Genomic DNA, 72,089 nt, shown 5'->3' with positions numbered 1-72,089 from the left:
TCTAAAAAGTATATCTAAAAAGAATTTTGTGAGAGATTTTCCTGCTTTCTGCTATGAAGTAGTTGAGGTCAGCCTTTTGTGGGAGTGGAAGCCTGTAATTAGAGACAGACCTGCTCAGTAACCAAAATATTTTCTCTTTTTTCTTTTTCCCCTTTTCTCTGTCTTTTGTATGTTTTGTATTTCTCTTTCTAGCTAAGGAAACCTTACTGGATTCCAGTGTCATTTTAGCAGCTGGATTAGTTCCAAAGGGTTTAGGCTCAGGCAAGCAGCATTTGAGTCTCTCAGCAAACTCTGCTGACAGCCACAAAATGTATGGCTGTGCCTCTCCAAGCCACGATGTCATTCAGCCCAGCATTTGGCCAGTGTTGGATTGCTTGTTATCCCTCATTGTTTGTGCAACTTTTCCATTATAACTTCTGTCAGTGGTGAGGTCAGATAGCAATGATGACATTCTTGGCATAGCTTCTTTTTTCATATCCTTAGAAAAAAATAATCCCATAGTAGCACTTAATTCAGTTTCAGTATTGCCTTATTTGTCCTATTGGCTTGATGGCTTGTACTCCTCCTCCAGCTACTGTGACTACAGCCAGGCAAATGTCACAGGGTGGTATTTGCAGTTGCTCAAATAAAGTTATCCTTGACCTCTCGTATTTGCTTTCTGTTGAAGATTTTATTAGCAAATTTTTATTCCTGGTAAGGGAAGAAATGGTGGGAAAATGGAAATGCAGAAATTCATGTACTGACAAAACAGTGTGTGCTGATCAGTGCAGCTGGAGACAGAAACAATTACAGCAGGAACCGATCACACAGCACGGACCTGAGCACGAGCTGCTGAGACAGGCAGGTGTGAGGATTAATGTCCTGTGAGCAACCTTTCCACATGGAGACCCTGCCTAGAAAACACACAGGGTAAAGTTGAACCAGTGGCAGTTAAACTGGAAATCTGCACATCTGCTGTCAACTGCAACTGGTTTTGACCTGTAAATGCTTGTTGCACCTTTCTTATGGTGCAACTCTTAAAATGGCAAAACTTGAAAGTAAACCTTAATTCATTAAATCATAGAAAACCAGTGCTTTGGACAGTCTGTGCAGCAGCTCTGGAGACACTTGTTCAAATGACTGAAGACTGGAAAAATCTGTTCTTGCATCATACTTGGAGAATTTCCTACTTGAAAACAGTGACATACTGACTGCTAGAAGTTTGTCTTGTCCTTTTCCAACACTTTGCAAGAACGACTTGGCTGGTGAATACACCAGGGATTTCATGGGATATTTACAAATGGATCCTTTTATTTCCGTGAGAAAAAAATTTATGATGCATGTAGGACAACGTTCAGCTATTCTGTGCTGTGCATTTGTTGCAGTGGTGTTGCCACCTTGGCAGAGAGAAATCCATCACACCTTTCGTACCAAGCTGTACTAAATTTAGGAAGGCAGCCCTGACCTTTCATGCCTTGTCCTAAAAAATGCTCTATGCCAGCTTAAATTGTTCGTGTAACAGCCAGCACCTCTGGTATGTGGAGAAGCTGGGCTTAGGAACTTGTGTCTCTGATACCAGAATCTGCAGTCCTTCATGTGTGGAGGTGGTTACTGAGAGATGCTGCAGTTGTTCATGTGTAGGGTGGTTATTGTTTTTTATAATTGCCTGTTTTCTAGAAAATATTTTCTTTCCCAACTGTCAGGATTTTCAGTGCACTGCTTCCTTGTCTTTCCTGCTTTTTATTACAAGAAGGACCTTTCTAAGTCATCATTTATCATTCCATTGTTACAGGAACTTGTAGGAGTAGTTGTTCCCTTTTCCCTCCAACTTATTCCATATGATACCACTGATTATCCAGTACTGCATTCCCAAGCGATATTTTCATATCGAGTCCTCTTTAGACGCATCACTTCTCTTTGATCAAAAATTACAGAAAAGAACAAGCACAGACTACAAATATTCTTCCAGCTCTTACCAGCAGGTGTCACAGCAATGACAGTAAGGAAGAGATAAGTATTATCTTTCTCAGTTCCAATTAAAAACCCCGATGAAATGAAAACTTTACATTTGCAGAAAACAGCTTGAGAACTTGTATAGCCTGACTTTTCTAGTGGATCAATCTCTTCAAAAACAAGATCCATGGAACATCCAAGTCTTTACAAAGTAAATATTTTTTTTCTATTCTTTCTGTATCTTAGTCTTTTTTCCTTCTGTTTTCTTTTGCATCTACCAACTGTTAACAAAGGTAACAGTAGGTTATTGTAAAATAATTTCTTAGAGGATCTCTGCAAATGACAATGCTTTTTGTGTGTCAAGAATGATTGATTGACTGATAAACATTATCCTTTTACCAGGCAGAAGAGAAGTTAACTTCCTTACCAGAGAAGTCTGTATGCAAAACTATGCATGAATTTAAATATATTGACAATTCTTTTTTCTTTTCCATGGCCTTTTACATACCTCAATACTTTACTCACTACAGCAGTGGCTACTTCCCGAATACTGTTATTGTAAATTAATTTAAGCAAGAGGCAAAGAAAAAAGGTGGGGAGAAAACAGCTCAGTCCTAACCTCGTTCACTCCAGTGGAGCACATGGTGGATTCAGAGCCTACAGTGGTATTTTGAGTTAGGGAGGGAGAGAGAGAGGTTCAGAAACAAGCAGCAGGAAGAAGACGGCACAAGCAGTGCCGAGGAATATTGTAAAAAAGTACTGGCTACAATATGAGAATTAAAAGGCCTTCATTTCTGCCAGCATTTTCTTTGGATTTGGGTCCTAAATGAACAAACTTCCGGCTACTCTTCTAAAGGAACTGACTTTAACAGGACATTCCTTCTCTCTGATTACCTGAAATACCAAACCAATGTTTTGTAAGGTAGAACCGACGTTTTCACCCTGCCTAGAATAGTGTAGTCTCTGCAACAACAGCCCAGCGTGTCAGCGCTCAGCTTCACCCGCCCTGGCGTGACTGCAGAGCCTCTCCTGTCCCACCCCACCAGCCTCCAGCCTATTTGCATCTGAAAGGGGACTTGAATTGACGGTAAAGAAGACGCAGTCAATGGCTTATTGCTGGGGTCGGTGTGTGCTAATTATACCCTGGGTAATCACCCTACAAAACATGTGAACAGCTTTCAAACTGCCGGGGCTATTTTTGCTAAACCTCGGCTATATTTACCCTGTCCCTGTGCATTCGGTTGGTGGCACTTTAGCATCCCCTTTCTGGTGTATTTATAGCTGAAAGCACCGCTGAAGGTAATCGGCCGGGACACGCACTCTAAGGGAGGCTAATCCCGCCCTAGCCGTGTTGTCCCTGGGAATGCGAGCCGTCATCCCTGCGATCCTGCTCCTGTTCTCTCCCGGGCAGGTGAGCACTGGCAGCCAAAGGCCGGAGTTTTTGCTTCCGTGTTCAGTTTGGAACAGTCCCACGTGTCACTGTGGGATCCCAAGGGTAAGGAAAGGGCCCGGTAAGAAACTGCAAGGGAGAGAAACACCTTTTCAGCAGCACCAAGATCACTGAGATGAGATACAGATAAGGCCTGACTTTGCAAAAGGGACTTCCCTCGGTACTGCTTGATCAGCCAGGATTTGGCAAATAATTTAAGCTTTGTAGGAAATTCACATTTAGTTCAGAAACAGTTTAACTGCATCTTGCCTATGATAATATCCTTTCAGGAATGGAAATTACTGTTTTTGATGAACTCCCTTGCAAAATAATGTCTGGAAAAAGTTTTCAAAATAATCTTGTGATTGTCTAATTGAAATGATGACACTTGCAAATAGGGAAGCAGCAGTATGGTGCAAACTGATACTCTGCCTGCACTGCTGATCACTTCTTACGTAGGAAGTTCACTGTTGCTGGCCCCAAACTTCATCAGACTGTTCAAAATCACCACTCTTCCAGGGGCAATATCCAACGTCCCTCACTTCCTGTGTCACAACTTGGCACAGCTGGCTACCATTGCATCACAAACGGAGTTTCTTCCCACTGTGTCTGGGTCTGCATTTTAAATAAATGACAATGCATTTGCATTATTTTTATTTATTTGAACACTATGATTTAAGAGCCTAAATGCAAGTTCTTCCCTTTATTTCTGCAAGTAGCACTGCAATCATAACTTACAAAAATGTTTAAAATACAAAATGTACATGAAATTACAATACAAGGCTCTGTAAACATCTAGAACTTAATCTTTATTGTCCCACATTTTTAAATATAAAACTTCAATTTGAACGATTTCCGAACCTCAAGGAATGACATCCATTTTGAGTATCAAAAATAGAGTTTCAAAGCTTTGTATCAGAACAAAACCATTATTTTCATTCTTTGGTTTAAAAAGGGTGGCAGTTCCCCTGATAACAGGTAAGTTTTACTACAGAAATTCAGATTGCTAGTTTATGGTAATTTCAAAACTCATTCCTGTCCCCCTGGATTAATATGCTACCCCTTTATTTCTTTTCCTAAACATCGATTTTTGACCCTCCTTATAGAAAAGCTAGCTCATCATTAAGGCTTTCCTTCAGGACCATCTAAATTATTAAAAATTTTTGGAAAAGTACTCAGGGAGAAGACAGGACTTAAGGGCAAGGAAGCGGATGCCAACAAAATATTAACAGTTGCCGGGTTCTGTTGTTTAATTAAATTTGCATAGTCCAATAGAGATCGTGTGCTTTTTATACCACTAAAATTATACAAGATTAACAGTCTGCATCTACGTTATCACACAAGCTAAAATAAAATTAAGACCCTTGTATTGAAGCTTTTACAAGGCAAATACAAAACTGCTTTAGTATCCAAAGCTATATTTTTTTAAATTTCATTTTTAAATAGGAAAGCATTTCTATGTCTACAGGCATCAAGGTATTTAAAGGCATCAGAAAATTTAGTGCATAGCAACTCCGGATTGTTTGGGCTCCTATATTTTAGGTACAGTGTGAATTCCAGCTACTTGGAGAACTTGCAAGGAGAGTCTGTACCAGCAGGATAAAGGAGCATAAATCCCATACAGTATGAAAAGCTTTTAAGTCAGAATTTTCCTACAAACAATGGTTAATGCAAAAGACCCAATACAAGAATGAAAACTGGAACACGCCTTGCCACCAGCACACACTCTGAGACAATTACATAGTTTACAGCATTGTGTGGTTTGATTTCTTTTGAAGGTGTTAAAAACATAAATAGATGTATTTCTGAGCATGTGAGTTCTTTCTAGGATCTTTAACATACATGAGTAGAGGACAGAGTAAAGCACCATTGCTGAGGGACCATTACAATATCACACTTTTCAGATTCCAGCCCTGCCAATTACTTCTTGCAAATGTCAAGACTTGCACCACTGAACAGTACATTCACAAAAAGGATGCTTAGGATTCCCAGCAGGTACACAGTGGCCTTGCATTAAGTTGTTTGAAATAATGATGAAACATCATGTTAACAGCCTCAGGCTGCACTCTTAAAAGGAAGTACATGATAAAATTATAATTTTACCTACTTAATATATGCTCTTTAAAAGTTCATGATTCAGCTATTACAGAGATGCAATTACAGCTGCTGCAGTGGTATTGCTGGGGCACTGACTTCAGGTATAAGGTTTTGCCTACAAAAGGTTCAATGGAAAGTTTTCCACAGCAAAAGCTGTGTTTACTCTTCAGATGTTATAACGCAGCACTGTTCTCCACTGTCAGACCCCTTCATTCATTTGAAGTCTACACAGAATCATGTGCTCCCCATGTACTAAACTGCTAAAAAGGCCACACTTGTCTGAACTGGATCCAATGCAAATATTCTTTCCAATTTTCTAATTCTTTGCATTAATTCACTCTTAATTTTCATTAGACTGTCATGGCTGACCCAAATGAGCAACTAAAAGCAACACCTTGGATGTTCTGAGGTTCCATGTACTGCTGACCTTCCTTTGCCATGATTGGTGTACCGTCTGTTCCATGGAGGAGAGTTCTGTAAGTAAGTGATTCCTGGGGGAGGGAAACGTGTGTGGCCTTCACAGGCAGTGTCGGATCCTCTCTACACTGTCTAATTGTAAAGGCCAGAGATTTTTAAGTAAAGATGTAAACAGATTATTTCAAATTCATCAGATTATGTGGATAAGGGAGATGCAGCCTCAGAGCACAGCACAGAGTTTACTGCTACTGTGATGAATCTTGTGTATTTCTTTGGTAGCTCCTGCTTCACACCTTTACAATTAAACACGGACACATTATACTGCCTAACCACTACTTCACAGTAAATTACTTTTTAGCAAACTGACTTTTATAAACAGCCTGAATCTAAGGAACTGTAGTGGTCCTCTCCTTAGGACTCCCGAGTGGCATGGGCAGGCATACAGCATATAAAAGATACAGGTGTGATCAAATGATTTATTGCACTGACAACTTGAATGCCACTGAATTAGTGATCTCAAAACCATATTCTGCAGGGATAATGGGAACATTTAGATCCTCAGCAAACATTAGATTTTCTCCTGTATCTAACATGGCTTTGATGTTGTGATGTTGCTGTTCTTTAATCTAAAATCCTACTGCTCAAATTTGATTACAAATGTAACTTTCTAAGAAAAAAGCTATTTCAAGAAGGAGCCTGTGCTAATAAAGATCAGGAAAATTATCCATAAAGTTATAGAAGTTAAATTTTGGAATGTAATTTCTATCCCAACACTTTCATGATGGAATGGTCTTTTTGCAGCCTATCAAGTAACATTTTCAGTTTATAAACAAGTGCAGATCTACATTTGGCTTTGCTTCCTATGAATCTAAGAAAGAAAACACTACAGTATTCATATACACAATGGCTTCCGTGGCATTGGCTTCAGATGACAGGTATGATTTGCCACTGGAAGATCTTATTAAGAAAAAAATTAAACAACAGAAGCTTTAAAGGCTTTCCAAAATGACCAAAAGGTGTTACAAATCATCAGTTACAAACTATACTACCTCTAAGGGCAAGCAGCACACTCAAGATGTGCATTAAATCTTCTTCCATATTCAGGACTGTGAATATTATAAGAGCAAACTAACATCTCCACACATCTGAAGCACTTACAATATAAAAGTATTCTATTTAAATGCAAAAAGCAAAGCTTGTTTGTAACTTTAAAACAGTTAAAATATCTGGTGTAGATTCTGTGTGTCCATTTTAAGAAGTCTCTTTACAGTATCTGAGGAACTATAGTTAAAATGCTCTGTCTCTACATCAAAAATGTAACCCACTAAAAGGGCTTTGCAAGGATCCACTGTTCCAGTTCATAAAGGCCACAGAGTTGGAAGCACAGTAAGTCTAAAGAGGAAGAGGATGAAGAAATATTCAGAGAAAATGTGACGTTTTCATGGATGTTGAGTTGTTAGCTTATCCGTTACTGGATTCCATCAGATATTCTTGTCTCCAGAGATCCAGGACACGTATGTGCAGACTGGCTGGCCACTGTTGTTCCATGTGACACTGAGATCTGTGACATATCTCTTCCTATGATCTCATTCACTATAAAGAAAGAAGAAATATTAAAAAGTGACAGTTTTTATGCTTTCCAAAAGGCAGAACTCATCAGTATAACCCTTTTAAAAATAAATACTTCCAGTCCTAAGCCTGGATGCTGTTACATGACAGAAGATGGATGAGGAGCCTGGCTTCAGCAACAGTTAAGCAAGGGGGGGAAAAACATCCTGCCATAATCCATGCTGGAGCCTCCCTAAGCCCCTTGAAGAAAATAAGCACAAGACAGACAGGTAACTGAGAGGCACAACATAGGTCACCTTAATAGAGATTTCCCCACAAAACTCCTTCTGTTCAAGATTGTTACAGGCACAACAAATAACTCTTAACAATTCCTGGCTCTTTCAAGCTACTTACAGAACTTCCTCAGAACTTGGATTTGGGTTAATAGAATATTCTTTTTAAATACTACATACCTATTAATGGGCCAGTTTTCTGAATATTTGGATTTCTGAAACCACAGTAACTAAATTTTATCAGTCAATTTCTCTAGAATGAAGATTTAGGATGGACTAATATGCAGGCCAGTTTGTGTGTCCATGCGTGTCAGCTTCAGTACAGATTTTGTCAACAAAACTCGTACTATTTAAAAGTGAGGGACACCTGTGTGATTGTGACAAAGTTAACCTAAGTTATCAAGAAATGACAACTTTGGAGTCTTACTCTAAATCCTGTAAAATTGATTGCAGGACAATTGAGGTTGGAAGATGATAAAAATTATCATTTTAAAGACTAAGTATAAAAGCAGTGATAGAAATGTCTGTTTTACAAAAACAGACCTTGGTAATGTTATCAAAGAAAACCGAGTAACCTTCTACATGGACATGAAAAATATCACATTAAATAATAATGACAAATTTTAGAAAAATATTGGATTATAACCAAGATCTCAATTATTATTTCACTGTTAGAGGGAAGCACATCTGTTGATTCCCATTACTGAGTGGGCAGTAGGTTATAGTATCTCTTAGGAAGACTTTGAATATGCTGAATTATAGAGGCTTTTCCTTAATCATTGGCATGAATTTGCTTGGACCTTCTATCAACAGGTATTTAATGGGATCTTTGTGTTGACTAAGGACCATTCTTGTGTTTAGAATGTTTTGTTCTGCTAATAAGCTGCTTCTGTTGAACAGACTTGGAACCCAGGCTTTTGCTACTTTGTTCTCCGTTGGGTAACTACAGAACAGTGTTGATGCGCTTCACTACCTTTCTTAACGCTTCCTTAATTTTCCACAGCAGGTTTTAGCTTCCTACTAATCATTCCTGTCTGGTAGAAGCATAACAAAATCAATCTACAGGTTGTGTTTATAGCACTGAATAGCCTGAGCACTGCCCTTCATGGCAGCAGGATCGTAAGTGGTTCTAAAAGAAAACATATTAATATTGTGAATATGCTGAAGTCTGTGTAACTTATATGAAATCCAACTCTGAAAAGAGGTTATGTCTATATTCTTTTAACTTGCTTGGGAAAGCTTTAAAACCACCTCATGTCACAGCGCTGTGTGTAATGGAGGAGGTGTTTGCTATCCATGAGTTGACCACCTGCAATGGTTTTCTCCTCAGGAATGCAAGGACAGCTTGTTACACACACAGTATTACAGCCCAAATGTTCAAACAGGTCACACACACTTCAGAAAAGCCAATTCCCTCAAGTATTACAAGACTTGCAATTCATTTGGCTTCAAAAAAATCTGTCATTCAATGAACTTAACTGCACTATGACACTGAAAGTTGTGTGACTGCAGGTAGGGCACTTTCCCAAGTATTTTTATTAGGCCAACACAATGCATAAGTAAACATCTGCTAAAAATCCCCCTTTTATTTTTTTAAACAAAATATAGATGATCATTCATAAGAACTGTGCCCCACCAGCTTCTGTCAGGGCATTCATTAGCTTGCTCTAAGGACCTCCAACAGCTTTTATCTACTGAACAGTAGCTTTGTGCAAATCGAGTGTCCCAGCTGTTCAGTACTGCTAAAACTTTCATGAGTGCTACAAACAAAACATTAAAAATAACTATCTGAAGTTCAGTATTTTGAAATTATGAGACAGTTACTTCCCTTAAGTTTTGATGGCTGATCTGTATCTGTACTAGCACCATCAGCACAAACTGGTCTACCCCGCAAAGGTTTGTAGTTCCCACAGGCAGAGGTGTTTACCTGAACAGCACGTAGCCACTGGCACTGCATTCTCCTTAGAACACGTTACACTGAAGACAATAGCTGATCACACGGGATTTTATTTGCCAAACTTCTGCAGCAGTCATTATGTAGAGTATTAAAGCTACAGGTTAGCTCGTGTTACTTTGTTCTAAACAAGAACTGATTTGTTTATAAGAAGCTCTTTTGTAGCTCAGTGCTTTTTTTTGCAATACTTTTAGCACATGGTGAATACAGATGTATCTGGTTTACATGGATTTCCATTAGAAACATCTACCATTTCTTAGGTAAATGCAGGACCATGTCTTCATTCCAACAAAGAATTCTAGTGGAAAAGTCTTACTTGTCCCTGTGACTTTGTAAGAATTGCTAATTTATAAACCCAACCAGTATTCAAGTGTGCTTTTTTCAAAATAAGTATGTAAATCAGTGCTCGGCCAGAGCACCTTGCAGGCCTCAAGAAAAAGCCAAAATGTTTTTCCTACTGTGTCTGGCCAAGGTGTTTTTTCACCGACTTTGGCCTCCCAACTAACACATCTTCCTATTTTATACTTTCCAGGAATGTCCATTTCAGCTGTCTGGAACTCTGTATCCAACAAATGGACTGGGGGGAGCCTGCAGAGTTCAGAAAAGTCTCCATTGATAATATGAAGTACAGAAGATATAAATATAAAATTTAAATAAATACAAAATAAATGCTTCAAAGAAAGCAGAACTTGCACAAGGCAGCAGCTCAGATCAGTCTCCAATCTTTCATGGCACATATTAATATAATACCAGCATTATCAGAACTTGTCTTTCTGATGGGGAATGGTAAAAATTAAAGCAGTTTAAAATGTAAATCATGTAGTCAGAAGAGATAAAATCCTTCATAAAAATGTACAAGGATGAAGGTGAAATCATACAGCATTTTCCTTTTTGTATTAACGACTAAAAGAGAAATCCAAAGGTCAGTATGACATGAATGCATGGCATGTCACCTTCTTCCACTGAGGGACAAGCCACACAACATGTAGTAGTCTGTGATTAAAACTGAAAACTTAATTCATGAGCATAAATACAGGTTTTCTACAATATTGTCTAGAAAAACTCAAGTTCTTCAGGTGACAAATTGTGAGAGGAAATAAATTCCAACAATTCTGAGAAAGGACAAGCTCAGGCTCTATTGCTGATGCTTTACAAACAAAAGAAAATTTCTTTGCTTTTAAAAAACTGCTTAATTTCACCTCTCCTAGTTTTGACTATGGCTGCAACGGCTACTCTGTCCTAAAAATACAGCTAGAAAGGTTTCATACTCCCTTTTGCTTAACCTTTATAGCCATTGCATTAGCAACTAGACACTGGGAAAGCAGCATGCATGGCTTTGTTAATCCTCCTTGTTTTGATACCATTTCCTTTCCTCAGCACAAGTTTGCACGGGAAGGCTGCAGAGCTTGTTTGGGATTCAGCAATACAGATCTCCAGGATGTTTTTCAGGTTCTCTGTGCTCTGTCTGCCAGGTTCACGTGTGTTGTGTAGTTCATACTTTTGCTGCCTCTTTGGAGAGAGCCAGTCTCATTAGACTTTAGATGGAGGTGAGCAGTTGTGCAAGTAGACCTTGACTTTTCAGTCCACTGCCCCCTCCAGTTAAATCCCTGCCTGTTTGGTACCTGTGGTGCCAGGTGTTGACTACTGATCCCATAGCCTGGACCTGTACTCATTCCTCAAGTCAGGAGGAACCAGAAACATCTTACACACAAAATCATTACAGAGGCCTCGCTAATATTTAGCAGTCATTTGGTACCTGCTGACACCTAAAACCATTCTGGATGATCAGTGTCAACTGAGTGGAACGACATCAAAAATGTTACAAAATGTTTTCTGTTCTAACACTCCAGGTCACTAACCCTGAAATAATGACTGGAGCAGATGAAAAGAAAGAAGGGTGCACACACTACACTCTGTACACATGTGGCATATTCCTCCATACAACAGTGATAACTGCACTTTGAAAACTTGTCAGGTAATGGCACAGATCAAAATGTGATACAGCGGTTTTTTTTAATAAGTTTTTCCTCCTTTTTTTTTTTTAAATATCAGGCTGTGAAATGGAAATGATTTTAACAACTTTTCTCTGTCTATGTAATTGACCTCTTTGGCAGTTTTCCCAGATTTCAGAATTTCAGCTGTTACTTTATTTGCAATACTTTCACCTTTTCCTCCCTTAGCATTTATCTGAACGTAACCTGGTTGGAAAATTTATACTAACAGTTAAAAATAGATTGTGCAGAAGAGAAGTTAAGTTGGTGGGGAGAAAATCTGCATACAAACAAATTACATTGGCCTGGTCAATACTGGTGATACGGCAATATTGGATTGCAAAGATTTTTGTGATTTTTTTTGTTTGTTTGCTCTTCCCTCTCTGTGCTGCATTGAAAAAGGAGCAACACACTGCATTGAGAAAGCACTAAATGTCAGATAGAGGCTCCAGCGTACAAAATTAAAAATTGCAAAAAATGAAGCAGCGCCCTAACATCAATATGGGTGGAACAGAGTAGAAATGGCTCTGACTTTTTGATCTGCTGTCAAGCTGTAAAATAAGAGCAACCACTTACTCTGTTTTTCTGGGTTCTTCCCATGGTTTTCATTTCCCATTGTGCTCTGTGTGCCTGTTTCCACTCCCTGCTCACTGCATAAGTGGAAGCAGCTGAAGCTCTGAGGCCTCCCCTGCCCCTGAGGCTGAGGGCTTTGCCTCTGGTCACTGAAGACTTGCACTGGACAGCTGACACAGCCACAACTCCGGCTGTTTGTGCCTGACAGCCAGACTGCTCAGGATGGGCTCTTCAAACTTTGCAATTTGCAATCCAGAGTTTTAAGATCTAAAGTTAAATTGAACAGCTCAGCCATTTGTGCAGTGAGTGACACCCAGAGCTATGGGTGCTGATCTTATCAGCTCTTCCAGTACCAACTAACCCTTCTGGAGAAATTCCCACCCACAGAAAGTGATCCATGTTCACTGATTTGAACAGAACAAAGCTCTTGTGTTATGAAGCTCGACATCATCATGAAAGCTGGTGCTTCTAATAATGAATTCCCAAATGTTTTGGATAAATTGAAAAACCCAACTATGAATTTAGAATAACAAGCTCTCTTAAGGTGTTTTTAAGGTGTTTGAAGTTCTAATATCAAAAGTAAAGGCATTATCTTTTTTAATCAAATGCCAAGCAAATACTAGCATGCTTCTAAATTGCTCAGTATTTAATTTCCCCTCTCATTGTGCTAAGAGAAAAATATTTTGTAGTGGAGCACAAAGGAAAACAGAAGTATATCTAAGTATATATATTTTATATAAGAATATAAGAAAAGGAAATTCCTGAACCTACAGGCCTTTCAGGGAATAATGCAAGTAACCTCTTTCTCCTTGCAGGAAGCCACTAATCTACAATCAGCATCTATACTTTCTACAGGACAAGCAAATCTCTTTAATGGTCAGTTACCAAGCATTTTAGGTTTTTCTAAGTCAAAAATACTGCTTGAAAACCTCCATGGAGAACTTCAGACAAATCACTTCAGACCACTAGGGCTGCAATGGGCAAGAGCAGAGACGTGTGCAAAACACAACAATGCTTCCCCAGGGTGTTCCACCAGCCTCCAAAATATGTTTTTCCCAGGGAACTCCTGAGTTAGAGACAATATCTTTTGCACCAAATGCTCCCATTTGGATTTTTCTCCCTGGGGTCTTTTAAGGTCTGTGCAAAATTTTGTCAACTGCAACATTCTGCGACAGCAGATTCCAAAGCTTAACTCCCTATAGTAGTAGCAAAGCATTTTAGATGTGCTGAACTCGCCCCAGGATTCCTTGGTGGTCACTTACTGGTTTCTTTGCCAGGAAGTATCTTCCATTACCTTTTCTGTGGCCCCCACTCATTTTATTATACTTGGCATTTTCTCCTCATTCCTTTTTCTAGCTGCAGAATTCTAGCAGATCCAACAACAGGCATTCATCTAATTCCTTTATGCCATCAGGGACAAAATGTGGGCACAAAGTAGATCTATGGAGTAGCATTTTCTTATCTCTGCTGTTCCCTAGACATTCCTAGCCTTTATTCACCCTTTCAAGACTACTTTTAACACTACTGAGCAAGTTTTCAGAGAATTGTCCATTTTAAATTCAAAACAGCTTTAAATGAGAATAGTTCACAGAGCAGTTGTCACTGTATTGGTGAGTGCAGGTTTTATTATTTCCTTTAGTCTAATTTTCACTTTTTCCTCTAACTACCTGGTTTTTGTTAATCACAAAATCTTCCTGTAGAGGTTTCTAGACAGTTTTTGGTTTTCACCCTTCTGAACAGCTGAGCAGCAGTGGTGTCACATTTACCCAGGCTCTACATCAGGTTCTACATTACAGTTGATAGTGAACTGTTGCTTACTCTTTCAGAGCTGTTGTCTGGCATGTCATCTACTTGAGGACAATTGTCACTGTCACTGCTCTGAAACCTTTTTACTGACACCTTACCTTGAGACAGGTCCTGCAACATGTCTCCTTTCCAAAGGACTTTGCACATGAGAATCTCTAGCTCCTCAACTGTCAACATCAGTACACAACACTTTCTAAGATCACTTATCTAATTTTAACTAACTCATTTGTCATCTGCTGGTCACATTTCCCATTTAACTTCGTAACTTTAATGTTCTTTTCTGATTTCTGCATTTGGAAGCAGCTTGTAGTCTCTCTCACAACAGAGTAACTGAACACTTAATATGAACCTTCATAAATAATCTGCAGACTGCTTGCAACTATTTGATCCTTTTGACTACCTATTATATCTTCATAAGCTTGATTGTTTTCCTACAGTTTGTCTTTTCAAGTTTGTAACAGCCTGTAATGCTGAAACTGCTACAAAACGAAGATTTAATTTTTTTGTACACTCCTTTTGACCAAATAAAGAGATATTTCCTCGTGTGGGTTCTCATGTTTTGGTACTCCCTGAAGCAGTCATCAGACGTACCCCTTCTATAAAGGATGAGTCAAGTATTCCATTAGTTACTTCCTGCCTTTGTAGATGCTCTGATCTCCTGCAGCACACTACAGTCACAGTTGCTCTCCTCTTCAGCAGTATAATTTAGAAGCTTTGCTCTTCCTAATTTAAGCCTGAAAGTTGGCTCTGTAAGAATTATGTACTGGCAGTGGATACAGTTAACTTGTCTGATTTGACACTAAGCATTCTTCAAGGTACAAAACCATCCTACTTTCCTGTGTAAACCTATCTCTTGTATTAACACCACACTACAGTATGCCAAATACATAAATACCCATTATTTTTATTTTTAAAACCACCATGTTTCTCTATTGCATTTGTCACATGCTAACATGTGTGTAAAAACGTGTTTCTCTCTCGGTCTGGGTTTCTCTTCATGTGCACTTTGTAAAAGGGACTTGTCAGCGTACATTTCACAGGCCTAAATTTGGGGGTTGCCACCCTGTGTGTTATTTTTTAGTTGGTGATACTGGTATTTGGGGGTTATTTTATTATTAGCCTGAATTTCCATTTTTCAAGAACTCCTGCTCTTCAACAATTATTCTGAACCTATCAGATTCTGAGTTGCACAGGATATAGTGTAGAACACTGAAATAATCTAAGTTACAACTTGTATTTTATGAATTGATTTGCTGTTTCAAGACAGAGGAATGTCAGCTTGGTGTACAATCCTTTCCCTGGCTTTGCCATTCCAAATAGGAGCTACTTACCTTACTAATAACATTTTGAGAGGTAAGGAAAGCAGAATTAATTTTCTTGAAAGCTGGCAAATGACCAGTATGATTTATTTCAGTTTCACAAGCAAACTTAGGATCAGTCTACACAGTGATTGTGTGAAAGTTTTATGAAGAGCTTGCTTATTTTACTATTACCAAATCTACTGTACATTTACAGGTATTATCCTTTAAAAATCTATAGAGAAAGTAGAACACATTATAAGTGTTTATAATATATTTGTATATGTGTATATATTGAAAAAAAGGGCCACTATATTACAAACATGCCTAAAATGCCAAAGAACTATAGTGAAAACCACTAAAGTCTAAACACAAACAAGACCAATATACCATGCAACAATTTCTAGTATCATTAGTATTTAGAAGAGTCATAGTGCATAATTATCTTGCTTATATGTGAAATAAAGAAGCTGAAATAATAAATCCAGATATTCGTACCCAACTATAGTGCACATTCAACTGCAAATCTAGTTATGAATCTGTATTCCTAATACTCTGACTGGTAGTGCACATCACTGTATCCCATCTATTTAAATTGACATTGCTTCATCTTTTTGAAAAAGAGAAACATTACAAATTTCTCAGTGAACTGATCTGGCCAGTCTTCTACCTTGCCCATATTTGGCTTAAGATTTTCATATCCTCTTCTGATGTTTTACTAGATCCTACAGCACTCAGGAAGTTCTGTGGCAGCTCTGTATACTTTGAGTGGAGATCTTTACTGAATGAGTGTACACCTGGTTCACAAATGCTGAATTTCCAACTATTTCAGAATACAGAAATAGTGTGTCCAGTTATAGCAATACTTCAGTATTTCACAGTGCTTTTCACTTGTAGCTCTTAAAACTCTTAAAACACTTTCCCCTTTCCTTCGTGCTCCAATTTCAAACATTGAAGCATTTCAGTAAGCAGACTCACCCTCTAGATTTTCCACATAGGAGTTGGACATGAGTGCTGAATGTTGAGTCCATTTCTCTGTTGAACCTGATGGCTGGTATTCCAGGTCAGAGATAAAACTGTCTGTGTCAGAGAAGAAGACAGACATAACTACTGACTGGACTAAACCAAGAAGTTACAGTTCAGTCAACCAGGAAGTGATTTTCATTTTTCTTTTAATAGCACTAAATTTAAATACCCAGTTTCATTCACCAACACTGCGTTGTGACATAAGTAACTATTTATAAGTTATCAGAGTGCCTATTAAAAACAGTATCAGTTATCTTGTGTACTTAGTTACTTTTCAGTTAGCAGCCAGAGCCATAAAGGTAATGGTTAATATTTTTGGATGTCTGCCTAGTTGTATCATCATGAATTTACACTACTTAAATTTGATTTTAGTATTTGTGTTCAGAACATTGCTCCTGCAGTTTTTTCAATTTGCTTTACTTACTGTGGTCAAATTAGAAGTACTCAGGGCCCTTGACAGCAACTCCAGGGTAGGTAAAAGAGTCCTAGTAAACAAAACCTTTCCTGCCATTTTCCCTCTCCCACAAGCACAGGAAGCTGTTGCTGCTCACAGCTGCTGGCTCCCCTTTGCTGTCCCACTGCACACTCTGCCCACGGCACTGCTCTGCGGTTGGGCCACCGCAGCTGCGAGTGGCAGAACACCAAGTGTTATCTTGGCACAGGTGCTTCCCTCAGACCAGGGCCATGTGAGAAACCCTGCAGGTAGTGCACAGCTGCATTCATGGAACTGCTTTTCCTACAGGAAAAATCAATGTCAAATGGTGTATTCATTATTTTAACCAACAAGTCTGTGTTTATTCAGTTGTGATTAGTGGCTATGCAGAACTTACAAGAGGGTTGCATTTGGTTTTTTTTCCTGCCCAAGACAGGGTTTTAAGTTTAGTAAACTAGGCTTTAACACAATTAACAAAATTACTCTGGACCCTGGCTAATTTGTGCCTTCTGGATAGAGGCACACATTTGTTTTGCCAGCATGGTTTCTAAGCCCTGCTTATGGATGACTCCTCGGAGAACAAAGGAATCTACTCTTACTTCCTTCTGAAATTCAAGCAGCTCAAATTACCTCTTTGGATGACTTCTTATGCTTAACTGTTCAAAGTGTAAAGTTACACGTGTTTAAATGGGAAGTGGAAAGCATTATCTGGGTTTCAATGAAAATGTTTGCTGCCACTGTGAAGGAAAGGAGTAAATTAAGGACAAATTCTTGTCAAATAATAGGAGATAAGAAAAGATCATTTCCCCCCATCAATTATGGCAGAAACAGCAACAAAGTGATATTTAAATAAAGATCTAATGAATCCAGGGAGATGGGCAGGAAATTGCCTCGTGATGAAACAAATTAACTGTACCAACAACCCTCTTTAGAAAGGTGAAGCTTTCAAGAGACCAGACAACAAACACTGACAAAAAGCGTCCAGAGAGAACAGTGGAGTTCATCAGCTCATAAAGCAACAGCCTCTGCACCATAAAGACAGCACATCTTATACAGGATTATATGTCACTCTGGCAGGGAAATATGCTTCTGAGTAATTTTTCTAATTAGTTTCATACTTAGCAAGATTCTGAGGTTCTTGCGTGCGCTACCAAAGCTGCTGACAGTGGTGAGTGTTTGCTTTTATCAATCCCTGACAATTGTGTCATGCACAGCACACACAGTGTCTACAGCCAGCACCTTCTGGGACAGAGCATGCACTGCCCTCGGGCATACACTGCTTCTTGTTTGGGAAACGTGAGACATAAAGCAACAGCCTTTTCATCTGTGTGATACAGCATAAAGATTTTGTTCTACACACACACATTCGACCTTGAGGTACCAGAAAAATATACATTAAAAATACCATTCTTCTTTGTAATATCCTAAACATTTGAGAAAGCTTGTTACTTCCTTAAGCACTACTAAAATGCCTTCTGTAACCAAAGAATATAAAGCCAAAATGAAAACAATATATTAAGTTGAAACAAAAATAAAGAAAAATGACACCTGGTAGATCTGTTTAACTGATCAAAAATTCATACTTTTTGAATGACCTCTTTGTCCTGACTCAGTCTTTAAGTAAAGAAAGGTTAAGAAAAGCTTTAAACCCTCAATTATCAGCACCCGGTTTGGGTCAAAGCAGGAAGTCAATTTAAAATTAGAGGTCTGTTATGGATACAGGCAGACCAAAGAGCTCCTGGAGTCATCCCATTTGTTTTCAGCATCTCATCCAACAGTAGTCAATTAACTTCCTGTTTTTGTAGCACTATCTGATTAAAAGTTCAGCCTGTGTATCCTTTACTGCTGCTAAACTGAAGCAGGATGTGTGGGCTGTGGGACATAACCTAGAAGAAGTACTGGTTTTGGAAAATTAGATCTCCCAAAATATTCTAGAATGCATGATTGTCTGCAGTGTTGCTTCAGTGAGTAGCACAGAGCGGAGTTTTTCAAATATGTTCACAAAAAGAAGTTTGATACAAAGTGTGTGTTTTAGAGGACAAATGAGTGAATTGCTCCTCTGACAAAGGCAAACAGGATCAGCAAACTTCAAGGAAAACTATGGACGGACTGCAGCACACACTTCCTGGGGCATACACCTTCTGCGAGCTCCAGACAGAACTCTATCAGCTGAATTTATGTGAAGAATCCCTGCAATTACATCACATTGCTTAATGCAATATATTTAGCCTGGTTTTGACTCCACTTGACCAGCAAGTAATACCGTGTCAACTTTCCCTAACAAATAAACAAAGAAAAAAAAAGAGAAAAAAAAAAAGAAGCTGCCCGGCTATAATTAACCCTCAGCCTCCTGTGCTGGAGCAGCCAGCTGATCATGCTGGTCTGAGACCAAACCAGTCACATGTCAGGCCATGGCTGATGTGGCAAATTACCAAGGACGTGGTGGGTTGCCTTGCAAGTCACCATTCCAAGCCATAGGCCAGGCTTGCTTTTAGTAATTTCAGGTTTAATGCCAACTTCACTAAGCAGTACTACTTTTTTTTCTAATTAACTGATAAAATAAGGCTGTATGTAATGTTGGAGTACAGTTTTCCCATGCAGATTGTGGTTACAACTGTACAGAAAAACTAAATGTGCCTGCAGAGTCACAGCACCAGCTCTGCAGTTCTGTGCTACAGTAACAAATACCCGCTCATGTCCTGGCTATGCTATCACACTCTGCATTTCTGTATCCTGGCGAAACCAACTCATTGCAGTCATGTTTACCCCTTCTCTCACACAACAAGAGAGCTGAGTCTAACACAGAATTCAGTGCCAGCTTTGGCTCTAGAGAACGTGTGGGCTGTGCAGTGGAAAGTGGTGCTTAAGGGTCTCCGTGGATTTTTCCAGGGTCGCAAGGTGTGCTGAGCTCCTTCCAGTTCTGCTGCGATAGCCAGCACCCACATCTTGGTGGGGATGTGCCACCTGCGCTCATGGAAGAAGTCTCTAACCTCTTCCAATTCTTGAATGGGAATATTTCTGAAGTGGTGCAGCCAGCTGAGTTTACTCTGCATTAGTTACAAGATGTTCTGCGGCTCTCACAGGGAGAGCTGGGCATAGACACCTGAGGATTTAGATGGCATTCTTACACATTAGAAATTTGTAACTGGTCTTCTCAATGGATGCCTTGCTGACACAGTTTTTATGCACACAGTGAGTGAATCCCCTAGAATATATGGTCAAAGCATCCTTTAACTGCTGCCAACTCCTGATGCATAACATTTCACCTTTGCTCACTGTTCCACTCTTCAGCTTTTAAACTACTGCTCAGTCTGGATCTTTATTTTGTTCATAACACACATTTCTCAGAGTAGATTTCCATTCTCTTTCAACACATTTCAGGTTCTGTCTTATCACCTCAACATCTCACTGCAGGACTGCTTTTTACTGCTGCCTCATACTGCTTGACAATACAGATCTAATAATCAGAACGCTAAAAAAGGAGGAGTTCGAACACAACTTTACTAAACAATTTATACCAGTATAGTTTTCAGAATGCCTCTTATCAGCAGGATTGTTCTGAGAGTTCCAGGTACAGTGTAGGTTACAGTCCTTGGCATTACTGGGCACACTGCAAGGTGCAACATTTCTCTTTGTACACAGGAGACAATGAAAACAACTTGGATTTGAGATGCACATCTCAAGTTTGAGCTGCTCTGCTCCACCCTACACCAGACTCCAGCATTCAGTACTGTCTGTGCTTCTGCAGACCTCCAATGGCAGGATGCTGCCTTAATTAACACTGATCTGTTAATGATTAAGTTTTAAATATAGACAGAAATAAAAAGTATAGTCCTTCTCCAATCCTTTCTTATTCAGTCACTACGTTGATTCTCCAGAAATTAAGCTGAAGCTACAGTAAAAAAAGCTGCCTGCAAAGATGTACAAGTCTTCTAGCCAAGATCAGAATAATCTGAGCTTCTCAGCAAGATTTATCAGCTAGAGAGTTATCAGAGAACTATTAAAATGAATGAATGCTAATGGCTGAGAGTTCTAAATTGAATGTGTCTGACAAAGCAGACTTATTGCTTTATATACACAAACTGCTTAGGGGATTTCTAGTTATGATTTATAGTAAATGCACGTATTGGACTTTCTAATCTCCAGCTTTATGTAATGGAGATGCAATGAGTAACAAAATGTAAGAGGATTAGTAGAAGGTCATCCTGATTTGCTGAATACAGCTGAACAATATCTTAAAAATGGTTAAAAACAGGTGTACATGTTAGAAATCTCATCACTGGAGAAAGCCATGAAATCCAAGGTAAACTCCTCCTAAACTGCAAACCACAAAAGATTAAATTTGAGATCAACAGTATTACAACAGTTTTAAACCTAAAACTTGACAGCGGCAATAGGTAAACCACTACATTAGGAACACTTTTCAAAACAGAGGGGGTGGAAATTAATTAGGCCTCATCATATAACCAGACTGAGTCTAACTTTGAGTAGCTTTTCTTTCAAGTGGGGAAGAAATTTTATCAGATGAGTGTGCAGCGGAGCCCAGTATGAATGATGGATATGGGAAAGGACAGAAATGACAGCTGCCTGTTTCCTGTCACTTCAGCTGCCTTGTTTACATCTATTTGCAGCCCTAAACATTCCACTGTCTATCCAGGGAAATGTTAATCTGAGGTGCTGGCCAGAGGGCTGACTTGCTGAAAGATGTTAGAGGAAAAAAGGTCCAACACACTAGGGGGTCGAAAAAGTAGAGGGGACAAATAAAAGTGCATGAAGCTGCTCTACTTACTTGGGTTCCAACCCAAGTTTCTAAGCTTGTGCAGCCTGACTACTGCAAAAACCTAAGCAGAAAGGAGAAGTTTTCCAGAATACCTATGAAGTAGTAGTATACAGTAGTATTTTGAAATTGTGTTACGTTTCAAATATTTTTTTAATATAATTTGAATTTCATATCCATGTGTCCTCATGCATTTTGATCCCTTGTTTCAAGTGAATTAGAAGGTGTTTCCTGTAGGAATTGAGGATGGGAAGAAGGGAAACAAAACATAAAAGCAAATTCAAGGTGGAGATTAGAAAAGTCTAAGGATATCAACAAGGTCCTGCTGAAAAACAAGATAATGAAGTCACACAAACTTCAGTATGGGGGGAAAAAAAGGAAAGAAGTGTCCTTTGTGCAGACACACAGGGGCAGGATCTGCCTTTCTATTGCATAGCCTGTGTTCAATCACGGTCTGAACAGAGCCCAGGTAAAGGGCAAAGGAATACAACAGAATTTTAAAAGATTCTCCATCTGGTGATTGGCAAACACCTTGGACTTTGCAGGGAAACTGAAAATGTATTATACTTTCCAGGAGATGCTGGATCAAGACTAATCCAGATGGTCTTGGCTTGAGCACTGATAGATATAGCAGCTTTGTAGTTCTGTACTATGTAGTGGTTTTGGAGGGCTTCTTGGTGTGTTTTTAAGAAAACACCTGAATGTTGGCTGAAGAGGCAGTGAAGAGTCACTTCTAGGGGTCTTACTTAAATTAATTTATGTAACTATTATCCAGACTGCCACATCTGGAGGTGGGGTGGGGGTTTCCAAGTTTCATGGTGGGTTTCTTGTTGGGATTTTATGAATTCTAGATCATATTCTGTCAAACTACACAGTAATTCTGGGATTAACTTTGTCATGGGGTAGCACTTCCATACTACACTGAAATTTTGTGAAATATTTCTTGAAATATTTTATTTTCTTGGCAAAGAAATATCTACTATTTTAATTTTGAAACAGTGTACATTACTTAAAAGCAAGAAGGTAATTTATGCTCTCAGAGTTTTTTGTTTATTTTAAGACTACTGATTTAAATATTTAAGGCCAGTAATCCAGAGATGATTTAAAGAATTTTCAGTTGACTTTGCCTTAGTGTTTTGTTTTGAGAGGTTTATTTGCCTTAATTGGTAACCCTCAAAACCCTATTTTCCAACTAAGTAGAGCTTTCAGTTTTGATGTATTAGCTGGGAGAACATACTGTATCAACACTCATTTTATGTATGTAATTATGTTTGGAGTTTTTTCTTTAATTGCTATAACATTATTGTAGAGTAGCCTATTTGCTATTTGTGCCTGGCTCTATTTGTACAGAAACTAAAATTCAATTATACATGAAAGAGAAATTTTAGAATTATTTTTTAAACCAGAGTATTATGTTAGATAAATTATTGAAAAAAGTGTTCTTGTCTAAACATGCTTTTTTTTCCCCCCCTAAAGCTGATTAAGCAGAGGAAGTATTCACTCACATTGAGAGAACTGAGCAGCTTTGCTTCTTGTCACTGTGCCCTTCCAGACTTTTGGAACAGCAGGTTCATTTCAACATCTGATTTGTATTTGCAGATTGGAAATGCAAGCAAGCCCCAAACCCAGCCCCCAGGAAATCATCACACAGTGGCAGCATGGGAGGGAAAGGCAGGAACCTGCTCCCAAACCCAGTGCTGCTGCCAAGGGCAAGTTCAGCATTTAAATCCATGTTCAGTTTTCCATACATGAAGTGTGTTGTTTAATCAGCAGCTATCAGAACCTCTTTAATTTTCTATAACAATCATTTTTAAAAAGAAGTTAATTAAGCTGTGGCCATTTGACTCCCATGTTCATTGTACTCTAAACCATCAGCAAGTGGCCACGCTCTCAGTGGGGCTCCGACAGCTTCTCCTGTGATCCCATGGCTTTGTCAGCACAGAAACAAGGCAGTACTTTCAGTGTGAAGCAAAGGAAATAGTATTGAAAAGCAACAAATAGATGTGATATAGAGAAAAAACTGACTTTCTTTTTACTGTGCATCCATTTTAATTTCTGATCAATTATAAACAAACTGCCAAGATGCTCATAAATGCTAAACACTTCTGCTTACACTGTGAACAGTCTAACTACAGTATTTAGTTATATTTTATCTGTTTCTACTTTTTTTTTGGGGGGGGGGTGTGGAGAGAAGAAGGATGAACAAAAGTTAGGTTCTAACCTGACACCTCTTGAAAAAAAAGGATTTCTTTCTCACTCCTCTATATAGAAGTATAAAATGCTATTTTTTGCTGCATGCTGTTTCATAAAGCTGTGCTTTTCTCCCCTCAGCAAGTCCTTGACATAATCAGTCTCTTCCTTCCTTTCTAAATAAACTTAAGTTGATTGATAAACAGTGTTTCTAAAAAGAGAGCTTTGTTTAATTAAGGTGGCCATTGAACTGAAAGCACAACTAGATTGGTTTCTCTCATTTTCTTCTTACTATGCCATGTCTTTAAAGGCATTTCTTACTAAATTTTATTACTACTGTCTGGAGGTAACAATAGCAAAGCTCCATTTATGAAAGGAGCTGGGACAGACACGGATATTTAACAGATGGCCTACACTTAAGCCTTTATTCTACTGCTGATGCAATTAAGTAATTAACAGGGATGGTTAAAAAAACCCCAAACCACAACATTTAAGGCTACTTTAGAAAAGAGACACTGGTACGATTCCCTTCATCAAAACCAAACACATTTTACACAACCTTTAAGGCCAGGCCTTCTAGTCTTCCAGTCTTTATTAGCACAACATGTTCTTTAAATTGCTTTGCATCTACACCTTAAATACTCCAATGTTTAGGATCTGATATTTTTCTTTTTTCACTTGGTGGGAAAATTTTATGAATAACTATTTAATTAACAACTAAATAAAAATTGTCCAAATATTTAAAGTACAGTCTTTTATAGTCTGGCCTTTAGCATTAGAATATCCTTGTTCTGTTTATGTTAAGTGAATGTCTCAAAAAGGTAGCCAGAGTGGAAAAAGCAAACAGCCACTGTGAGCAGAAGTGCTGAATGATGACAGGTTATCTATAGAATGTCTGTGAGGAGACCAAGACAGTGCCAAAATGCATGTGATAGATTATCAGAGCACCAGCCTGCCCTTCAAAACTGGGACAACTCCAAGAAACAAGCCTCCAAACTACATCTATGCAATTTAGATATCTTACTATGATTTTCACTGAAACATACCAATGAGACAATCAGAAAAGGCTTCAAATTACTTCCGTGAATATAAGGTGCCAATGTGTAGGAGTTGATCCTCAAGCCTTGTTTTACAACAAAACCAAAATCTGTGGGCAAATTAGACTAAAATGCTGGAATTGTATAACTACAAATTAACAGCTGATGTAATTAGTTTTAAACAAGTTGTTGCTTTGGACACAAAAATGTGACTCCATTCTGATTATATAAATTTTCTTATGTGAAGAGCAGTGTGTTCTAAACAAAACAACCCTCCCACACCAACTTTGTAGTTCAATGCAGATTATACCCCAGTATTGCAGTATTATATCCACTTACCATCATCTAGTGTAATGTCTTGTAGTCCTATAGTTTGAAAATTCAATTCCCGGTCTTCAGGTTCTGGTTTGATGTGAACAGCTGCCCCCTCGGGTGCAAAAGGAGACGAGTCACACACGGGGTGGGGCCCCAGGGGTGACACCGTGCCCAGGGCTCCCAGCGCGGGGCTGGCGGCCTGCGGCGAGTGCTGCCCCGAGCGGCTCCCGGGCGGCGGCGACGGGGCGGGTCCTGAGCTCGGAGATTGGTAAGGCAGAGGCTGGAGCTGGGGAGAAGAGGGGCCGGAAAGCGGCGAGTGGCCCAGCGGGTGGGAAGCTGTCGGGGATGGGGATGAAGCGGACGCTGGATTTGGAGAGTGGTACGGGACCTGCTGCAGCTGGGGAGAAGCCTGGCCGAGGGAGCGGCTCATTGCAGAGGGCATGGAGCCCTGCCCGGTGCCCGGGCAATGGTATCCCAGCGATGGCAGGTGAGCAGACGACTGTCCTGAATGAGCTGCATGTGCCAGTGGGTGTCCTGCTGGACTTGATGCTGACACAGAACCTGGATTTGAAGAATGGAACTGCATTGGTGGTAGAGCTTGGCAGCTAAGGTTTATCAAATGAGGTACAGCCGTGTCTTGAGGAAACGAAATCGGATCAAATCCTTGGCTGGAGGCAGAGTTCATAGGAAGACCAGGCTGTCCATTGTACACATCGTTAGACTGCATAGGCTGGTAAGAAGGCCTCACAGGAGGTGCTGATGTTACCTGAAAAGACTGAACCACAGCAGGAGGCAAAACATGACACTCTTCACTTGGACTAAGGTTTCTACCCTGCATATGTGGCAGGTGTGGCACTGCTGAGGTCACCATGGCCGTGTAGGGTGGCTGAACGGGACACACGAGGCTCCTGGGTGACGTAGACAGCAAACCGTCATGGGGGTGTCCTTGCTCTGGTGAAGGCAGCTGGGTTCGCATCGAGTGCAGGCCCTGGACGCTGCCTGCGTGCGGCAGGGCCAAAGATGGAACAGCAGACAAATCCACCTCATCTCTGTGCTCTTGCTTCATTATAACTAGAAAAAGTAAAACAGTTGTACAATTCCAGCCCATCCATACCCTTTGACAAATACACACCAACTGCTGCTTAACAACCCAAATAGCACTGTTAGTGCCATCATTTCCCTTCTGCTCTGCTTTCACCTTCTTTGATTTTACGCCTGCTACATCAACCCTGCAAAGCCAGAACAACTCTCCCAGCAGGTATTCAAGGGCAAGTATCTTCCCTTCCAGCACAGCATCTTAACCAATGTATGTTTTTAATGACATTTGCAACCCAGCCAGAAAAAGTCCAGTTCATCTAAATGATGTTTTCATCACCAGAGGGGGGAGATGCTGCTGGGCTCCACTGAAAACAGGCAGATGTGGGTTCAGTATCACGCACTAGGAAAAGGTGAAGGAAATTTTTAGCAGGCTTCAGGCTTACCTCAGCCTCTGATCACAATGACAGCTGAACTTTGCCAACTTGCACACTAGTTTGAGTAGTGCACCTTGTTTTAATTACAGCAGCCCTTTAAGCAGGTCCCCCAATTTCAGTGATGGCAACAACTGTTCTTATAACAGAGTTACAAATTGACACACTTTCAGTTACAGGTTTATTTTTTTTAAGTACGAGTAGTAGAAAAATGGTAACACTTAAATGCTCATTTACTACTTTATAAAATACAGTTAACTAAATATTACAGTCAAATGAACTGTAATACATATAGAGTTTTTTAAGTGCCTGTGTAATAACAGCTGCAGTTACAATTAAACTTGCTTCTTATTTAAGTAGCAACTGTCATTACTTCATTCCACCATTTAAATAATTTAAATAGAGATATTTCAAACAAAAATACAGTTTAAGATGTGCAACTATCTTAGGAGCTGATATTCTTGAAAAACAGTTGACAAATACCACAGAAATCTGATAACACAGTTAATGTGTACTTAGTGTACCAGACACCTCGGTAAGACTGCCTAAATTTAAAAAGTGGGTAATTTTAAAGCTCAACAAGTGAGCACGGCTTATTTTAAATTGTGTTAACTAATGGAAGTTGGCTTTGCCAGCATATACATAAGTTTTAAGAAGTTTATTTTAATATCTGTATCTGACTTTAAAGACTCCTTCAGATAACTGACTTCAAGTGCTCCAAGCAGCACCAAAGGGTCCCCACCATCACTGGTACCTTGGGAATCCTGACTGCTCCAAATGGGCATGCAGCTCTTAAGTAAAGCAAGGGGCAGGAAAGGAGCAGGCATTGCACACCTCGTGTAAGCTCTTCCTCACACCAAAGGCTGTTTTAACTACATCTGCAGTTAACATATCCTGGTTTTACTTCTGGGTAAGTTACAAACTGATTTGTCTCAGTAAGCTGCAATGTGTCCAGAGAGGGGGAAAAAATATTTTGACCTTCCTTGTATCTAAACCTGGGCATTTTTTTTCTTTTTTTGACATTTGAGAATGGAAAAAAAATGCATAAATCTGTTCTTTTATGATCTCACTATCCTCTGTGTCATCACCAGGGTTACTTAAAGAGCAGCTTCTGAGATTCATCATCATTGTCAAAGAAAAGTAGAATGCAAAAATTATTCTGTAGAAAGTGTAATGAAGAAATAACTGGCTGTAGTCACAGAACTGGAGCTTATTGCTCTAAATGTCATCTTTTTAATTAGACAAGCTTTAGTAACTGTTTTACAAACAGTTCCAAGCTAATCTTATTTACCTGTCAAAGGGACAAGACTGTCTGGAGTATTTTTGTATGTACACTTGAAAAACCAAAATAAAATGCCACTTTTGTATTTTTCATTTGATACCTGGTGTGTAAGTAAAACGTTGAGATTGGCTTTTTTTCCTCTTGCCATTGCAGAGATAAAACTGCACCTGAACTGCAGCTGTGATGGTTTTGTTATGGTATGGAGGAACTTCAAGTATGATGTTTGCCTATAGGAAAGTTGAAAAAAAAAAAGTTTTACACATTACATGCAAATGAAACTACTAATTACAGAAAAACTAAAACACCTACTGTAAAACTAAAGCATCCTAATATTTTGAAATTGGCAAACTTCAAGTTTATGCATATTACACAGTAAAACTGTACTATAAGCAAACTTTTATTTGGAGAATTTTATCTTCTTTTAAACACAAGTGCTCTGAAGATAATGCTTTCATTAAATAGACATATAATCTAAAGGACGCTTTGCTTATCTGAGAGCACAAAAAAACCCTGTAGCAGTTAAAGAATTGCATTTTGGATCATTAAGCTTTCAAAAAAATTTTAGTTCACTGAAAGTAATTTGTCACATTAGAAAAATTACCTTGGTTTTTTTTTTTAAATTTTCAAGTTCTTTTTTCATTACTTTTACAACAAGCATGCTATTTCCAATTCCTTCAAAGCATCATCTTAATGGCTACTTTATAGTGTTAAGCCAATTAGAAGTCTCCAATTGTCTGTCCGAATTAGCCAGTGATCTATTACTTTAATAAATGAAGTCTAAATTTCAGAACAACAATGAAAATGTCTATTATCACATTTAAAAAAAAATAAGCTTTCTAAAGTAAGAAAAATTGTTTCTCACCCCTTGACACTTTTCCCTAATTATTTTCCCTTCTACCTCCCACTGAGGTCGTCCATCTGTTGAGAGAAATTTACAAATAATTCAAACAAAAATAATTTTCTTAACACCTTAATAATTCATCTTAAAAATACTTAAATACTTAATATAAAACTGGATTTATTTTCAGTCATGAAGAGGCTGTTAAACTTACAGACACACACTGTAAACAAAGAACAGAGATGCTATTGGAGTTTCAACACTATAGCATTATCAGTTGCCTGTTGTGCAGGGCTCTGCATTGGAACCCAGTGTGCTCATCCCATACAGGCAGACCGAGCTCCAGAGCAGACTGAGTGTGCTGTAAAGTGCACACAGGGATTGTCCCCTCATGTTTCTGAAAATGCTTCTGAAGAGTGGTTAAACTACTGCTGCCACTTGTGGTTACTCAAACAAACCTGCTGATGACTTGGAGGCTGAGTCAGCATGTGAGATAACCCAGGCCACACCTTCCTGCCCAGCCCCACGGGCCATGCACTGCCCGCAGCCTCCCTGCCCCAAACCCAGGGAGCCCGTGGGTCAAATGCTGGGCAAGCTGGCTGTGCTGAGAGGGGGAATCACCTGGGCAGCCTCCCTGTGCTCTGATCTGGCATAACCCACACCCTGAACAGAGAACTTGGCTCTCTGTGCCACTGGGGGTTGTTACAGGTAACCACGGAACTACAGCAGCAGCTGTGCTTCTTCCAAACGTATTCAGTTTGCGTGGCAAAACACATTATTACATAACATATGGTATTTGCTAATAAAAATAACACAACTCTTATTTACATATGTAAGGAAATAATAAGAGGTAGAAGAATTGGACTCGGTTTGCAAATTTTTATTTTTAATTATTTCTTTTGCTACTGTTTCCCTGAAAGTTCAAATCAGACACTTAAATGACAACAATGATTATTTAAGAAGTTCAGATTTTATGTTTTATTATTATCTAACTAGCATTTACTTCATTAGCTGAGGAGTCAGTTCCTATGCATTGATTATACCAGATGTAACATGGCATCAATGCCAAATAGTACATTTCAATTAGTTCCCATGTTCACTTTTCATTTTTTTGTAATAAGAAGGAGAAAATACATGGTATGATCCGTCAACAGCATCTTTCAAATACACACACATCTTTCAAATACACACAAATACACATCTTTCAAATACACACATCTTTCAAATACACACAATAACTGTCTTCCTGAATCAGAAGTAGTACTTCATTAATAATTGCCAACCAGCACATAGATCAGTGCCCAAATGAACTTTCCAATTACTACTCCAGACTTTTTTTTTTCCCTTTTAAAACATCCTTACTTCTTACAATCAAACTCAGGTACTGAGCTTGGTTTGAAAAAAAAACCAGCAAGACAGTATTTACCTTGTCCTTTTTCAAAAAATATAATTTTGGATTCTGGAAGAAAATTGGATCCTGTCACCACCATTTCATGGCCTCCATTTACTGAGCAGCTGTTGATGCTGTACTTCTCAATCTGAGGAAGTTCTTGAGCAGATCGCTGAGCTTTAGAAATATTAAGGGAATAATTGTTATTCACAATTTTAATCTCTAGAAGTTCAGCTGTTCACTAGGTAAATGTATAGAGATAAGGCATGGTACAGGCTCTTGTCAATGAAAGGGTTTTACCTTTAGAATGAATATTTTCACTGAGATGTGTCAGCTGCCTCTGCTCATACACAGACACTGCTGAAGCTGCTGTGTGACTGCACTGTGAGGTTAAAGCCCAAAATGTTTTTTCTCTACACCTCCAAGCTGCCACTTGGCAAGTACCATCTTTATTTAAAGATACAGTAATGTTTGGCAACTGAGCTCTTTACACGCAATGCTTTTTGCACACTGTTTTATACAATTCTGGCAATAAATATTGCCAGAATGACACTACTACTGACACATGCAGAAAACTTAAGTATAAATGATGTATAGTTAGAGCAATCTTACAGCATTCAACAGGTATGGAAGCAGTCTGCAGAGATAAGACTTTTCCACTGGGCTGTGGGATGTGAACACGGAACACAAGGCGCACTCTGGTGTTCTTTCTTCCAATATCTGTCTCTCCTTTCCGGAGCTCTATGTCTGAATTGCGCAGTTTCAAAATACCAGCACAATCGATACTGGAGATAGGAGAGGATGGACAGATGGATCACAAGAGAAATGGAAGAAAATCAATCAAGCTATTGCCAAAGTACACTCTGTAAGCCTTTCTTTGGTTAAAGAATTAAGCTGTTCTATTTTTCCCCCACATTATGGCATTTCAAGTGTTATTTTAAATGTCTGAGATTAAAAGAACTCTTAGTGTGAAAACAGCAGCAAGTACTAGTGAAACATTTTGTCTTGTAAATGTCCAGCTGCTGCTTTTTTGAACCTTTAAAAGATTATTTGTTATTGCACATTGTTTAACCTCTGAAGTGAGTTATTTAACATAATAAACATCATTTACAAGGAGCAAGAGACCAATATTTAGTTCTGGTTTAGGAAGGACTAGAGAACAATAAACTGTACCCATCAAGTCCCAGCTGCTGTTCCACACAGTGGTCAATTACTCATATAAGACACACAACCTCAATCAAATAACACATACGCACGGAGCTTCCCTGCCTCTCTGCTCCTTTGCTTCTGGCTGTCCACACACTGGCTTGCTTTAAGAGGTGTGTCTCTTCATCATGATCCAGATTTGTGGAAAATACACTAATTTTACAAGATTTTTCTTTCACCTTTGCACAAACAAAGAAAATAAAAACTGAATGGCTAACTCATGCTGTGATGTACCTGGCTGACATATTATTTTCAGGAAGAAGTGGAATTTCCAAAACTTTGGTGCTGGCAATGATGATCTCCTGGCTGGCGGTGGCGACAGTCTTGCCAGTGATGCGGTGCACCTGGTAGAAGGCGTGGGGCCGCAGGTAGCGATCGTCGGCTGTGCCAATGAACATCTGCAGGTTCACTGGCTTCTCGCTGTAGCCCAGCAGCTGAGGGAAGGGCACATGGAATAGGAACAGATTAGCTGCCTCCTACTGCGTCTGTGTGCGCACAGCACAAACACACAGCTAGGCCAAAGAGTTAAGAGTCAGTAGTACTTAATCACAAATTTCTTCATACTCTTCAGCAAGCAGGAAAGTGAGTACAGGTATCTGTACCCAAACACAAGTAGTGGCAACAATTACTGGAACAAATGGCTACCAAAATATCATTATTATTTTTGAATCTCCCAAAGAGAATTTTTCTATCTACAGAATTTCTACATCAAAACTATGCTATGCTTATGTCTGTTTCTGGGATTGTTTTTAATCAAAGCCAAATTACCAATTTTACTAAGATGCAACTAGATTCTAGAAATACTAAAATATTTTAGTTTTTCTACTGTGAAACGGAATAGCAACTTTTATTAAACTTAAGAAGTTTTGTGAATGCAAATGTATCAAGTTAGGACAAGAAGATTCAATTTATACATAGAAAATCAAGCGTGGTTTATTTTTGGCAAAGAAAATACTTTAAACTCCCAAATTTTGCAAATGTTAATTTACACATATTTCCTTTTCTCAAACACAAATCTAACCACCAATGCACTCAAGTTGTCATAAAACCACCTGTTGCTTGAGCTAACTGCAGCAATTCTGGCACAACACACTGGAACAGCAGAAAAAAAAAAAATTGAATCTAAAAGAGAAAGCCCGTTTTATGATAGTATGTGGGTAATATTATCCAGAAGATTTAAGGAAACAAATGTAATCAACAGTAACATCAAAGTCTCCTTTAAGCACTGCTATTATAAGTCTGAAGCCTAGCAAGTATTTCTTACAAATCCATTTTCCTTCACCTTCCTGAAATTGGCAGATTGACGCAGGCTGCAAGTTATATAATTGCTAAACTGCATTGGAGCAAATTTACGTTTCATTGACTTTGACATCAACTTATGTTCAAGCGGGAGGGAGGGCCAGACAGTCATTCTTTAAACATGGTTTTGTCATGTCAATATTTTTGTCTCTAGGGAGAGTTATTTGGTCACACAACAATATTATCCAAGCTCTTTACAGAACTAACACTTAAAAACCAAGCAAAACATGTCAATTTAACCTACTTAGAAGAGTAATTTAAGCCAGTAGTCAGCGGCACAAAAGCCCAAAGCACACCCACACCCAGCAGTCAGAAGCTCCACTGCTGGTGCATCACTCCTGGCAGGGAGTTTTATGGACCAAATGAACTCCTGGTTTCTATATTCAAGCTACAGCTATGGCAGCACCTACCAGTCCTGTCACTTTCATTAGAACTTTCTCAATCAGGAATAGAAATTTAGGTTCTGACAGACATCTGGAAAGTCTTTGTTTTGTCAAATATGTAACATCTTTTTGTTCTCGCTGGAGTTCTCAGTACAGAAAAAGCTAAGTCCAGCTACAAAACACCCAGACCAACCCAAAATATCCCTTCAGCCTCTGAGTGGAGACAGTCTAGATTGTCAAAGTTGCTTCCCATGTAAATGAATGTGATAAACAAGTATTCAGAAATGTTACAGTAAAGAACCTCCTGTGACAATCAGTGTACTGACAGGTTTCTCTCCCTTCATCTGTCAGAAGTCAGCTATAAACTACAGGAACACAACTGGACCACAAGGAACTTTCCTCTGAATGTTGTGATGACAGTGGAGCATAGGGATTGTTACATCAATTAAATATATACACATGCATATTTTATACTTTATGCAGGAATTCAGTTTCCAAAAGTTTCTTTTGGTTAAACACCAAATGAATATTTGAATATTTTTTATTAGTCTGAATTATTTTAGGAGTTTAAAGAAAATTAGGACATGTGTTAGATTAGCATTACAGCAGCCATCTTGTCACAAGTTTTCAACACTGTGACTCCACCATCCATTTTCCTCAGAGTTAAAATTAAATCTTAACACAATGGAATCCAGCCTAAATGTGACGTTAGTAAAATGTGTTCACTCTAATACTGGGAATTATAAAAATTACAAGCCAGACCTATTCAAAAATTTGACTGCCTTCCAAATGCGGTCACTGTGACAAAGCTAATTTCCAATTAAGGCTAATCTTCCCCATCCCGAACAATGGACGTGTACACAGCAGTTCTAGAGATACTGGTGATATCAGAGATAAGGAGGGGTGGGGAGATACTTGTAAAACTAAGCTGGTCTGTCTACAGTCCATGAAGACCATCTTGTACAAAAGCCTACACAGAGTAAGAGCTCAACTTAGGGAAGTACAACATCCCTCATGCAGCAGTCACACTGGTATTGCCCAGGAAACTCTATGGCCATATACACTGGCAAGGTAGCAGAGACTTAAAAAATATGTATTTGGTATTGCAGACAATTTATTGCTTTTACTCAAGGTTAAAATAAAAAGAGAAAATCCTCTCACAATGTAAAGGTATGAATATAACCAATGTGTGCAATACCCGTGGCAATTAAGTAAGCCAGGGAGTAGGAAAGAGAATAACCCCATGTCCCCCAGCACAGAGTGTAATTCAGGGCCTGACTGCACTAATGGGGCCTCATGAAAAGGAAATATCCCAGCCTTAAGCAAGCAATGGACAGGCTGCAGTGTCCTCGTGCCCTGTCCACAGCTAAAGCCAGCATGCTCAATAGACTGTGCATGCTAACGAGACAGCCTGATGTGCCAGTGAAACTCAGGCAGCTGGAGAGATGGTGGATAGGAAAAAACCCAACTTTTATTTTAAGAATCTGTGCTTTAGAATTAACATTTCCCCCTTAAATCTTGTGTAATAAGCGAGCTGACAACTCCAGGCATGCAAACGGATTCTGCAGAAGTACAGTCCAAAATTTACGGTGTCTGTAATTAAAGATAAGACTCTGTGGGGGCCAGTGAGCCAAAGTTTCAGTAGAAAATGATCCCGTATCTTGTGGAGAGGATGGCTGCACATTCCCTGAAGCCTCTGTTACAAAATCACTCAAAGGCCCCAGTGAAACCAACACACTGTGCACAGCACCACCGAAGTAGAGACAGCCCATGTGACACCATCCTCGAGAACAGGGGACAATGCTGGGTTACTGTTAATCCACCTCAAGCACGCCCACCATATCTGCAGGTACAGTCAGCACTCTGCTGAAGAGCATCAAAATATTCTGAAGTCCATTCTGTGGCTAGTCCTGGTGAGAGCAAGTCTTGGCTGTCACTCCCTACACAAAACAGAGTAAGCAAAGCAAAACTTTCTGCCCACCACACTTGGTCCCCACCAGAGACTGAATTATCACAGAATCTGCATCGCCTTCCATCTCCAGGGAATGCTGTCATCTCTCCTCCAAAGGAAAGACAGTGTTTGGATTCTGACTTGCCATTATTGATGCAATACCTACCTTGAAACTAATGCAGGAGCCTTACTATCCCAAATCGACTTCAAATCAGGAAAAATTACTTATTTAGGCATTTAAAATGCATTTCTTTTAAATACAGTTTTGTTCTCATTCAAAAAAAAAAAATTGATTGTTCCTAATTTCATTGACAGCAGGATGACACTTTCTTACCACCTTGTCTGCTTTAGGCACAGTTCTGTATGTTGAACAGCCCAAATACTTAAGTCAGTAAAAAACCCCAACATGCTAATTGTTTTTTCAACTAAAATAAGCACTTAACTTGAAAGAAAAAATACTATATTTTGTTCAAATACATAATGAAGCCATTGTATCTGAACCTTTAGTTCACCTTAGTAAAGAATATACACAAATAAGAACACAGTGTCTTTATACAGACCATAGGTATTTAAATAAACAGCATTTTACAACCTACTGGCAAGTGCTGAGAATCAGCACCACGAAGAAGTATTACAGTAAGGCACTACAGTATCAGTGTGCCCAAGATTCAGTCATGGAGGAGGAGGAACAGTAACCTGAACTACTGATTGAGCCCTAGGTAGGCTTTCAGGTACACCCTTCAGCACTTATTCCATTAATGTGCAATCCTGGAGCTGCTCACTATAAACAAAAAATTGCTAATTTTACTTTAAAAAAAGATACACCACTTTCCCAGGAGCAGCAAACAGTGTGCTGCAGACAAGCAGTAAGTTACTGCACTGTGTCACTACTGACCTCTAGAAACCCTCCTCTGTAACAGAATCCTGATACACCACCCACTGCTCTGCCGAGGAAACTCAGCCAAGTTGTTTTTGTGTTTCTATATCGTTTCCATAGCAAAGGTCAGTGCCTGCGTAAGTTAAACTAAAGCTGGAAGGCTAAAGACTGAAGGTCACTACAGGATAAGCCACAAGGGCTTCACGCCAAAGCATTTCCAGCCGTATTACTACACTGCACACAGGAAACCCCTGCATGGCACTGTGAGTTCAGAGCTTTTACCAAGCAACTACAAAAGCAGGCAGTTAATGAGAAAAGTTTTGTATCATCAAGGAGTTGTATTTTATGTGACAAACACGCCTATGTTCTTAATGCACACATGGAAAATCCTTTAAAAACGTGTCATGCTGGAGACTCTATGGATTAATTGGATCACCAAAGACAGCACTATTTAAACTTGGAATTTCGTGGCAGTGGTGAGAACCTTTCCTTGCTGAGGAAAACAAAGAGGTCACTTTAATTAAGAGGCATTAACCTGGAAAAAACAAGTTAGCATTTTTCCAGATTACATGCAGATTATATTTGGGCCATAGATGTCTCACATATCATTGGTTCCATGCTCTGATCTAAAGAAAACCTTGCAAATTGAAAAGCTTGTGAGAAGACTCTTTTAGCCTCTAATAATTAAAATTTTTACCTCCTCAACCCATTTCTTTTTAAATGAAGAAGATTCTGTCCATGTTTTCCATTTATCGTTGCAGGCCAAGTCTTATCAATCCCTATTCAAGTGTAAAAGTGTCATTTCTTAAGACATGCAACAAGACTTGGGAAAAATATCCAATAGAAAATATACACTTCACAGTAACCAGGTACTTACAGACAACACTAGTATACTTGGAAAGAGTCTGGTTTTTTGAATGAAAGTATCCAAAACCCCAAATACCTAATAGTGTCACTGAATCCAGAAATAATGTCAGCATTGATACCAACAACATTCAGATAGTGTTAAAACCTAATTGATTGTATTTTTAAAGCATTTTTCCTGCAAAACTTCCAATCATTTATTAGGAAATTGCCATGCTTCATCAAAGATTCATTGGGGCTTAATACTCATGTTTTATCTTTTATGTGCCTTTTTTTGCTTGCTAATTGAAGACGAAGATTTGATCAACACTTCAGTGCTCCTTCGCCTTTGCGCAATTAATTCACTGCTTATGGCATTACTGGATTGGTGAAGTAGGCTGATTAGAAAAAAAGCTTTTACATACAATTAGGCCTCCCTAAAAATAGGGTATAGTCTTGAAATACAAGGCAAGTTTGGCATAGTCAACTCCCTGAAGTTAATCTATCTTCACTAAATGCACCAGTATCTAGATAAAAATTCTCAGTTCAAACGTGAACATGGAAGGAAACTCAGCTGTGTAAAGAACCACAAGCATTTACTAAGCATTTACTTCAGATGGAGATTTCCAATGCTTTTCAACACTTTGATATGAAAAGAATGTTGCAACTATTTATTTCCTCCTTGATAGACGCACAGCAGCTGGATGCATTTCAGTGACTTCTGTATTCCTTAGAACATCCTCCAAAGTGACAAGGTAAGGAGGGCAAAAGAGAAAAACACAGGCCCCATTCTAGAGGGTGGAAAGAGCAAGCTGTTCTCTTGAATCAGGTACTTTTTCCTTTTACTTTGGAAGGCTGAGCAAAATATGATACAGTTCACCATGAAACCTAAACGATCCTAAAGGAAAAGAACCTTCACCACTTAAATTTCAGTCCACTTCAAAAGTAAAATACAATTCTTTTAAAAACTTAAAGAAAAACCAGAACCATCTTAATGATCCTTCTAAATGTTTTATCCTTTGAGAAAGGAGAAATGTGACCCACAAGCCTAGAATCTTTTGGACAGTGATATCAGAGAGGCACCAGTGCATGGCTTTGAACAACTGAACTTTTTTTTTTTCTACAGACATTTCTCCACCAGAATTTCCCTTATGAGTGGTGTGCAGTGACTTTCCTAAAGAACTGTGAGAATTGCTGGGTTTAAAAGCTGCAGGGCTATCTGCCAAGCTGAACAGCACATCTATCAACCGTGACTTGGGATGACAAGTAAGGGATGACAAGGATCCAAGGGCATGAAGATGAACGTAATTCGAAACAAAAGACACAATGACTAACACGGGGGGTACAATTTATTGTGCATTTATCAACAGTTGCGTTTTGAAAAACTTGAAGCAAACCATGGGCATGAAACAAAGAAACCAGAGATCAGGAAAGCTATTGAAAGTCAGACTGACCACAGTCATCCCTTGCAGCCCTGCAGAGGTGAAGAGAGTGCTGGCCTGTAATTTCCAATGGACTGCTTGAAAGAGACTGCAGAAACTGATGGAAGAAAACTCCATTCAGATCTATTATGCAATATCCCAATCACTGGCTCAGAAAGTCTTAACAGCACATTGGAATTTTTTTTATAATTTCATTCTGACTCTGCAGAGTTTATAACATTACAAAAAGTTAAATATGTTAAACCAAAATACCTGTTTCAAACCCTTTCTGAAGTGCAGTACTATTTTCTGTCACTTGATTATTTGATGCACCTTCCATCAACTGAGAAGGAAAAGCATACATATCGAAAAAGTATCTTCCTTTGTCTTTTGTTAAATAAACTTATTGAGTAGACTGACTTGAAGACTTTAAAATAGTACAGACCTTTGCAATTGTGAAAAAAATAGTGGCAGATAAAAGGAACAAACTTCAATAAACTATTAGGTAGGGGCACAAGTCCAATTAAAAACATTTTAAAGGTCATCACAAAAACAAACAGATCCTGCAAAGGACTAAAGCAAACAAGTAATGGCAAATATCAATTCATTACTGGTCATGGTACCATGTGTTTACACATGTACAGAACATTCTTCAAGGTTCAAAAAGTTGGATTCCTGTTTCTGAAATCTCACACTTTTACACAGTCACTGCTTGCAGACAGGATTGAAAGTGTTTTAAATACTGGCGTCAGGCATTTTTGAGGTGTTTTAGTCCTGCCCCATTTTACACTATGCAAAAAGGATATAATTCAATAGCTAAAATAGTGTTAAGGCTAACACAGTGCAGAATTGCAAGTCCCATGTAACCAGCCATCAAACCATCCATCTGCACTTGGCTCTACCACACACTTGAAAAAAAAAAAAGTGCTATTCCTGAAATACCAACTCCAAATGCTAATTATGCTATGGACAGTTTTTGGACAAGCATTGCTGGGATAGGAAGACATTATTCCCAAATAACCTGTAGAAAAAAACCAAACCTATGATAAAACAAACAGATGACCTTTTACTGGTTTTCATACCAATTATTGCATTTTCTAGAGTGAGTAGATGCATCACTTTTGCTATCTGTTTTTGGGATTCTGAAGCAGAAGATGCCTAAATCATCAAACTGTTCTTCAAAGATACATAGGTTTAGAACCTCATCCAAAGGTCAATGTTTTTCCCAATACAGCCCATTACATAGTTCACACAGGCTGAGACTCACCTTCTGCCTTTTAGATTTATTGACAGGTTGCTGCCACCAATCAACAGTAGGCAACTAGAGCTGGGATACAGCCTGCCTTCTGGTGATGGACAAACCAGGAAAAAATTCAAGACAAAAATGAAAATTAGAGAGTAAAAGGCAGGAAGAATGGGAAGGGTTGCAAAACACATAAAAAGTGTGCTGTTTATTGGGCAGAGAGAACAGGGAGAATTCCAATATAATACCTGATATTCAAGTAGTTACATGCATGGGCCACAGAGAACAGCTGGGAAAAGGTGACAGCCACAGAATTACAGGCCAGGAAACACATACTCATTTAGACAACCTTTGTTAATTTATTTTTATCAGATCATCTGACATTGCTTGGATAGATCCTCTCTTGTTGGTTGCAGTTTCTTCCACCAGGACTCAGGCAGAGTTTGACAGGCTTTTTGAGAACACATTCCTGTCTCAGAACTTTCAAAGCAGTTCAAAGTAAGTTTACTTTTGCTCAATTAGTTTACTTTTTTCTTCCACTGCAGCACTTATCATGACTTCAAGCTCTGCAATCACTTTAAACAGAGCTGACACTGAGTCCCTCTTTTACAGGTCTCCATTAAACCTCACACAGAAGACAACTCTTTGCTTGTCAGTGAGTAGCAGTGCATAGCTGTCTAAATAAACTGGCTTTTATTCAGTATTGCTTTGATTTTTAATCTTACATCTTTTTTCAGCTGCAGAACTGCTGAGTTGTCCATATGGATTACATGATGCTTCCCCTCATCTGTTACTATGAAGCAGCTACAGGAATAATTTTGCTTATGGCAGAGGAACAGAATGATTCCACCCTCTATAGAAAAAAGACACTTTTGGTCCAGGCAAATTCTTAATAGCTACCACAACTCCAAATCTATCTTGCATACATGGGGTGTAAGTGGGTTCCATACAGTGTCTGTTGCAGATACATCATCAGTTGTAGAACAAATTACACCATCACAGTTCATATCTATACCTGAATCCCATAGGGGTCAATGGCCCCGGGACAGACACTCTTTGCACACAAAATGGTGCTATGGAGTAGCTGTGAGCTCACAGCCCCTGAGTACATCACACTGTATGGGTACAAGATGACCAGCATGGAGATCACCTTCTTCCCCAGGAATAGGACAAAAGACAAAAGGAAATACTACTTCTTGTGCACAACATGACCTTTATAATTTACTACCAAAAGATCTCATTAAATTTAAAATACTTGAGCACAAAAAACTGCAGAAAATTACGAGTAGTAGGAAAACAGTATATAAAACAAGTCTGCTTATTAAAAAAAGGAAAGTTCATTTTAGATCAGAAAACTAAGACACAAAAGTAAAAAACACCCAGACTATCCCTGAGCGATTCTTATCATGTGCCCACCTGCTCTAAAAGGCTTTTCTGTTTTTGATCATAGGCATTATCCAAGTGAAGTCTCATGAAGAACCTTAACCAGTCCAGACAGAAGCAAAAGCTCGTTCTATCAAACTAAGTGCAAATGTTACTTTATGTACAGTTGGGCCCATGGGAAGGGTGGAAATTCAAGCAATGATGACTGTTCATTTAGAGTTGGATAAAATGTGACAGCTACTTGTTTAAAAGGCTTTGTAGATGAGTGAATTGCAGACTCTCACCTATGAGTTAGAATGGTAAAGGTAGGGAGTGCTCAGAGACTGTCTCCTGGCAATGCAATACAAAATTTTCACATAATTTGGATGACAAAAGTGCAACATGCCACCTTTCTCCTTGCAAACCATTCTGCTGTATTATTTATTCCTTCCCTGTGAAAACTGTCAGCATTATCATGCAGATTCTCTACCAAGGTAAAAGAAACTGTACCAGATGACATGGATTAGCTGGAACATACTCCCAAGAAAACAGAGCTTAAAACGAAAAGTATCTGCTATTTAGAGCATTTTGCATTAAAAAAAGCAAAAAACAAGGGAACATCATTATAGAATTAGCTTTCTTAAAGTTAAGAGATACACAAAGCAAAGCATGATGCTCCACTTATTTAATTTCCTCCATTTGGAAATAAGCTGATTAAATGTACTCACAACAGATGATGCCAAATTTGTCAGAAGCTTAGTGTCCTAGCAACAGGTGTGGTACAGTATTAGTAATAGATTAATGACATGCACTAATACATTAATGGCTCGAAGCCATGTACTATCTTAAAAATCTTTATTTTAAATAATACATCAAGTGCACATGCAGAACTACAGAGGCTTCACAGTCTGGAAATTAGCACTCCAGCTCTCTATAAAATAATATTCAAAAGCAAAAATGAATTGTGTAAGGAGCAAAAGCACAGAGGCCTTCAGGCACCCAAAGATGTGGCAGTTGGATTTGACAATTGCTGTAGGTGTGTTCCAATGAAAAGATTCTATTCAATTTACCCACCTCCTTTCTCATCTCTGACACTGGTTAAGACACAGTTGTCTTACACAGGAAAACGCTGAGTTCTTTACTGCAATGATCACACATATGAAGTGTCTGCTCTAAAGCTAAGAGCACCAAAAGAAAAGTCAGAAACAAGTAGTAATGCATATTGTGACATGGATTTCTGTAATAGGCTTCCAGAAGTACTTGAAAACATTACAGTTTGTATGAAAGTAAAGTAATATTCGTCTGCTTATAGATATTCAGTAGCACCTTTTCCAAACTTGGCCCTTCCCATGCTGTTTTTCCCAGCAGTGAGTAAAAGAGTAAATACAAATCAATGCTTTGTTTCATAACAACTTCCTATCTCCTATCAAACACAACAATTAATTTCCAATCCAGCTGGAAGAGACCAAATTGCAAAGTAGAATATTGATTTGCATTTGCATTCATTTTAATTTAGAGAGGCGTAGTACAATGCATGTGTTGAAGCATGAGACTATCAGAGACATAAATGCTATCCACGTTTTAAAGACAGCGTTCTCATATAGCAATGTATCCCACTATTTCAGTGCAAATAAATAGCTTTTAAAATCATTGGTCTAAGCCACACACTAAAAGATCTGTTTCTTCTAACTTGCATCTAGTACTGCAGCTTAGAAGCATCTAGCAAAAGAAGGCCTACATATTTGTCAAATCTTACAAATATCAGCATAAAGTCCCTTAATGCAACTATTAGTGCAAAACATAAGCACCCAGAGGAAAAAAATTAAAGAATATTGAATGCAGTTTACAGAAGTTCAGGAAAGATTTATTTTGTCAGCTAAAATCTCTCAAGTTTCTGTCCTCATTAATGATGTGTTAAATTCCACTGTCAGCACCTTGGCATGTGAAAGTTGTGTCTACTTGTCCTCCACTGACTAAAGCAACACAATGCTCCATATGAAGGAACGTGTCTTGCCAGCTTTCCAATTCCAGCCTAGTCCAGGCATCCTCAATTTTCTCTAGTTTGCAGCATACACTGCCCTAGTAAGCACTTGACCCTTGCATCTACTGTGCTAAGAAATCTGACAAAAGGAGAGAGCTGGAGCTCTTAGGCCACAGTACTATGAGAAAAAAAACTCCGAGCAACTTTGCAGGGAACATGAAAGCTGGATGAAGACCTCAGCTTAAGAACGGAAATGGAAAAACAAGGAAAGACATTCAAGGAAGAACATGGGATGCAGATAACCAACCCTTTTTAGAGGGAGAGAAAGGAACGATACAAAGTCTTTAAGAGGAAAAAAGGTGTAATGAAAAAGTTCAAGGTAAGATATCAGAGAAGAAATAGTTTGATAAACAGCCCAAAGAATATGATTAGGAGTCAGGTTGATGGAAGAAATTCATCAGATGAAGAGCCTGGAAAGCAGAGGTTGCTTCGACTAATTAAGAACAGCAGATAGTTTAAGACATTTAAATTCTGCTGGTATATCTTCATCTATATAGATGAAATGTAATTATGTAATTACAGAGTGTGACAGAATTCACTTGTCAAAGAGGAGAAATAAACTATAAGGAGGAAAAGTGATAACATGTTTATACTACAGTAAGAGTAGGAAAAAGAATGAGGACTGATTATGCCAATCCTAATAGCACTTTGCATCTGGTCTCCAGTAGTAATGAGTTACTTCCAACTACTGGAAGAGGATAAATATATAAAATATGTTTTTAATATATAGACTGTAGCAAAAGATTTAGGACTGAAACACTGACCATAATTTTATTGGAAAAGAACATGAAATATCCTGGATTTGGAGGAAAAGACAAAACCCACTGTAACCTTGATGTAATCAGATTTTTTCCCACCCCTCTTTGTTTTCTAAAGATTTTGTAACTGGTGTCTGATTTCACTTATAAACAAGCAGTTAAATTTTGTCTTAACCTGACCTGGGACTAAGGTAAAGACCATTAAGCAATATTGAGGTAATTAAAGAGATACTGCTTTCACCTAAGGAAGTGGCAAACATAAACCAAGGCATCTTAAGAAGTCCCACAGTTTCTCAGCACCATTTGCCCCATGTTCAATGAATGAGGGTGGGTTCCCCTCCAAACTGTGTGAGCCAGCTGACACCACGGATATTAAAGGAGAATCAGTGACTATCCCTAACCAATCCACAAGTCTCCCCAGCACAGAGCAAGATATTTGTGTACACACCTGAACACTCAAAGTCAGAGAGAAGCACAGCACATCTCGTGCATACAGTTGTTCCAACAAGACTGAATCCACACATCTCTTCAAAGAGAATATAATGCCAAAGCCAAGTCTAATTTACTAGGACCTTACATCTAATTCTGAGCTAAACAACAATTGGTTTTATTGGTCAGTGTTTTCAAAATACTTATCATTACATTTAAGGGAGAAAATCTTGCCCAAGAAAAGCTGTAAGCTTCACAAAAGGTAACAATTCACAGCATTGTAAATACCAATAACTGTAGTTAAAAAATTACTTTCTATTCAAGAAAGCCAGACTTCCTACCTTTACTACAGGGTGCCCGCCAGTAGATGCTTTTACTGCTCCTCTGCTTCCTTCTGTTTCATAGTGAGCTCTGTGATGAGTTTTAGGCTGGATTTCTATTTTCAGTTCACACTGCCCATAATGGCTTGGTAAAGGCCAGTCAAGAGGTGGCAATGAAGATGTGCTGCAATCAAAACAATCACACTGTGGTTACATGAACTGTGCCATCTGGCCACAGCACAAAGTCTTCACTGTAGAATACAGACAATAATGTCACTTTCCTAACAAATGATAACCAAATAAGAATACCTATTAGCCTAAAACTGTTAGATGAAAATTCCAACGTTTTGCTGGTACATTAAAATCTTCAATTAGAATGGAATTTCTTCTTTCCAACACCTGAGCAAAAGAAAGGTACTGTAAGACCCCCAGCCCCACACTACCAGTGCTACTCTATAATGCCCTTAATATTAACTTTTTAACCTTAAGTATATCAGCAAGCAAATTCAAATGTGGTTTAGAGGGAACAGTCTAAATTCAATCTGCCAATCATTAAGTTTTAACTCTTTGCATTATTATCTTCCAGCTTGCTGGTTTTGTTTTCCTTTGGCAAGCATTGCATTGTGTTAAAACTATAATTAAAATGAACACTATGTGATCATCCAAAGTTTTAAAAAGATAGTTGTTCTATCCAAGCATAAAGACTTACTGCAACAGGCAACAAAGACACCTAAAGTTGTATTCACCTTATCCACGGACACACCCTTACACACAGTAGCAAACTCACTCCAGGGAAGAAGAACAAAATACAGCAATTGAAGTAACATGGAAGAACCTCAAATCAATGTTTGCATACCTACCCTTTTACCTGCACAGATTTATAGACTTAAGATTCTAATAAGATGACCAGTCAGATTCAAGCCAGTAATTACCTGGTAGAGTAAATTAAATTATGACCATTTAGAAGTGAACATTTATAGCATTGTTTATAAAACAAAAACATTTATAATAAAAATAAGCTTCTATTAAAATAGTTTTATACTACCTTACTCTGACCAATAAGGAAAGCCAAACTAGGTTTTAAAGTGATGGACAAATATTGGTTTGTATCATCATCTGGGAAAGCTCAATTTCATCTCTTACCACTTTAGAGCAAATCAGGTAAAACTCCACCACCAATCAATGCAAATTTCGACAAACATGAAGAGTCACAGAACCATGAAAGATAAATTATTCCTTTTGGGGATTTTAGCTAAGACATACAAAAACATATCCACAGTTGAGAAAGAAGATAAATATTTGGACTGAAGAAAAAAAGAAAGAAATCTCTGTCTTTAGGAAGTATCTGGAGGGACTTGGGCTCAGCCTGCAGCACCACATATCTGCCTTTTACTACAGAAGTGTCAGTCATTAAGAATGGAAAAGAGGGAGAAGAAATGGCACTGCTTGCTGGCCTCCTCCTCAGGAGAACAACCTCCAAGCTGCTGATCTGCTGTTTCATGGGCACTGTACTGTGCACTTCAGGAGAGAGCTAGCATTATAACATAAACCTCTCCTGAAGCACCTTTTTGGGAGCAATGAGAGGAAGAATGTGAGTATTTCCCTTTCTTATTAGTGAAAGGCAGAAATGTGAGAAATAAATCATCGCCACAAGCATTCAGTGTACAGCAAAGAGGCTTCTTTCCCCCATAAGGGGGTCTGATGACTGGTCCTCCCACAGCAATAGTATTTACTGGGTAGGAGAGGATGGTGATGTCAACAATAAAAGAGGGAACTGTCAGGAATGCAGTATAAGCCCAATCCTTCCAGATACTCACCAAAGGCCAAGACGTACTGCCTAAATGCTACTACTGGCTATCAACTACACCTTGCCATTCACTTTTATAGCTATTGAGGGAGAAGGATTCAAGTCTTCAGTCTGAAAAGGAAAGAAAACGTCAGGATTAGAAGATACTAAAAAGGGTTTAAAAAGAAGTGTAGCATGTGAGAATTTTTCAACAGTGTTTCTGAAAATGTTTTTATCCCCCATATAACCAAATTTCTGTGTTCAAATAGTTGGTATATACTGAACAGATATGGTACCTGAGAGAACTCTGTTAACTCACCACAGGCTATATACCAATTATTGGGAGGCATTACTGAAAGTTGAAAGATAAATTCAGTCAAGAAAAAAGTATTTGTTGCTCATGACCACGCCCCATACAGTGTCTCAGGGAGATTTACTCCTCCTGCAATTAGGTAACAATAATGTTGCGCAAGACAACAGTCTGTTGTATCAGAATCACATTCTCTTTTGAAAAAATATTTGGCATACTAGAACAAACATGGAGACAGGAAAATAACCAAGTCTCAAGATTTTGTCATTCTTTGAAAACAAGTAGAAAATAACAGCATGAGAGAGCAAGGAAGCACACCATGCACGTGTAGATGCTTAAAACATTAAAAAACTGCAAAGCTTCCAATACACAGATTCCCTAGTAAATGATACAGCTTTTGAGGCTGTACTGCATCAAACAGATGTTTTCTAGATGTAGCTGGTTCAAGAATTACAGTTGCTTCCCTTTTGATGTTGGATATCCAAACTGTTGTTTCTCTCCGAATATTTTTCTTGTTGTCTCTATCACCCTGAACTTCTCAGCAGCAGTGGATTCTTAAAAGGTTTTAGGTTACTCTGTCATGTACCTTTCTGCCCTGAAGGGGCATAATTTTATGTATTTTTGCTTTCATATCATTCTTACACATTTTTTGAGACAAATACTATAGAGGTACACATTGAACTGAATCAGCAATCTAACTGGTTCATTTTGAAATGTAAATTTTTTCATCCTTTTAATTTACCAGAGTTCCAGTTGTCTGTACATCTTCAAGCAGAACTAAAGGGTGAGAAGCAGAGTGGGAACTTCCTAATCAGCACCATCACCTCATTAAAGTCACATGAGCCCACAAGACTGCACCTTAAATAAATTAAAAAATCCAATAGAATAGTCTACAAACTCTCGGTATTTTGGGTTTTTTAATTCTAAGTAGAATTCAATATCAAATGAGAACAATCATGTCAGCCTTTGGGATGCAAGAAGTAACAAATTTGCATATGTTTTGAATACATTGATATGAAGCAATGTTATTTTGTACCAGATGCTGAATATGGGAATGGAAGTCTGAAGCTGCCAGCTTTACTGTATTTAAGGATCCATTCTCAAGAAAATATTATTCAGTCTACACTGTTAGGTGAAGATCAACAGTAAAACTACTAGCCCATTCACCACAGTTCTCAGGTGTTAACTGTGCGTTGAACTTCAGTGATCTCTGATAGCGCAGAATTTAAGTTCAAAATTTAGTGGTGCATTACTCTTAAAATATCTGGAACATGTTTAAGAATTAGCAGCTCAGCGGCTTCAGAAATGAACAAGTACTTTCTCTGTCTCTCCCCAGCTTAAACACAGCATGACAGCTTTGTACTATTGATAAAGACATCTAACTTTGCATTCCGAACCCACATCAGCTGTTGGCCATGAGGGTTTTTTCAAGTTTTTTTAGAACAAAAGATTAAGAAAAATTAGAACTTTTGTGTTTTAAAACCTTTCACTTTTCAGTCTTGATGAGGAAAGAACATGTTTGTAGATATTTCCACATGTTTCATTACTAAGTTCTTCCCAGTTCAGTGCCAAATTACTGTTATAATATCTTGGGACTTAGCCTTTCACAGGAGTTTCCCTTTTTTTTTTTTTTCCTGAGTAAAAAACCTTATGAGCAATGCAGTAACCTACTAGTAAAGGACCAAATCACATGTCAGGATATGGATATGGAAGTAATGGGTGATAGTCATTCTAAAGCTTTCATTAAATCAAATCTTAGCACATTGTTGAAACAGCACCAATCTGTAAACCTACAAATGTCGTCCTGGAAATATCAAGGGAGTTTTATAATCTGATTAACGCAAGGCTCCAAAAGCTCATACTCATATCACATCAAGACTAAAGACTTTAGGGAACAGCAGCTACTACAGGGAACTCAGAGGTAAAGAAAGAACCCTTCGGCAGCATTCTCAGGAGAAGCAACCACATTTAAAGCTACCACTTCATTGATTTTATCAATATTAATTTAACAATTACCTTCTTCTCTGCAACCATTATTTCCAAAACAGACCTGACTGATGAGGAAACAACTGATGTTCAGTGTAAGAACAGCCAAACGTGTCCATAATGACTTCAGCATTCAGACCTGTAACAGCCAGGGCACAGCTCATGGGCTCACTACACCTCTCTCACATAGGGAGAAGCTTAGGGCAGAAACAAGACTGCTTGTTTGCATTTGACTGCGGCCCCAGAGCAGTATGTGTGGGATAGAAGGAAGAACAAAGCCTATAGGACTCATTAACACAATCCAGTTAAAAACAATTACCTTCCACTTGTAGCACTGGTTTTGAACACAGGTGCAACTGATACAAAAAGTCATTTTAGCCACTCTGTATGAAAATGTTCCTGCCTCTTTGTAGCCACTAAATCTAGTAATAACCTTTCAAAGATACCCTGTAGTATCTCCAGATAGTTGTGAAAGTTGTTTCCTTCATTGGTTGAGATTCCCAGATCTTCTAGAGAGATGCTTTTATTAATTGTTAGTTGCAGCAAAAACAGTTTTCTACTTACAGCTCCTCCTAACATTTCAAAAGGGTAAAAGCTCACTGACCACAATGGCTATTCCACATTTTTTCCTCATCCCAACTTTTTGCAGAGATGAACCCACGGCGTATTCTGTGACAAGTCAGTGTTGCAACACAGCAACCCCCTGAGAATCTCAAATCATAACTATGATCCAATACTATGGTTTTCAAGAACTCTTGTAGAGCCAAAATACTGCTGCGGCTGCTCTTCACTGTCTAGAACAAAGCAATATTCTCCCAGGTGGAGAAATTCTGAAGTTAAGAAGTTTGGGGCCATTCCAGCTGCCACAGTGACCTATCAATAGACTTTACTAATACTGTTTACATTCAAAATACCACCACTGTGTTCCTGGCAGAGCCACAGTTAATAATGCTTTCAGAATACAGGTACAGTGTATTGCCACATGGAAATCTCTGTTCCATCATCCCAGAACAAAGTGTAGAGATGAATAACAGGTATAGCACAAAGGTCCTGTATCAAACACTACCTGAATTTCTCTGAATTCATTAACAGTGTGTAAACATTACAGTGATAGCCTCGCTCATTAAAAACCTAAGAGGTTCAAAGTTCCTTTGCTTGTCTCACTTAAGTGGGTCCTTATCTTCAAAGACAGTAATTCGCAAACATTTTCATTTTCAAGTTTTGCTAGTAGAATAGCTGGTGTTATTTCTATTTATCAGAATAAGGTGATAAATACTTAGCAGACTAACTTTGTTTATAGAAATCTTTCAATGTGAGTGGACTTCTGAAATTAAGACCAAAGTCCCAATATAGTTATGGTAAAAATAGGACATAATTCTGTTCCTCTCTATTCTTTAGACTTCCAAGAGAAGGATTCAGACAAGAGAAACAACTTTTCCAAGTATTCCACTATCTACCACTTTATTTCAACTAATTTTTTTTCTGAATGAATAAATTACATTGTCAGCCATCCTGGTTTTCAGCAGCAAAATACTCTCAAGCTGCCATTACATATCCACCAATAAAAATATTCCTGTGCTGTAAATACATCTGTCAAAGCCTGTTTGTTCACCACCACTGGAATAAAGAAACTAGTTGATATCCCATCACTTCTCAGTGGCATAGATTAAATTCATGACACAACAGTCTGGACACAAACACCAATTTATGTAGTAGTTTTTAAATCAATGTGCAAATCTCTATGAATTCCACAAGGGAAATAAAAGAAACCACATTTTATTTCAAGATTTTTGACCATTAACGAATATTGCCTGGTTATCTTCCAGACACAAAAGCACCATTTCTTGCCATCAAACACTGTGGGGCTAAAGAAAGAAAAAATGAATGACTCATTAAGTTTACTACCCTGCAAAATGCCTCTTTGCTTGAGACACAGATTCTCAAGATCCACTTTACCAAACCTAAAGTCTACTCTTTCACTAGTCATCTGTGTTAAAATTTTAAGTTTAAAGCAAAAGATAACAAAAAACCAAGCCTAAAAGCAAAAATAACAGAACTCTGATGATTTTCAATTGCATCATCAGTGATCACTCTTCTAAAAAATAGCCCCATGTTACCTACACCAGTGCTGGCCATGTCTGTGATGGTCCTCAACTCCATAATCCCATAACCACGGTAAGCACCAGCAATGCTGCTTGATCTTTTATGAATTGTACTTTTAGAGTGAAGTCCTCACCAAAGGTATTGTATTCTATCACCTGCTCAGTAGAGATTTCTAAGTCATCTCTAGACTCTTTTTATTACCCTTGTTCATGTAAAAAAAGCATTGTAAAACAGACTTCCTGATATATTTTTTTTCACTTTCTGGAAATCTTACAACTCAACCTCTAACAGCAAGTGTACAAGAAAGGCATAAAATCAGCGCAACTGTGGAATGTTGGGGTAAAATGTAAATGGGGTGGTTGGATCTACTATCACTGCATTAGGATCCCAAAAAGAAAGGGTCTTTTTAGGGGAAGGGAAAGAAAACATGAGACACAGATAAAGCCATGTTTTATCCATCACCTGTGGGGAGGCTGGGGGTGAAAGAAACAGCTATCTTAAATAGTACTAAGAGTAACTATGTAATAAATAAAATTATCAAGTTCATTGCTGACTATTCTGTAAAATGACCAATTGAATCTGCCATCATACCTGGTGAGTAACATCATCAACAGACACCTCCACTATTCCCTGTGGAAGCTGCTGCCCAGTTCTTTCACTCGTAGGAAGGAATTGTTGCAGTGGTCCTGCCCAGTCCCTTGACTATGCTTATCTTTCACAAGGGAGCAGAAATGGGACGCAGGGCACATAACACACAGACATTTTTCATATGCCACTGACTGGCCGATTATGGGTTTCTGTGACCAAATAACAAGCTGTCATCTACAAAACAGTTTGGATGGCATGTGAAATATTACTAACATGCTCAAAAGCATGTTATACATTTTTAGATTTTGTTAAGCACTGCACACTTACTGAAAACAGAAGAACGAAGGAAAACATGGTCAGGGCTTGGCAGATAAAGTAGATAACAGATTTACAAAACTTTAGAGAGCACTCAGAGCAGAACATGCTACCTACACATTTCACACTACGGAATACACGAGGCAAATTACCCCCCCTTCTACCAGGGGTCAGTTATTGCAGCTGGGTGTGCACGTCACCTGCTTGGAATCAGCACTCCAGTTTACTTCATGCACTACTTTGTGCTTGACAATACAATCAAGACATTAGAAAGTGTACTATTTTTACTATATCTTGTAATTTATACTACAATTAATATAATTGTATATACATACAATATGTATGTGAATACATAAATAGAAATTATATAATTCCTTATGACAACTAATATGCTCACTTTTGGTCACCATCATCAACTGTTTAGAAAGAATGGATCTTATTGCATTTCATTTTTATTCATAAAATGTAAGGCTACCCTGGTTTGTAAGAATCAAAATTATAAAATATTGTATGACAGAATAGAATGTTTTACATACTGAAGATGCACACTGCCATACCCCCAATGGAACAGGCTACAACTGCTAAGTAATTGAAGATATCACTGAGGATACAGCTGTCAGTGCAGCCATTTCCACTAATTCAATTGTCAGCCAACATTTTTGGCAGCAAATGTACTCAGCTTAATAGATTTATGTAGTTTAGTTGTGTATAGGTGTAGTCTTCATTATCTTCTGCCTGTTTGCCCATCTTATATTTACAGAAATTCTTCAGTGCCAGCTTCTAAAAAAAGTCTGACATTTAAAAAAATGTTTTTACTTTTTAATGAAAACATGAAATGTGCTTTTTATTCAGTTGTACTCAGTTCTCCACAGTACAAGAGGAAACAGGTATGAGCTGTCTGTGTTTTAAACTACTTTGTTCATCCCACAGAAGAACCACTGATCGACACCCCATGCCTGTATGCTCATGACCTCTAACCCTACAGTAGTGCTCACCTTTTATGAGCAATGTTAGCCTGCAAGCTAACAAAAATGCCAAGTTAGGACTGCTTAGTATCCTTCATAAACATAATACAATTCCAAGATACACAATTAAGTTTAAACAGTCATCATTGTCTTTGTTCAAATGAAAAGATTCTAGTAACAGATGGCAATGGAATTAAAAAAAACCTCCAGACTCGAAGACAGTTAACTTATCTGTTAACACAGTAGTTTCAGACCTAGTAGAACAGATTTCTCCAGCCAGCAGCTTTACGTCTTTACTGTTAAATTTTACATCCATAAACAGTTATGTGGAAGAACATTAAAGGAGGAAAAAAAATCACTTCTATTTACTAAAATCAGTAAAATTCTGCAGAGAGAAATTAAAATCTGTGGTTATTCAATTAGGTAAAAAAATAATGAAATGGTTGAATAAGTATTGCTTAAATATATTTAGCTGTTAACAAGCCAAGCTTAGTGACAACTTCTGAAATATTATACAAGCTCTATGACTTGAAAGATCACAGAACTGATCCATCTAAAAAGAAACAGACTATAAAGGAGGGGGACTTTTCCCCCCAGTTGAACCAGTTCCCTCTTCTGAGTCTCCACAAATCATACTGCTAGCACATGACAGGACTGCAGAAGGAAAAGACCTATTTAATTCTATCATGGATAGTGGAAATATCTTAGAACTACAGCCCAAACATCCATTCCTTCTGGATGAGTTTCAGCATAGCATACAAATTTTTCTCTTTATTCTATTTACAGTGCATCTACTGTATTTTAAAAGATGGTAGGTATTTGGTATCTCAACTTGTTTTTTCCTAATTATAACATCTACCTGCCTTCAATAAGTTTTCTTTAAGAAGTCTTAATGCATCATTGAAATACAAGGACATTTATATGTCTATTTAAGATGCACAGGAGGGGAAAAAAAAGGAGGGAAGTACTTTCCAATCACTTACCGGAATATAGGAGTGTGACCAGGCTTCGGTTTGTTCCAAGTAAAGTGCGAAGGAACAGAAAGAAATTGGTCTCCGGGCAAGTCTTTTTTCAAGGTGTGCTGAGATCCAGAGCAATCATCTACCGCAGTTTCAAGGGATGATGACAAGTTACCTTGCTCTTCAGGACAGATATCTATTTTTCCAGATAAAGTGGCAGTCTGATCCTCTGAGGTCTTTCTGGTTTTTAGAGGAATATCAGTCTCTGTACAACACTGAAAGGGTGAAAGGCCAGAATTAAGGCCTTGTACATTATGAATGGAAGTGTTTAGCCATGTGTCTTCTGTTACACTTCCTCTGGGAGAATGGCCAGGTGATGGAGTTGGAGAATGGTGAGGAGAGAGAGAACCAGCATAGCAAATCTCAGCACTAGAGTGTCGTCGTTTCCCACAGGGGGATGTAGGTCTTGATGAGGGCCTTGATGTTGGTCTAGGGCTTAGCCAATTTTCATCTGTAATACTAGTTCTAGGAGAATGGCAGGGGGACTGTCTAGGTGACAAGGCATGCCCAAATCCATAAGGCTGCTGCCACGTTTCATCACTGGGACCCCTCGGAGAACCACCAGGTGATGCCAAAGGAGAGCCAAGGGTAAATCGAGCAGCTGCTTCATTTAGCTCTGAGTCTACGTCATCATAAACATGGGAAATGGATTCACAAGAGGAAGCATCTGAAAACCAGCTCCTGGATGAAATGCTGCTGGCAGGGCTCGGACTAAGGGATGATTCCCTATACGATGGCTCAAGAGGAAGATAGAGATGGTCCCGGGAAGGCCTTTCCATATACTCATTTTCTGTGCCATTTGTGTGTAATTCATCTTCACTGGCCTCAATCCCCTGGTGACAGTTGGGTGAAATCGATGTGATTTGAATGCTGGGGCACTCGAAGGGCTTGGGTCCACCTAGTGGACTGTACTTGGATTCTGGTACCTCGCAAGTGCCTTCATAGTTCTTGTGACTCTGAAGTCTTGTAGGAGGTGTCAGAGGAGAGGAGTGAGACTGCAGTCCATGGCGAGGAATACAAATTGGCTGATTGACAGAGGATGATGGCTGGTCTACATTAAAGATATATATGGACGCACAGTCATCTGACTCAAGATCTGAAAACAAAATTTAAAAAGAAAAAAAAGTAGTAAGAGTCAGAATGCAACACTTGGAAAAATGCCATAAACAAAATCCTTTGCTTCCCAGATATGGGCTGTTATCAACATCCTAGACATTTCCCACTACTCTAGTTACACAAAATAAAGCTAATTCTTAATTTTAAATTTTCCCCAGTCAATTTTACAGAGAAATATGACTACAGTATGGTTTTCTACCATAAATCCTGTTCTCAAGCAGATTTCACAGTTTATACACATCTTCTTCAGTCATTGAAAATATATAAACAGAAAAATGGGTTGAAATCCTGAAAGGATCTAAGCCTGAACGCTCAGTTCCAACTTCATCTTTCATAACTGTATTCCACTTTAATAATTAAACATTTTTAATCAAAAATCATTAAAAATTCATCTTTTTGACACAAATAAGGCTAAGGTACTTTCTGCAAGCCCAGTCAATACTTACAAGCACCAGAACATCACATACATAATACTTATCTACTTCAACAATAGAAAGCACATTTTACAGTGACTCAAACTTGAATGAAGATCATGAACTTATAAAAACATTCAACCAAAAGAGCCCTAACAATGAATATTATAAAAGATACTATGAAGAATCATATTCCTAAGATATATTTTTTGTAGCTTAGAAAACTCTCAATTGCCTATGCTAAATAGCATTTTTCAGTGTAGTCGCGTGAAGTTTGAGCACAAGTTGTTCAGCAAAATAAGGCAAAACAAAATATTCTCAGATCTCACTAACTTATCCAAAACACAGGAAATATTCCAAAGAAAAACAAACTGAGAAGGAGTACAAGTCCTGTTAACAAAATCAGCAACTTTGTCTTACAGAACTGAAGCAGATTTTCTTGCCCCACTTCTCAATATTGAATTAACTGCCAATATGAGACATTTGTCTGAAACGAAAGTAGAAACCAACTTTTTTTTTGTATTTTGTAGCCACTGTGATTCCACTCTTGTTTCTTTCCACTTGTAAATGGGGTCTTCACTCTTTAATTTTCCATAAATCCAGGCTAGACGACATTAACTGCATCTCTTGGTATTAGGTCTTTTTTTAAAATTATTTTTATCCTGACTATCAGCAGACTATTAATACTAGTTTTAAAATAAATGGAGTCTCTCTCACAATCAGTTAAAATATCCAGACAGGAAGCTATGTATTTTAGACCTTTCCATGATGAAAAAAATTAGTTTGTTAATGAAGTCAGACTACTATCAGTTTCACTAATACCAATCAGGTTAATATTAACTAAAACAGAAACAAAACAAAACACCAGCTCCTCACAGACAGGGAAGCATTTCCAAATGAAGAGAAAGCACATTGTTACCAAGGAATGGACTACTTTCCTCAGACTTCGTTAAAAAAAAAAAAAAAAACAAAAAACAAAAAAGAAAAAGCTGACAGTTCATGGGCAAGGAACAACTCTATAAGAAATCTATTAAAGGAGGCAAACTGCATTTAAGGAGTACCTAGTAATATTATAAACACTGTGTGATTTTTATATATATTATGGTTATCCATATTATATATCATTAACTACAATTATATGTGTTAAGAGCACAAAAAATCAGTACAGGTTTATTTCTAAATATGCACACACCGAAAGGATCAGGATTCTCAGGAAGGCCTATTGCATGTATCACAAACAACTAACACCCTCACTACCAAAACCACATTTCCCTGTCCTTTCACTAGGGTAACAAACATCTTTTAAAACATTAATTCAGAGTCTTTCTTTTTGCTCTTTTCCATCACAAAACATGAAATGCAGACAGCAGCTGGTTATAAGTTTTCCACATCTATTAGTGTATTAATGTGCAAGATCACTGTTGTCCGTTTCCTAACTCAGTATTAATAAAAGCAAAGATCAAGGGAAGAAAAAGGCAATCCTAATAAAGGCTACTATCCAGCTTATCAAAACTTAGAAACAAAACAGTTACAGCTACAGAATTTTTGAAATAACAATAAAATTGTTTTAGAAAAACAGCAGTTGGAAGTCTTCAAGCTCTGTGTGTAACCATTTACTGTCACTAATGGTTTTAGGAACAGTAGCAGCACACTGTTTGCACTGAAAGTCTCACCACTGCAAAGAGACCTATTTTTCTTGCACGAATAATCAAGAAATCTTAAAATATTTAAGACAACTTCTCTACTTTCGGTGTCACAGGGATTTACAAAAAGCAGACATATATTCAAAATTTAACTTTCACATGGCTGAGGTGGAGAGATCAGACTGCACAGAATTACCAACAGCAGCTGGGAAGAACTGGAGAAGAGATGGAGCAGACAGGAGACAGCACTTTTTTGACTCAGGCTTCTTTGGTCCTTCTCCTGACAAACAATCTCTCCTGAATTTGGCACTGTGCTCTCCTGTTACCCCTCCCCAGCCGCACATGCACACACACAAAAAACAGGAAGCTAGAAAGCTAATGAATATCCAATCCCAAAAGCACACCTAACAATGTGAACACAATATGGTTTGAAGTCTAAATCACCCAAACCATTTTCAGACACAATTGATAAACATGTAGATTTATTTCAGTCTGCACACACAAATCCTCCCCTTTATAGTTCATGTGTTAAAATAACCTGTTAGTTGCACATAAGAAAGGACAACACTAAGACCTTTACAAATCATGTCATTAATGCTACTGGATTATTTACCAGTAATATTTTTTGTCCTATTAAAGACTGCAGAGAATCCAATCTTGAAGAGCCCTCTAACTTACCTTAAAGAATAGTAAACATACAAACACAAATACAACTTGGGGGGAAAGAGAAAGAATGAAAAAAACTTAGGTGATAACCCTTACAAGAGAAATAGTGAGAATAGCACAAAATAAATCCAACACAGGGCTTCAAGAAGCAGAGGGTAAACAAAGGGAAGTCTCACAATAGGCAAGTGTAAGGCAAAAAAGAGTTATGGAGAAGCCCAAGGGAAAAAAATTGAGTTATGGAAATCTGGTTACTTAATAGGAGAGCTATTACATCCAAACAATCCTATTGGGGGAGGAAAGACAATAAAGAAGTAAAGTTGGCCAAGTCACGAGGCCATCACTGACCATAAAATATAAGAAAGCACTCAAGAACAGAAACCAGGGCAGATAAAGAAGGTAGAGCACACAAACTACCGCAAGCACACAGGGGCAAGATGTTAGATAGGACAGACACAGCAAAATACAAGGACCACGAGAAGTAGTGCCATTCACATCAAAAGCCCATCAGGACACTGAAAAGGCAGGTGTGCTAAATCCTTTTGCATTAGGAAGGACAACAGAATAAACTGGTAACAGATAACGGCAATACAGAGTAAAGAAAACTGGACGAAATAAAAGGTTAAAAAATACTGGAGAATTACGGGCCAGTAAGTTCAACTTCAGTTTTAGAAGTAGTATTAATAGTTTATTTGTTCCAATAAGCATTTTAAAGGAGACAAAGAAACAAAACAAGTCACTGTTTGCTCAGAACAAACCACGGCAAACAAATTTTGTTTTACGATCAAAGGAGATCTTCTGGATAAATGGCATAGAAAGAAATTCAATTTTGTTTTTACTTACTAAGTCTTTTAACGCTACCATGCACAGAGAAGCCATGAGTCTTTAGAAACTTACTGAAGCCTTCTTCCCCACCCTGCTGAGATCAGGTTCACTACTGAGGGATCACAAAAATGAGCAGATGCTCTATATTCACAGTGTATAAGCTAAACAAAGCTGCAGACTTTCATTGTAACCTTACATCAGGCAACTGTGTCATCCATTGTCAATGAGAACCAGAAGATTGCTCATTTTGAATGTACATTTGCTACTGTCTGGAAACAGACGTATACAGAAGCTCCTGTTCAGTATTAAAACAACGCTGGCTCATCCCTTACTAAGCTGCTAACTACACTTCAACATAAGCTGTCTAACGGGGGAATATAATTAAATAATATCCAGAACAACTGCTTCAAAAGTACATTTTGCTTGCTACTTGGTGTATCAGAGTGCATATTTAGGACTAGCAATGCTTGCCCACCAGTTGTTCACTCCTCAATGATGTATTGGCACATGCACGTGTGCAGCTGTGCACTCAGCCAGATTTCTCCAGAGAAGGAAGGTCAATTACTATCAAATGTCTGAACACAAGCCCTGTGCCAGAATTATCCAAACTATTTTATTATTCCAAGTTTATAAGCCCATAAACAATCATTTTCAGACAATAGGAGTTGCTGTAAGGTATGAAGAAAGTGCAACATGACCTAGGTCTTACAAAAATACTACTGTGAAAACAGGTTCAAGTAATCAAGTCCTTTAAATAGCATGAGGAAAGACCTGAACATTGACACAGACATATGTGTTCTCAGGCAAGTCTGTCTCACAAGCTTTAAAAAGAATGGCCAACTTTTCTGTTTTCCAGTCCTGTCATGACAGTTACCATTACCTCTTTCTGAACACAATAGTTACAAAAATATTTGTAAATAAGGACAAAAAGCATATGTGGCTGTTTTTTTATTTCATTATTCTGCAGGTTTGCAGCAGTTCATGTATTTCTTGGGATGAAAGAGGACTCTTAATCTTCACAGGGAACACAAAATAGCCAATAATCATAGTTTTCCTTTTGTGCACTTAAAAACATGACTGATCAGAGTTGTTCTTGGTACACTACCACACTAAAACTTTATAAGTGGATGTTTAACTTCAGTTTTCCATTACAAGCTATCAGTTCTCCAGAAACACTTCCTACAAGCTTAAACACCAACTTTAAAAACCCCACAACCCAAAACTGAAACACAGCAGTGTATTAATTTATAAGGAGTACAACTGACTAGTAAGCCAAATATGGTACCAAAAAAGACTAAATTGTGAAAAAAATTAAGGTAGCAGGGTGGAGTAGGGGGAAACACATCCTTCTAGACCAGACTTAGCAATACGTGAAGCAGTATTGCAGGCAAGTTTAAGTTTTTAGAAAGGGAAGATTTATGACAACTCATTTTATGAAGCAGTTCACTCTCTTCGATGGTTTTGTGCTCTGTTTCATGGTCATATCAGATTATGCAAAAAAGGATAAAAATAAATTTTACTTTTGTCAATCATGCATGCCAGAGGCAGTTCTGTTGTGCCAGTCACAATTTCACTCATTTTCTTTTGTTAAGCAAGAATACTGGAAATGTAGAAGAAAAATAATATCAACAGGGAGAGCTCATCAATGAGTCTTTTCCAAATTCTAGTCTGGATAAGAATTCATTATCCTTGCTAGAAATACAAAAGAATAAAGAAGATGCACTAGTTTAAGCAGTTTAAGCAAGAGAATAATCCAGTATATCAAATGTTTACAACTGACACTGACTAAAATAAGAACATACTGGCTCTTGGGGTGTAACTACACCAAGTTTTTTCAGCAGCAACCACCCTCCCACACACCTTCACACACAAAGGGGGAGGGGAAATGAGAAGAGAGGTTCTTCTAACACAGATGATTTTGGCAATCATATTTACAGTGCACTAACACCTGTATATACACAACTGACAGAATGGCAAGCTTTAGGACATGGGGGAAACAAGCAACAGGAACTGCAGGTGTTTGCTAGCGCTCACTATCAAATAATGTAACATGCAACTAAATAAACCCTTAGGCCACAGCCTGGTACATATTTAAACTAGAACTGTTGTCCTAGTGTACCTCCACCTTCACACTGAAGTAATGAAATTAAGTTTAAAATAGGGAAAGAACAGCTTTGAGATACATTGATAAAAAGTTATGTACAAAGCAGGTAAAGAATTCAACTTGTAACTGTAAGATTCAACAAAAATTAGTCATTCTGAGTTCAGTTACAAAACAGAAAATAGCAACCGGAAGAGCTAAGCAGTGTTTATACCTGTGCCTTCTCCAGCTCTCCTGCTATTTCTGGTTGATTATGAAGCATGTCTTTAAACGATAATTTTCTAAAGCTTTTGGTTCAGTATTTAAGGATTATTCATTAATACTCACAACAGGTTAAAAAAAAAAAATCTACTAGATTTAAAAACCTCCAAGTTCTGTGGGCTCCTCTTTGGTTCCTTTTTTTAATCTGTGGCTATATCATTGAAGAAGACATGGTATTTCACTGCATAATAACCTTGTAGACAAAACAGAAGCTGCTGCCCTCCAGTTTGAGGAAGCCTCATTTGTCAGTCACTGTCAGATCACAAGTCAGCTTAACATGACCCAGCAGTTCAGAGATATTAGTGTACAGCCTTCCGGAAACAGCACAATACATCAGCGCAGCAGGTACTATCACACAGTATGAGCAGCCTTTTGACACTGCTGTTCTGAAGATGAATGATCCTATTTTATAGGATCAGCTGAGAGAGTCTGCAAAAGGACTGCAGCCCTGCAATCCCAGAGCATTTTAGATGTGTAGGCATGGGACCTGACAGAAGTCTGATCACTCCCAAAGTGGGGTGCTGAGCCTGGCCCACTGGAAGTAGACTGAGCATAAAGGTAAGTGAGAAGACTAGGCAAATACTGAGCGAAGGGAACAAGGGAATTAATCATGCGCTGTAGTTGCCAGCAGGCCAGGTTTGCCTAGATTCTTGGTATTGTGGGCCAATTTACCAAGCACAGCTCTTCCTTTGTGGGGACAAAACCAACAGACTCCATCAAAAGGCTCACCAGTTATTCAAACAGAATGACCTGAAGTCCTCACCTAACTCAACTCCTATATGGATGCCTTAATCACCAACTGACTTCTAATACAACAACCCTGCTCACAGCAATCTGATGCCCTATACAGAGACACTGCCAGTTTACTGCTCCACTCCTGAAGCAAGCACTGAGCAGAAGCCAAGATTCCAAGATCAGAAGGTGTAAGTAGGGCCATATCAAAGAAAACAGACAGGAGTGTGCAAGACAATGTGTATTTTAGTTTACAGGAGAGTATGGTGACACAGACTAGGGTCTTTGTGAAAACTGGTAGAAAAGGAAAGCAGTAAACCAAGGCAAGATGTCTGAGTGGGGAGCAGTTACACAGTGGAGGGGAGACTGAAATGGAGGCATCCCCTTTCTGGTTATCAAACAGAGCACAACACAGAGACTGAGAACTGGTATCGATAATATCTGAACAAACTTGTTTGGGAACTCTTCACACCTCGGCCAAATTACACTGTACTTCTGCAGCTGGCCTGCGTGACAGAGGGGCAAACCATTCCACAGCAGGCAATCCTACCATATAGATAACTCAGTATTTCAAGCCATTAATTATTACAGCTTTTCACCAATATTTTATAATACAGCTTAAATGTGGACTTCAGCTGCATCAAACTCAAAGGCTGTGTACATCAAAGAACTGTAATGAGCCAGAATGATAATCTGAAACTGCCTTGTTTTCCCATCTGCTCACATGAACGTAGCATCAGAAACACCTTGAATTCACTCTGCTAGACTGATACAGTAAAAGGCAGAAACAGCAATCAGCCAAATGAAAAAGAGGAGGCTGAAGCTGAGCACGAATACAATTTTTTTCAGCAAGGTTCAGAATGATGCCCCAAAATACATAGATGATATTAGCATGCCTCATGACTGTGCCATGTATAACTTTGCATCTCTTCCCAGAGTCCTAAACAGTTTATGTTTATTCCAGCAGGAGTGGAGGTATCACCACATACTGTACATCAGCCTAACCTCCTGCCCTCAAAACAAAAAGCTTGGCAACTTGATAAATTACACTGATGAAATACAGAGACTCTTAGGCAATTTAAGGAAGCTATGCAAAATACAAAACGTTGACAGATTTTCTCAGTAGTTCTTTGGCTTAAACCATGTATTTCCTTGCGGCCTTGTTGTTTGAGTACAGTTATTTCAAATGACTCTGTTAGAGCCTTTTGTAATCAGAGTTACTGAATCGCCTCATCTCCTTTGTGTCCTTGTCTTAGGGAACAACTTCTAAAGCATCTAAAGATACACATGAGTAGCTATACATCACCGTGGATATTATTACAGGCCATTATGCAGCCATCAAAGCAATGAATCATTGTCACTAACAGTTAATAAATGCAACATGACTGGATTAGCAGTTTGTCATTCTGTCACACTTTCATTTTGGCTATGAAGATACAGAGGGCTACTCTGTAAAACAACTTTTGTTACAAGGTAACAGTTTCTGCCCGAGCCCAATCACAATCAGTCATAATTCCATTCCCTCTCTAGCGCAGAACAAATACTGCTTCTCTAAAAGTATGTTAAAATCATCTTTCCATTTTTTCCAAAACCATTAAAAAAATTAAAATCCAGGATTATAAAAACATTTCTCACAGCATTTGTTTCCAAAAAAAAATGTTAGCAGCCACTAAAACATTAAGACTCTCATTAACCCTCTGCACCAACCTGCTAAAAAAAACCCCCAAAACAATAGAAATATTTAACTCCATTCAAGAATTTTTTCTGTATTAAAAATATTTCTCATTTTTAGAGTTACTTGAGTTACTAATCTTCAAAGTGCAGCGTGAGAAGGCATTTTTAAGCATGCAATTCCTATAAATCTAAATATTAATATGAATAATATGATTCTACATTTCTGGCATTAATAAATTAGCAGTAAGTACTGCTGATGTTTTTACCTACAAACATCTTTCATGCAACCTCAAATTAAGTTTTTGCTTCTGCTTTAAAAAAAACCCACCAAAATCACCACACAACACTAACTTGAACCACACACAGAGTTCTATTTTCATGAATTTACTGGTGAAAGATCATGGGTTTGTAGTCAGATCCCCAGGAAGTTCATTCTTCTCTCCTTCCACCAGACCTGCAGTGCTTCAGATTCAAATTCATCTTCCCTGAATGACTTTGAACAGTTCTACCATTTTTTTATGTTCTCTTTTGCCAGTATTTCACCAGAATCCTTACAGATGGGTATACTAAAGGTAGAAGAGAATGCTGGCTTGTTAATAAGCTTGCTCCTGCATTGCAGTTTTACTTAGCCTTACTGATCATTTCACTCATCTTAAATTCCACTGTCATTCGAACCCCACATGGCATGCCTGGACAAATGCAAGGACTTGGATGTTGTTTTACTGGCTGGGCTCACTGCCAAGTCTGCTCCACGTACTTCTCTGGCCCACTAGGGCAGCTTGAGGCAACAACTCCCATATTTACGTTATTGCTGTGAACAGCCAAACTGCTGCTTACTATTGACCCAGGCCCCATCTACTTGAATTTATTCCCTCTCATTCACAGCAACATTAATGAGCTGCCTACACTTCAGGTGGGATATGACAAACTGCTTCCAGCTGGACAATACAGACCAAAGGAATGGGACCGTCATGTTTTAAGTAGAGGGCTACTTTTTACTTTGGAGAAAGAAAGAGCTTATTTCTAATTTTCAGAAATATGTAAGACAAAGCACTAGCCCAAATGCTTTTGCATCCTAACCATCTCCCATATCCCAAATCTCAGGATTTGTTTCCATTTACACTCTGCCCACAATTCAAATGGGAGGGAAGGGGACAGAGAATGACGTGCAACTACGAATTCATGAACAAAATAAGTGACATTTTGTCAAACCAGGGACCTTTTTCAAATCCCTGCATTACATAGTGACTCACTACCTAGTGACTCTCAATGCACTATGTAGTGATCAAAGAACCATACTGCCAAAACAGAAAAGTTACTAAATTAGATTTGCTGCAACTACAACTGCTTCGCAACACCACACAAAAGATTTTGGCATTTTCCCAGAATGGTCTCATCCTGGTCAAGCTTCATTCAAATAGGCAAGATTTCATTTATCCAGAATACTGTAAAAAAATCACAACATATTCAAACATGTAAGCTTGCCAGGATTACCATCTTAAACTCTTAATTGCCAGGCAATTCTTGACTCCATTTTCCTTTGTCTCTTCCTCAGTGTTCCTCTAAGTTATCTTGAAATCACAAGACCCTCTGTTTTTGGTCAGATGCAGCTGTTTGGTTTTCCCTCCTCCCCCCTATCAGCAGATTATATAACCACAGACTATATGACTGATTTGTATTGTGTCCCTGTGTGTCAATCTTTTACATGCAGATATCAGCATCCACTAACTTGTAAAATAAAATGATAGTAACTCAATTTCCTGCAAGTGGTGGTTTATCACAATACATTTAATACTCAGTTATCTAATACATAAACAAATAGGTCTGTTAGAAAGTGTCATTTATATTTAAGACAGAAAAAAAAGAAGTGGATTCAAGTAACTTATCCATTCATTCCTTTGTTAAAGTTGCACCAACTGATCATATTCTTAAGCCACATGAGCACACTTTTGTATAGCAAATGTTAACAGGTCAACACAGACAGCTGTATTTATACGGATGGCTCTAATCATGCATATTAACCAGTTACCATCTTGTGCAAAGACTTTCTCTCCTACCCATTTATATACATGACCAAATCTAAACAGAATCAAAATATTTAAAACAATAATAAAACTTTAAGTGAACCATACAGGTGTGCAAGACAGCCTGCTAAAAGATGTCTCAAGTTCCTCTTACTCAGCTAAGGAAAGCAAACTTTGCAACAGTTCTGGACCAGCTCTATGTGAAGACAAAAACGAACTTCTCCAAGAGCAATCCTCAGTCAACTCACACCTCAAGTTCACAGCTACTGCCAGCATCCAGCCCTTAATTTTCCACTCAATCTAATTATAAGACTACTCTCTCTTTTTCTACCACAACTTGACTTTCTTAAGATTAATTACCTTAATCACGATCTTGGGGAAAAGAACAAAAAGTTCAACCACATTGCAAACTCCCATCAACAGCTTTGGCTGTTTTCTACTCTCTACCAACAACCCCTGACAACAATATCAGTCATGAATACACATTTAGGAAGGGAAAAAGGGTACTTTACATATTAATGATCAAGGTAAAACTACAAAGACTAGTATTGTGGTGGTGTTTCAGTACAAATCAGTGGCTTTACGCCTTCTACAACAGATCTAAATGAAACTATGTAGCACGTACATAGTGCCAGTTTTGCTACAAGAGAACTCTGCCTAGCTGAGGGAAAATTCAGCACCCATCATCACTTCAGAGCACTTGGTATGCGGGCAGGAGACAACTGCTGAGCAGCCCAAGCAGCTCCTGGATGCTCATCGAGAAAGGTCAGACATGAAAACCTTCAAAAGAAAAGATCAGGTATTACTCTAAGAGTCACTATAGCAAAATATGTATTCTAGTCATGATATCCAGTAACAAACCAATAACCTAACAGCAGTCAGCTAAAGGAAAAAAAATCTCAAAGGAGAACAGGAGTAGAAGTTATCAAATCAATGAAAGAGTCAAATCCACACATAGTGTCCATCCATCCAGAATGAGGCTGCAGCTCACAAAGATGTTTTGAACTGTCACTAAATACATCACAGAATTGGGATATTTTTCAAACTCTTCAGGAGAAGAGTAAGAGAGATTGTAAGATTCATTTGTAACAAGATTACTAAACAGTATTACTTAACCAGATGTTAAGTCACAGGAAATATGAAGAACCCCTTTTCAGCTTGTTTCATGGTTTCCAAGAAAATAAAACAAATACTATGATCCTGAAGACCAAGGAGGGTAGTTTGATCAGTTCTTTCAAAGTACTCGTATTGTGGGAAAGCAAATAAACAAAATCAACCAAGGAAGATTACTTACATGGCAATACTAATTTCTCCTTCTCTACTTCATAACCCAAGAACAAAAGGTGGAAGTTAGGGTGAAACTCACATATTACTCTGTTTCACTGGGTAACAAAACATTAGCCCCTCTTGAGCTCTTAGAATACTTAATCAGAAATAACAGGAACATTTTAGACAGGATTCTAAACAGCAGCATCAATAACTCATATGTCGGAATTTCCTAAGTAATTAAATAATTCATTTTCTGAATACAGAACAGTTTCCAGCTTCTATTTTTAAGTTAGTCCCGATTTCACACACCAATAAGTAATAGCTTTGCATGATACAGAACCTTACAAGATCCTGAATTCCCAGTTTAGTATTATATACTTCAAGTACAGCTTTTACCTTGTAAAAGTTCATTCTTTAAAAGAGAAGATGAACCACTAAAATAAAACTTCAGCTAAAGAAAATATCATAGCAACTCATATTTGCTTCCATTTTGCGAAGTTCGGCATTTAAAAAGCATAACGTGTCCTCAAGCAGTGTGAAAAACTCAATGCAGTTTAATTGCTTAATAAATTCTAGACAAACTTCCCAAAATTATACTGAATAGTATTGCAAAACTGGTGGTGGTGAAGGGAATGGGGGCATCATTACAAAAGCATTCAAGCTAAGTTCAATTATTCAAGTGTCACATATTACAACCCAAAACTCTCTTCATCAAGAAGACCAAACCAGGTGGCACATCAAATACGGTCACTGACAGCTGCATGGCAATCTATTTTAGCAGCCTGTAGAGGACCTGAACATAACTGTAATGCACATGCTGACTTAGACACTTCAAATGCAACTGATATAAGCTGGCACGATACAACCAGATGCTACTGCAGCTACCCAAAATTTTGCAACAAAGACCACACCAAAGAGATTTGGTTCACTTCAGAGTGATCTGTAGCATCACCTTTGGGCACTGCAGGCTTGAATTTCTTGGTCATAAAAAGATGAAGCTCACCAGTACCTAGAATGGTACTAAACACTTTTAGTGCTTAACACTAAAAAACCGAAGTGACAATTTCTTTGTTCTTTGGGACAAGAACACTGAACAATCACAGAAACAGAAGGCAAGATTTTGCAGACAGTGCTCAGTACCTAACGTCCACTTGAAAGCTGAAGAGCTTTTGAGAGTCTTTAATTTAGCAATTACCTGAGCATATTTTTATCTCCACTCAAAAACTACAGGAAAAGGGCTACCCCTTTAATTTCAAGCCAAGAATACTGCAAAGATTGCAGTATTACACTAGGAATTTAAATCATCTTCACACCATCTTTCATACATTCTCTTCTGCAGCAGGAACTACAACTTTCAGATCAAGCAAATAAACACTACTGTAGAACAGGGGTCTCAAGTCCTGCCACTTAGCACAAAACTAAAAACGTAATAACTAAAGATCCCAGCTGATTCTTACTGTTCTTTTAATATTATAAAAAGGGTAATCTACTGCCTGGCACTAGCACTTCCTTAGTAGTTCAGATATTAAAAGTATTTCAAGGAAATTAAAGAATAGCTCACTTTTCCTTGCTTTTGATTATAAATCAGTTAAATATAAACATGTAACTGTATATACTTTCATGTGCACATATATAAAAGAATAAAATCCTCACAACACTAGAGTAGTCTCAGCATAAAAGACACAGAATTAACATATATTTCCATGTTATTTGCACAAGAACTTAGTACCAGACACTTTTTCATCAGAATGCCACTCTCAAACTTCTAGAGATAAAGCATGAAGGATCAGAATGTGTTTTTAGGTGTTCTCCACGATCATGGAAAACTTAGTAATTTTAGTATTATTTACTTCAAATTAAGCAACTTTCCCTGTGACCTACTTGTTTTATTATTAGCATACATTTGAAAAAAAATACCCTTATGCTTACTTTGCAGCACAGCGGATACCACCACCAAAGGAAGTGATATGGGATTATGAAATAGATGCTTTAGGGATCTCTAAAAACTTTTTTCTTTGTTCATATATATTTAGAAGAGGGGTAAGGGACAAAACAGATTTCCAATATGGGACCTCTCATATGAATTCTAGTTCTTCATGTGTAAAATACATGGGCAGAATTAACAGATGAGCCCTGGCAATACTTTTAACAGAATACATGAAGACAGAGACCTACTCTAACCCTTCCCCCCGAAGGCCACATCTGTGCACAGCAGGCGAGATCATCTCCAGAACTCTACAAAACAGTAAAATTACTTGAGTTTCAGATGCAGATGCAGGATTTCTTACTGAAAGCTACAGCAAACAAATTAGTTCATGGTCCAAATATCACATTTTAAATTTGACATAAGAATAGTTTTGACTTATCAAGCATGGAAAATTCTCTGTATTCAGAGTAATATCTGAACTGCTTGTTAAGGAATGCTACCCAAATACAAATATCATAACAGTGAGTTGATACCACACTAGTATTTCCAGTTTTCTGAGCAACGTGTTCTTATTCTCATCTATCATCAACAAAAGGAACATAGTTTCAGTTTTATGTAAAAATAATAGAAATGGGGGTGTCATAATTATTTTTATTGTCATTTGTTAATATGTTTTCCATTGTTTTCATACAGTACTGTAATGCATTTATCTAGCTTGCAGAATTCAGGTCCCCTTCACAAAACACACCATCTGCCATTCCACTAAGATGGAAAATAGGCAAAGAAAATCTTCCCTTATTGAAACGAATCTGCAAATTAAATCTGAGCATCAAGAAAGTTAGGGATTTTCTAAGAAGTTAATCTCGAGTTTTCACACACAGACTGTATCAAACAAATTTTTTTTCTAATTAACTTAGGCAGACAACCGAGTCAGAGAACGAAACAACATGGCTGCATCATTTAGCCTGGATACAGTAATGTTTCAGAGCTATCTTATCATCTAACACTTAGACATAAAACAGCCCATTACCAATTAATACTTATTTCAAGTAGGTTAGAAAATAAAGCACGCAGCCATCAAACTCTGGTACAGCTAAACAAGGCACAGCTGGCCCTTCTTGATTCTTCACACCATAATTCTCAGGGAATACTATGTTTTCTGCAGTTTAAAGAAATACGACTTTTTAAAACAGGATTTCCAGGCTCCAATACTACAAAACAAAGTAAAATTGAAGGACTCTGAGATGTATGCGTGTATCTGTACACACGGACCCAAAGGGCCATCACATCTCGACACGCGGTGTTCGCCCATGCACACGTACACAAAGTCTGCAGGAACACACTGGAGTAACTGGGATGTTCTATATACGGGGAACACTTCGGTTGAAACTTCTCATCGCAAGAGCCCGAACACTGCTCTGGTCCAGCCCCGTTAACACTTTGCTGCTCTATGCTCTGTCCCTCACCGGCCCCACCGCGCTCCCCGGGCTCGGGGGGCGTGAGGCCACCAGATCCAACCCGGGGCCTCTTCCCCGCCGGAGCTACCGCGCCCGGGACGGCTCCTCCCGCACGACGCGAATTCTTGGGTTTCTTTTCCCAAAGAAAGTTGTTACGGCAGGGAGAGGCCCGGCCGGCCCGGCCCATCGCCCCCTGAGCCCCTGCGTCCCGCGGGAGGACCGGGAGCGGCGCCGGGAAGCGGCCGCGGCCTGAGGGACGTATGGACGGCGCCGCTCCCCCCGGGCTGCCGCCTCCCGCAGCGGCGGGGCCGGCGCAGCCCCCGCTGCCCTCCCCGCCTCGCTCGGAGGAAAACAGCAACACGACCGACCCCCCCCCGGCCCCGGGGCGCACCTGCGGGCCCCAGCGGCGGCCCGGGGCCGGGCTGCCCGTCCTCGCCGAAGATCAGCCTGAAGTCGAACTCGTCGGTGGCGCCGCAGTTTGCCGTAGTCATGGGTTTGGCCGGCGAAGCGCAGCGAGACCCCGTTGCCCCTCAGGGCCGCGCCGGGTCCTGCCGGGCTGCGCTCGCCCCTCAGGGCCGGCGCATAACACCGGGCGGCGGAGGGGCCAGAGGGGGAGGCGGCGGCGCGAGCGGCGGCTACAGCCCCAGCGCGAGCTCCGGTGCCCGGGCGCTTCTGTCACTCAGGGTGGGGCGGGCGCCTACTCCGGGCTGCGGCTGGACCCGCCCCCGCGCCGCGCCCCGGGCAGCGCCCCCCGCCCCGGCCCGCCCCGCCGGCCCCTCCCACCGCCCTCCCTCTGTCCGTCCGTTCCTCCCGCGGTGACGTCGCGGCACCGACAACACCCCGTAACGGCCGCGTGCCGCCGAGGGACTGCAGGGAAAGCCGCCTCGCCCCGCCCCCCGCGCCGCGGGGCCTGCCGGGAGTTGTAGTCGGCGGTCGGCGCCCAATCGGACGTGGCCAGCGGCGAGCGGGGGGCGGGGCCGCGCGCGGGGCGCGGTGCCACGTGTCGGCCCCACCGCCGCGAGCGGCCCCGGCCCCGCTCCCGCTCCCGCTCCCGCTCCCGCTCCCGCTCCCGCTCCCGCTGTGTGAACCCTCCTGCAAAGCGCAGACGGCCCCACGTGAGACCAAAGGAGCAGAAATCCCTTGCGGCGTGCGGAGTGTTACATTCTAAAACACCGCATGTGAATAGGTGGTGCTCTTGGCACCAATTAATGACTCGAGTAATTAGGTAGGATGGCGTAAGCTGAGGAATGTCGCTTGGGTAACAAATGCTGGCTCCAGGACTCGAAGCTGTTTGCTACTTGCCTTCTGGCTCAGTGGCAATCAAGCAAACAGAACCACAGAATATTGAGTTGGAAGTGACCCAGAAGGATCCCCAAACTCCTGGGCCTGCACAGGACACCCCAAGAATCCCACCATGTGCCTGAGAGCCTTGTCCAAACACTCCTTGAAGTCTGGCAGGTTTGGTGCTGTGACCACTTCCTTCGAGAGCCTGTTCCAGTGCCCAGCCACCCTGCTTGCACTGTGGCACTTCCTCATGCACTTCACTTTCTGGTCACCACAACTGCTGCACCAAGGCCGTAGAACTGTGGGGGATTCGCCTTCGAAACCAATCCCAAAAAGAATTTTAAAGGATGGAATAGTGTCTTCATAGTCTTGCATTTTGTGAGATCTGCATCTAAAAGTTTTAATCATAAGGAAACTAATTAAAATATTCCTTAGCAATGTATGCCATCAATGAAGGGAGCCCAGCAGTAGGAAGAGCACAGAAGCTTCAGGATACTCTGCTTGCATGACAACATACCATAATCTATCATTTTGCCTTCCACTAAGGTGGAAAGACAAAAAGAAGGTCAAAACAAAATGTAGAATTTAAGCTATTCTTGCAGCAGGAGCATCTGTTCCCTGCAGGACATGGCAGTATAGAAATGGTAAGTGTCCTGATGTGTCTGGAATTTGCAGTCTAAGAAATCATAGAGCAACTTAAGGGGAGCTTAATATGAGTACTTGAGTTCTGTGTCCAGTTCTGGGTCCCTCACTTCGAGAAAGACATCGAGGGGCTGGAGCATGTCCAGAGAATGGCAACAGAACTGGTGAAGGGTCTGGAGCACAAGTCCTGTGAAGAGTGGCTGAGGGATCTGGGGGTGTTTAGTCTGGAGGAGGCTCAGGGGAGACCTTATCACTGTCTACAACTTCCTGACAGGAGGGTGTAGCCAGGTGGGGGTTGGCCTCTTCTCGCAGGCAATCAGCGACAGGAAAAGAGGACATGGTCTTCAGCTACGTCAGGAGAGGTTCAGGCTGGACATCAGGAAGAATTTCTTCATGGAAAGGGTTGTCAGGCATTGTAATGAGCTGCCCAGGGAGATGGTGGAGTCACCATCCCTGGATGTATCCAAGGAATGACTGGACATGGCGCTCAGCACTCTGGTTGACAAGGTGGTGATCGGTCAAAGGTTGGATTCGATCATCTTGGAGGTCTTTTCCCACCTAAATGATTCTGTGATTCTATTCTATGGTTCTAACTTAATGAAAGTCACTGTGTGCTGTGGAATTAGTAAAATATTAACCCTTAATACATATGATCTAGGAAGATTTTAGGTTTGTGCTGAAACTTGAGCATTGATGGAATTTAAACTACTACTCACAAATAGATAAGTTTGCTTATAGACAGTTATGTAATACTCAGA

General features: G+C 39.1%; 1 protein-coding gene across 1 annotated transcript; it reads right to left on the bottom strand.

Moving 5' to 3' along the window:
* Positions 1–16,319: 16,319 nt before the first annotated feature.
* NFATC3 (nuclear factor of activated T cells 3) lies at positions 16,320–70,036 on the bottom strand (the record flags this gene model as incomplete). Its single annotated transcript, XM_082290160.1, is given in 11 exon segments — positions 16,320–16,350; positions 16,352–16,418; positions 25,141–26,187; positions 27,968–28,094; positions 28,730–28,785; positions 30,132–30,272; positions 30,708–30,880; positions 31,536–31,735; positions 44,250–44,412; positions 53,265–54,396; positions 69,797–70,036. Coding segments are annotated over 11 exon segments (3,237 nt in total). The 5' UTR covers positions 69,897–70,036.
* Between the last annotated feature and the right edge of the window lie 2,053 nt (positions 70,037–72,089).

The sequence above is a fragment of the Coloeus monedula genome (genome assembly GCF_965178545.1).
Source record: "Coloeus monedula genome assembly, chromosome: 13".
In the NCBI taxonomy this organism is placed as follows: domain Eukaryota; kingdom Metazoa; phylum Chordata; class Aves; order Passeriformes; family Corvidae; genus Coloeus; species Coloeus monedula.
The sequence above is the reverse complement of the archived record's forward strand: the minus strand, read 5'-3'. Positions and strand labels throughout refer to the sequence as shown.